Here is a 70,935-nt window from a genome sequence, read left to right as displayed (position 1 = left end):
CATCTATTCCTGTTTCAGGGATAACATCTGTGGGAGCAATGGGGAGCGTGAGCCTGTGCTGTGCTCCACTGCTGAGCTGGCAGCTCGCTGCATACGGCCAGGACGTTCTCTGTTTGCCCCAGAGCTGGGGCCTGCAGGCACCTTGGCACCCCTTGGCACAGGCTGTGCCACCCAACAAAGCCCAGGAGGCCGGGAGGAGAGCCCGGGGCCAGCGCAGCTGCTTGGGCAGTCGCTGCTTCCAGGGAGCCGCGCCCAACCCATCCCTGAGCAGCCACTGCCAGCCCCGACCCTCCCTGCCCCGTGACAGCTCCCCCAGCCCAAGGGGACAGAGCCAGGCCCTGTCAGGACACACTGGAGCCCTGCTCTCCCCCTCTGCCCTTTCCCCACCATGGTCACCCCTTGCAGCCCCTCCCAGGTTTTGGGCGGTGTCTCCCACGGAGGGATCCCAGCAGGATTGCTCAGCCTGGCTGAGCCTGGCACAGCAATCACCTTCTGTGGCTCTGCCTGGCATCTCCTCCCTTTGTGTACCAGGGGCTGGCACGGAGCCATTGCTTCCTCCAGGAAGCGCTGCCTTCACCAAGGCCTTTTGGTCCACCTCTGGAGAAGGGAAGAGGCGCAGCTGGATCAGATGGAACCATTCCCCATTGGGGAGGGGGCATCTTCAGTAAGTAATATTTGTCCTAGACATGGACATGGATCAGGAAAAAGCCGAGGCTCTTGGGGTTGCCACGGGGCCCTCTCTCCTCCGAACAGCCACCCCTCCTGATCTAGCCTGAGGCCAGGAAATTTCAGGGATCTCAGGGTGTGCATGGCCTGTGGGACACTTTGGGATCCCTGTCAGATGATGCCAAAAGCCTTCCTGCAGAGGCTCGGGAGAAGCTGCAGCCAGGCCAGGCTGGGAAACAGCCCTGCAGGCTGTGACAGCAGCAGTGGGACAGCGAGGCTGCCATGGATCCCTTCCTGCTGTGCCGGGCACGGCGTGTCCAGATGTGCAGAGAAAGCCCCCGGCTGCTGAGTGTCAGGAGAAGGCTGAGGGAAATGCACCCACCACGGCGTCTCTGCAGATCACTCAGCATCTGGTCCAGCATTTTGGCTGCCTCGAGGGATTTCTTGTTTCCTGTTTCTTGGGCCTTGCCTGTTGGTGGATCTTAGAGCAAAGTAATTCCACTTCATGTGGATGGATTCCACAAAAGCAGTGCTCAGCTTGTGGGGTCAGCAGGTACACACTACTCACTCCTGCTATGGGAATTGGATTTGGACACAGCATCCAGCCCTGGAGCTTGAAAAGTGCTCCCTGCAGACACACCTGTAACTCAACAGCCACACAAGCTTCTGTCACCTGGTTTCTGCCAGGTTGTCAATGATTGTGCTGTGAGGGGAAGTTAAGAACTTACCTGCAGAAGCTCCCAAGAGTTCCAAATCATCTTCCACCCAACTTCCTTGAGAAGCCTTCCCAGGAACCTCACCTAGAAGGGAGCACAGATCAGAAGCATTTCCATGGTGTGCTGGGATCCCCTTCTGCCTTAGGGAACTGGGCAGTGCAAGGAAGGGAAATGCACCCACCACGGTGTCTCTCCAGATCACTTAGCATCTGGTCCAGATGTTTGGCTGCCTCCAGAGATTTCTGGTCTCCTGTGTCTTGGCTCTTGGCTTTTGGACGACCTTAGAGCAAAACAGTTGCACTTCATGTGTATGCATAAGGTGAGGCTGTGGGACCCAGATGTGAATGGACATGGCCAAAGCTGCAGAGGGGCCTGGGGAGCTCTGGGCTGGCTCTGGTCACTCTGCACACTCTCTCCATGCCCTGTTCAACATCCCTGGAGGGGAAACTAGGCCAGCCCAGGGCCCGTGTGGGCTCTCTGCCTCCCACTGAGGAAAACCTCCCTAAAGCCCTATGGAAAACCATCCCCAACACTCCCTGGGGAGAAGGGAGCGCTGTCCCGGGAAAGGGGAGCCAGGCCCCCAGCTCACCTGCTCCCTGTGCTCTCCACGGAGCTGCCTGGGCAGCCCTGGCAGGCAGGGCCAGTGCCAGGAGGAGCAGGAGGAAGAGGCGCAGAGCCAGGGCCATGGTGCCTTGCCCTGTGCCAGTCGCGCAGCTCTTGCTGCCCCCGCTGTCCTGACACCGCTGTCCCAATGTCAGCACCACTGCCGCCGCCACCGCTGCTGCCGCAGCAGTTGTGCTCAAGGCCTGACTGCTCGGTGCCTGTGGTGCTGTGCAACCACGGGGCTCTGGCACCTCGGGGACCTCAGAGCATGCAGTGACCTCACGGCCAGGGTGGAATTTTGTGAGGAGTGGGATCTATGTTTTGTGGGAGGGAGCTCATCCTGCCCAGCAGCTCTGTCCAAGGGCTGTGACACAGTCCCAGCCCAGCTGATCTCACAGCCTGGGGGATGAAGGGATGGAGAGCAGCTCTGCTGGGAAGGGCTTGCAGGTACTGCTAGATGAGAGGCTGGACATGAGCCAGCAATGACACATCCAAAGGAGTGAATGTTGAAGGAGGTGATTCCACCCCTCTGGTCTGATGAGACCCCACCTGGAGTACTGCATCCAGCTCTGGGTCCCAACACAGGAAGGACATGGTGCTGTTGGAGCTAGTCCAGAGGAGGGACAAAATGATCTGAGGGCTGGAGCCTCTCTGCTTTGGAAACAGGCTGGGAAGCTGGGGTTGTTCATGCTGGAAGAGAGAAGGCTCCAGGGAGACCTGATTGCTGCCTTTCAGTACCTTAAGGGGACTTGTAAAAAAAGATGGGACAGAATTTTTAGTGGGGTCTGCCTTCTCCGGGCAGGCCTTGGCAGCACCGCAGCCCTTCATGGCCTCCCACTGTCCCGTGCCCTCCAGGCCTCCCCCAGGCCTGCCTGGCTGCTGAAGGAGCTCCAGAGGAGCCGCATCAAGAGGCACCTCAGAGCCCTCAGCAATCCAGCCAGCAACACACGGGCAGGACACAGATGGCGCTTCCAGGCTGGCAGAGGGGTGCTGGCCATCTCCAGGGACCGGTCTCTCAGGGATCCCCGCCGCAGCTCCGGCCTCTGCCCGCCCGCTCTGTCAGAAGCCTTAAGGCTTCCACAGAACCACCAAAGCCCAAGGGCCTTTTGGCCACTTTCCCTTCCACACCGCACGCTTGGCCAACTTGGCGAGCACAAGCACCCTTTTTGCCCTCTTCCCCATTGGCCTGAAGACTCGGGGCACCAAAAAAAAGCTCCTGGACCTCTGTGTATGACAACAGCAATTTACTAATCCTAGGGTGGGGTGAAACAAAGTGCTTGCAGAGCAGAGGTGTTCCCTGCAGGTTCAGGTGGCCCCAGCAGACGCAGCCTCCCAGATCAGTTCTCCATGGTGCTCATGCAGGACAACCAGCCCCTGCGACACAGGGAAGGCCGTGACTTCCAGAGGCGGCGGAATCCATCTCGCATCTGCTGGAGTCGGGAGGAGGGAATGCTCTGTACAGCTGTGTTGATGTACAGAGTCTGAAGAGCCAGGCATGAAATGGCAGGGCTGGTGTCATCTGTCATGTCCTGAAGGGCTGGAAGAGAGAGGAACAGAGCCACAGTCAGAGCCTGCATCTGCAGGGACCTGGGGAGACCCTCCTGCCCCATCCCTCCCACACGGCAGCTCTTGCCATGGCCTGGAGGAAGCAGGAGACAGCGAGGATCAGCTGGAAGGCGCTGGCCACGAATGTCCCTCCCGCAGGCCCCTGGAAGGTCTCTGTGCTCTGCCCACGCCGCCCCTCGTGCGCGCAGGGAGCAGAGCCCTCCCAGCCGGGGCAGGGAACGCAGCTGCCAGCGCCAGCCCCCGCTGACAGCCCGCTGGCCTCACTCACCCCTGCACATGAGCTGCAACTCTCGCTGCTGCTCTCTCAGGAACCGCCCGGCCATCCCTGCCAACACAGAGCCTGTCACGGCCCCAGCCGCACAGCTGCCCCGCAGCGGCGCTGCCAGCCCTGCGGCCACAGCAGCGCCTTCCCCTGCAGGGCTCAGGCCCGGCCCTCGCCGCATCCTGACGCCCAAGGACACGGCTGCGAGAGGGCGGCAGCGGCGCCGAGGGCAGGCGGGGCTCCAGAGCCCCGGCCCGGATGGCGCTGCCGGGGCAGCAGGCGGGGCTGGGGCCGAGCTGCGGCGGGGCGGGGAGGGAGCCGGGCTTGTGGCTCACCAAGAAACCTGACGGCCGCCTCTCGCAGGGGCTCCTGTGGGCTCCGCAGGTACGGCAGCGCCTGGCGCAGCAGCTCGGCCGCTCGGCTCCTGTCCTGTGCCAGCTGGAGAGAGCGGCAGGGCACGGAGGGAAGGGTTGGCGCGGGCTCTGTCCCTTGGCCCCGGCCTGCCCTGCCCGCACAGCCCTGAGCGGGGCAGAGGGCCCGGCAAGGCGCGGGCTTGATGGAGCTCGGGGCTCCATCAGCTCCGGCCCTGGGGCCAGAGGAGCCTGGAGAAGAGCCCGCGTGGGCAGCGCAGGGAAGGGAGCAGCGTTCTTACCAAGCACTCGCCAAACCTCCACATCTGATCCGCCATCAGCAGGTGCTCAAGATCTCTCCTCTTCAGGAAGCTTAGTGCTGAAAGCAGCGTTTCACAAGAGGCCTGCAGAGCAGCAGAGACCCAGAGATGGCACCTCAGCCCAGGGCACAGGAGCTGCCTCCCTGTGCCAAGGCCAGGAGGAGGCTGGAGCCCATGAGGTGCCCGGGTGCAGGGGAGACAGTGAGCTCCCTGCCAGGAGGACAGCAGCGCCCAGGAGTCCTCACCTCTGCCACACGCATGTTCTCATCGTGGCAGTTGAAGAAGAGTGGCAGCAGGCTCTTGCTCACAAGCATCTTGAGGGGCTTTTTACCCTTGGCCGCTCCCAACCTCATCACCTCTTGGAAGAGGCGAATGGAGAGCAGCTGCACATGGCGGTTGTCCTGTTGGAAAGGAAGCAAAAGCCCTCCACATCAGCTGCTCCAGGCCCCTCTGTGCACAGGCCCAAAAATCCATGGGGCCCCACACTTGGGGACAGCACCCAGTGGCCGTGGCTGGGGGCACAGAGCCTTACGTTGTCCAGCAGTGGCCAGAGCGCGCCAGCCAGCCGCAGGGCGATGGGGCTGGGTATTGCGAGGTGTCTGTGCGAGAGCAGAAAGCTGAGCACCGCGACGGTCATCTCAACGATGTCTTCATCTGCATCCCGCAACAGGTCCACAAGGCTTTCTGTCAGGCTGTACATTCTAATGTTCTGCACGGAAGACAAGGCAGGGCAAGCCCACGCTGCTGCTGCTGCCGTGGAGCCCAGGGGCCGAAGGCCTGTCCTGAAGCACTCGGGCAGCTGAACAGCAACGCAGGAGAGCTGGGAGCAGCTGCCACAGCTCCCAAAGCCCAGCCAAGCCCATGGGGCTGCTTTCCCCAGCCCCACGCTGCCAGCACAGCTTCAGCCGCTGCTGTCTTCTCACCATCGAGGGGTCCTTGCTGAGCTGCACGAGGCCTCTGAGCACCAGGCGACGCATCTCCCTGGACGTGCTCTGCAGGCGCCTTGCCATGATCTCCAGGACGCTGTCACCCCATTCTTTGATGTCCAGGAGGTCCAGGACCTGAAAGGCACAAAGCAGTGACCGGGGTGCCCAGCTGGCAGGAGCTCAGAACTGCACAGGGCTGAGCCAAGGCAGCAGCACAGGGCACGGGCACCGTCCCAGGCAGCTGCGGCTGTGAGAGGGCAGAGAGGTGGGAGGCAGCTCAGCGAGGTTGTGCTGCCCATGGGGCTCACCTCCACAAGGAACGCCATGGCGGGCAGCTGCCAGTCTGGAATGTCTTGGCTGAGGAGCTCCAAGAGGCAGGAGATGAAGCTGCAACACCAGATCATGGAGACACAGCGCATCTCCCTGGTGGGGGGGAAAAGGCATCATTGCCCCTGAGTCGGGTAGGCAGAGCTCTCCCAGGAGTGACCCACGGAGCTCTGGTCTTTTCCCAAGCACCCCATGGGCGCTTTGGGAGGCGGCTGTTCCCGGGCACCCTCCTGTGCCAGCCTTTTCCAGTCTGCTCGTCCGTCTCTTTGTGACAAAGCCCTCTCACCCATGCCCATGGGAACTGTGTGGGGCACCCTGGGCACAAGTGCCGGGGGCAGCAGGGAGAAGGGGGTCTCACCTGGCCAGGAGTCCCACTGCATAGTGGTGGGTGTCAGTACAGAGCAGCGTGTCCCAGCCAGCCTTGCCTTCCATGGCTACCACAACACGCTCACACTGCACTCGGCAGAGCAGGACCTTCAGGGTCTGCACCGCAAACCTGTGTGCAGAGCAAAGCCCAGGTCATGCTGGCAGCCCTGGCTCCTGCCTTGGAAGGGATGGGGACACTGGGAGGACTGGGATGGAGCACCTTTGGGGGTTGGTGGCAAGGCCCAGTTGCTCCTGGCACCCCTTCCAGAAGGTATCAACCTCCTCTGGCGTATCCAGTGCGCTGATGTAAACTTGGAAGAGCAGACACAGAAAGAGACGGGGAAAATACTCCAACACTATAGGTGGGCACCAGGTCAGGTTGAAGACACTCCACAGGGTCACGGTTGCCTGCAAAAAATGAATCACCCAGAGACAACACTCAGTGCCAAGACATCCGTGTGGCAGGGCCCGAGCATGCCAGGGAGAGGCCGGGGGAGACACCTCGGGGGCGCCCAGCCTGGTGCCCCTGAACCTTGCCCCTAAGGCAGGTTTCAGCCCAGTGCCTGAGGCAGAGAGATGCAGCTGGGGGGAGGAGAGAGAGCTAGCTGCTGGAGAGGTGGCCTAGGGGCAAGCCAAGGTCAGTTGCAGGAACTCACAGCCAGGGCAAAGACTCCTGTGCTGTCCCCATCGGAGGTGTACACACTGTCCACTGGCCAGGCGTTCAGCACATTGAGGAGTATCTGCAGCGCCGGCTCCGCAGTCCCAGTGGAGGACATGATCACTCCCCACATGGCCGTAGCAGCTCTGTGGGGTCAGAGCTCTGTGTCAGGGGGGTCTGGGCCACAGCACTGTGGCCTGGGCTGCTGCAGGGGCCCGCGCTGGCCGTCAGCCCTGCCTCTGCCCACCGGCCCTCGCTGGCAGCACCCAGCCAGCCCACGGGGGTGCAGGCATCTTGAGGGGCAGGGAGGGAGCGTGGCAGCATGCTCAGGGGCTGACATGGCAGCACTGGCAAACGGAGGAGCCAGAGGCTCCTGGAACTGTCCCCCTGTCTGGCAGTCACCAGGGACAGGCTCTACAGGGTAACGGGCCGGGGAACCCTAAACCCTCAAGGCAGGGGCTGCCGTACCTGTCACCCGATGGGGCCCAGCGCAAGAGAGTCATCAGCACATCGCAGGGGTATTCCCTGGTCAGCTCCAGAAGGGCCTTGTCCAGCCTGTGCCCAGCAGACTCATTGGCCGTGAGCCACTTGTGGATGTACCTCACCATGGCTGGCACCTGCAGAAGGCCCGGGGAGACTTGGACACCTGCCCGAGCAGCAGGTTCCCCAGCTTCCCCTGAGAAGTGCTGCCCTTCCCACCCTATTGGGCTGGGCCTCAAAGACTGAAGGAACCCAGCAGAGCTGGCTTGAGGCGCCACACAATTCCTGGGGTGATCAAGCCCTGGCCACAGGCTGCTTACTTGCTTTGGATTGGAGACACCCTTCTCCACAAGCAAATCCAGCATGGCAGCCCCGGTCTCAGCAGTGAAGAGGGGAAAGTTTGCCAAGAGCCCAGTGCCCACACCGGTGGTCTCTTCCCGCCAAATGCACATGATGAATTCATAGATCATCTGCAGGAGAAGGGCAGGAAGAGAGGGAGAATCCATGGAGTGCTCCAAGCACGGTGCTGGGCTGAGCAGTGACAGCAGGCCCAGCCCAGGTGGGGATGGCTGCAGTACCTGCGCTGTTCTGCGGAAGCGGCCACGGGCAGGGTCCTGCTCTTGTGTCGGGTCCATGGCGGCACCTGGCAAAGAGCGAGCGCAGCCAGGGCTGAGGGGCTGTGGGAGAGGCCGGAGAACACAGGCCAGCCCTGCATTCCCAGGCAGGGACAGCCCTGGGATGCTCCAGGGATGGGGTGTGGCTGCCTGGGGGTTCAGCCCCAGCTCCTCTTCTGTCCTATCCATGGGCATGTTGGGATGGGATGGGATGGGATGGGATGGGATGGGATGGGATGGGATGGGATGGGATGGGATGGGATGGGATGGGATGGGATGGGATGGGATGGGATGGGATGGGATAGGATGGGGCTAAGCTGGCTGCAGGCACCAGCCCCTGTGGCCCAGCTCTGCTACTCACCCTCCTGCAGCAGCTGGATCTGCTCCAGCTCTTCAGGCTGCTGTGCTGAGGGAGCTGCAGCCTCCTCCTCCTCCTTCACCCAGGCCAGCTTGGGCACTCTGGGTGGTGTCTGCTCCATGTCACTGTTTTGAGTTGGGACTGCTTGCAGGAGAGATGTCTTGGAAAAGCTCCAGATGAGCAAGTGCTGCAGTTGTGCTTTGTGGGCACCTGCAACAGAGAAGCCTTGGGAAGGCTACAGGACACCGTGTCCTGCAGTCTGTCCTCGAGGTCACCTGCAGAGGAAACGCTTTGGAAAAGCTCCGGGTCAGTAGGGAACAAGCTGGCTGTGTGGGGGCTCCTCACAGCACCGCTCTCTCCGTCCTGTCCCGACGAGTGCACCGAGCACTGTGGTGTGGCCGTGTCACCGCCAGCACCTATGTCATGACGTGTCACAAAGGGTCACCCTTGTACGCTCTGTCCCTTTCCTATTGCACGGTGACCACGGTGCACTGTGTCACAAAGAGCCCTAGGACACACCTCCACGTGCCCTGGGGACACCCCCCCCCCCCCCAAAGTGGCCCAGCTTGCAAGGAAGACGTTCCCCCAAGGTTCGAGGACAGCCCAACAGGAATTTTAGGAATGGCTCAAACAACAAGCAGATGCTCCTCTGCTCTGCCTGCTCAGGGCAGCAGAAGGAGCCCCCACGGTTGCCGATGCAGCTGCAGCAGGAAGGGCATCGGGGCCTTCCACAGCAGCTGCCGGGGCCTCTTTGGGACAAGACCCGGTGCTGGGTGGCCGTCACACACACAGGAGTGTGACACAGACACGGGACGTATGGCCCAGGGCACGAATGCTGCTCTGAGTCCTGGGAGCAGTGAAATCAGCAGGTGTGGCAGAGTCCCTGCCAAAGGAGACCTGCCGCCCCCAAGGCCTGCCACTGCTGGTGCCTGCTCCTGCCACAGAGACCTGTGTCCCCTGGGGACTTCTCTGCCAGAGGACAGCCAAAGCCCGCGTGCATTGGTGTGTGTGCTCCTTTCTGCAGGCGGCTGTTGGCAGGAGCACCTGGTGGCAACACTTGGTCTCTCTCAGAAGCTGTTACTCCTTCCTGGAATGATTTTTGAGTGGAAGTGATTATGTGCAGTGTCCACGCATCTCCCCAGCCCATCAGTGCCTCACACACGAGGTGACCACCAAGCCACTCTCCGGCCATCTGACCCGCAGCTGAGCCCTTCCCAGAGTGCCCGCACCCGCAGGGAGCGCAGGGCTGGATTTGGCCGCCAGAGAGTTGGTGACCCTCGTGAGATCCTCGGTGCATTTAGTTCCTACAGGAGTGTGGGCACCGCTGGGAAATGATCTGCATGCCTTGTTAATTGGATGTTCTTCCACCGCTAGCCTGGGGCAGGATCTCTCCCGGTCCTCCTCTCAACTCCCGGGCCTCTCCTCAGCCAATCAGAGAAGGCACCAAAATAATTGAGCCAATCAGAGCGCGCGGCGCTGATGACTCCTCAGGCAGTCCCAGAGCGCCCAGAGCTCCTCACCTGGACTCCACCCGCGCCCCGCCCCCAGCGCCCCCCGCCAGGAGAATTTGGGGAGGGGGGTATCGCGTTTTATCTTCTTTTGTGTTCTTCCAGAGTCGGGATTAAATGCTCGACAGACGGAATTTTGTGTTTGGACTCAGATATTTATTAATTCTTATCTATATTACAGTGAGTTCTACAGCACTTCTAGCTAACAGGCCAAAAATGGACACGTATCTCTCTCTCTCTCTCTACAAGGCCTTTTAAGGGCCAATCTGTCCAATTAAGAACCGACAGCTGAATTCTTTTTACTTTTAACCCAACAACCAATCACCTGTGACCTGCAATGTGGAATTTTCTATCCAATTACAAAAGTACCACCAAGACCTGTGAAGAAGGTGAAAAAGAAAGAAAACTCCACCCTAAAACCTCCATCTTGTTTTATATATATTAATATAATCTAAAACCACAAATTCTAAATTTCCCACCATGGGTCATTACACACTTCTATTCAAACTACACACCAGTGATCCCAGTTCTATCAGAATTCTGGAAAGCTTCTTCACATCCTCAGGTCAAAAGCAGTGTTTTCCTGGAGGTCAATGCCTGTCAGCAGAGAAAGCCCAAACCCCTCAGTTTCCAGGGTTCCAACACGGGGGAGGTGTCAGACCCTGCCCGGCGCTGGCCATGGGGCGTGTGGGGCAGCTGGGGCCCTACTGGTGCCACTGGGAGCCCCCCGGGCTGGGGGCGCAGAGCTCTCGGGTGAGCGGGAGGGGCGGGAAATGGTGAGATGGTGGCTCTTCCAGTCCGTCCCAGTCTCTTCCAGTCCATCCCAGTCTCTCCTAGTGCCCCCCAGGCCCTGCCAATATCCTCATAGTCCCTCCCAGTGTCACTAGAGTCCCTCCAAATTCCTCTCAGTCCACAGCCATTCCATTCCAAGTCCATTCCCTGTCCTTTCCAAGTCCTTTGTCAGTCCAATTCCAGACCACCACCCTATCACCCATTGCCCCAATCCGTTCCACTCTCTCTCGATGTTTCCCCATTCTCTCCAGCTTCACTCCCAGTCCCTCTCAGTGCCACACCAGTCCTCTCCCATCTCCCCCCCGCTGATCCCAAAGTGTCCTCACTCTCTCCCAGTGACCCCTAGTGTATCTATCTCACTGTGGCCCTCGAGCTCCCAGCACGGCCCCGGCTGCCTGCTCTGCTCCTTGATGGATTTCTACCCTGCCAACATCCAGCTGAGCTGGTTCCAGGGCCAGCAGGAGCCCTCGGGACACGTGGTGGCCACCGACCTGTTCCTCAACGGGGACTGGATTTGTACCAGCTCCTGGTGCTGCTGGAAACCCCCCCGGCACGGGGTCAGCTCCAGCTCCAGGTGGAGCACGTCAGCCTGGAGCACCCCCTGAGCCGGCACTGGGGCACGGCCCGGACCCCACAGTGTGAGGGGAGTGGGGGAAGTACTGGGGGGCTGGTGGGTGAATTGAGGTGTGCTGGGAGTAACTGTGAGGGAGTTTGAGATAGTCTGGCTTAAACTGGGAGTAAGGCTCGGGGGTCTAGAATGGCTAAGAAGGAGTCTGAAGGATGTTGGGGAGGGTGGGATGGGGTTCCGGGTGTCCTTCTGGGCACTGGGAGGGAGTTTGGGGGTACTGGGTGTAACTGGGAGGGATTTGAGTGAGCCTGGAGGGGATGGAAGAAGATCAGGGAGGGAAAAGCAGGGGTTGGAATGAGGTTGGTTGTGCTGGAGAGAAACTGAGACGCGTCTTGGTGTGTCCTGGTGGGGCTTGGAAGTGACTGTGAGAGGGTTGGGAGTCCTGTGCTAGTGGGGGGAAACTGAGAGGGGAGTTACGGGATCCGGAGAGGGACAAGAGGGGCTTTGGTGGGAGCTGGGGAGGCTGGGAAGAGGCTGGGAGGAGATTTTAAGGGGTCCTGGGTAGGCTGGAGGAAATTGGGAGGGTACTTAGAGGGATTTGGAGTATCTGTGACAGGTTTTGGGAGGGTCCTGACCCTTGTGATCCCCCAGAGATGTTGCCAGACACCGTCCAGAGCAAGGTGCTGATGGGAATTGGGGGCTTCGAGCTGGGCTTCAATCTTCCTAGCACTGGGGCTCGGATTCTACTTGTGCAAGAGGGAGGGGTCCTAGGGAGTCGTGTGCTCCCTCCACCAGCGCGCATGTGCTCCCCCTGAGGCTCCCAGTCCGGTGACATCCCCCTTTTCTCCACCCACAGAACTCCTGACCCAGGAGTGGCGGCAGACCCTGCCCATTGCCCGAGCCCAGCCAGGACACCCTGCTTTGTCCCCACACTGATATTGGGGGAGGGTCGTGTGTCCTCCCCAGCCCCGCTGTCACTCTGACCCCGCCTGGCTGCTTCCAGTAAAGCTTCTCAGTTAGACCCAGTCCCGTTTATTGTGGGGCGGGACTGGGAAAGGACTTGGGGCAATCCCGCGGGGGGATCGTGGCTGGGGGGGAGGGTGGGGTCCAGGTGGGGAACACTGGGTGCTGCGGGTCTGCCCGGCAACCGGTGAGTCATCACAGCTGCCCTCTCTGATTGGCTGAATCTTCTCCATCGCATTCTCTGATTGGCTGAGGAGAGGCCCGGGAGTGAGAGAAGGAACAGGAGAGATCCCGCCCCGAGCACCGGCACGGGAACAACAGAGCCAGCCTGGGCACAGCGAGGGAATTTATTATAACCAAATCACAGAGGGACAAGGAGAAGGGAGAGAAATCTCTCCAACCAATTCCCCCCACGCAACGGGGATAACCAGGATCACGGATCACCAGGGCTCTGCCCAATGGGGGTCACTGGGGATCATCCAACACCGATCCTCCCATGGGGGATGGAGCTGGAGCAGAGCACGAAGCTCTTCCCACACTCGGGGCACTCACAGGGCTTCCCTTAGTGGTGACTCCGTTGGTGCTGAGTCAAGTGAGAGCTCCTGGAGAAGCTCTTCCCACACTCAGGACACTCGTAGGGCCTCTCCCCAGTGTGGATGCGCCGGTGCCTGATGAGGTTGGAGTTGCGGTTGAATCTCTTCCGGCAGTCGGGGCAGGGGAAGGGCCTCTCCTCTGTGTGAATCCGCTCATGTAGGAGGAGATTGGAGCTGGTCTGAAACCTCTTCCCACACTTGGGACATTCGTAGGGCCTCTCCCCTGTGTGGATGCGCTGGTGTTTTCTCAGGTCAGAGGTCCATGCGAAGTTCTTCCCACATTCCAAGCAGGTGTAGGGCCGTTCCCCTGTGTGGATCACCTGGTGCCGGATCAGGCTGGAGCTGTTGCTGAAGCCCTTCCCACATTCCCCACACTCGTAGGGCTTTTCCCCAGTGTGGATCCTCTGGTGTAGGATCAGTTTGGACCTGTAGCTGAAACCCTTCGCACATTCCAAGCACATGTGGGGCTTCTCCCCTCCAGGAGGCTTCTCCACCAGCTCTGAGCTCTGCCTGGATCTCCGGCTGCCTTCCCGGCTCAGGGAGGGTCTTTCCTCCTCACAGCTCCCTGGGCTGGGTTTGCAGCCCCTCCTCGCGAGAGATCTCCGGGGCTTTTCTGCCTCCTCCATCCCTGCACAGCTGGGGAATGAAAATTCCTGGTTTAGGGGGAAATAAGAAGAAGACAACTCCATAAACTGGGTGTTCCTCCTTGCCCAAGTTCATCTCTAGAAGTCATTGAGCATCTTGTGTCTCTAATAACCTCCCAAACAACAAGATTCCCAACCAAAATCCCCCAAACTTTAAGACAGGGATCAAAAACAACCCCAAATATCAAGCTTCAGCCAAAATCCCCTACAAAATTATGCTGGTTTGAAAGCAAAACCAGTGAAAGACTCCAAATCAGAAATAGAATTTCATAAGAAAAATATAAGAGAAAAAAAATCCATGCAATAGTACAAAAGAAAACAACTGACAGAATCAGAATACAACCTGACACTCCACTAGTTAGGGTGGTGGTAGCAGTCCCAATGAAGTGGTCTTGTTGTAGTAGTGATGCTGTAGAAAGGTCTGGTAGCTCTTGTCCTCTGGAAACCAGTGGCTAAGGGCTGCCTTGGTGTTCCAAATCTCAGATTTTATCTAGGTAGGAAAGGCTTGGCTCCTCCCCCTGGCTGGAGCATCTCCCAATGGGATGATGGAATTTTATCAGTCATGCAGTGGCACTCAATGGCCCATTAACAGAAGATATCTTCCTGGAGGAAGGATGGGTTGTGGAAAAGATAAAGAACACTGCCCCACCTGGTTTTAACAGATGGCCCATTAGCAGAGGATATCTCCCACAGAGATAAGGATCACTGCTCCACCTGTTTTTTTCCATCACTCTTTGTTCTTTTGTTTCTTCCTGGGACCTCTGACTGGTTACTTCATGTTTGCTGCTGATTTCTTCTTCCTTTTGAAGATGAAAATGGTAAAAGTGTCTTTGACCTGCCTTGCTGGATATTGTGAAGAGGAACAGTCATCTGCTGCAAGTGGAAGTGTCCCAGGTGGAGCAGAGTTCTGTGAGTGCTGTATCAAACCAGACCTCGTCAGACCTGCCAGAACAACTGGTCCATGCTGCCCTTCACTGCTCTGCCTGTTCCCCACTGTTTCATGCCAGAGTAATTTAACTGCTGTTAATTGGGTGTGTGTTTCACTCGAGCCAGTCCAGCAGAACCAGCAGAAAGCAGCCCCAGAATGAATGGGGCTCTGCAGAGGAGCCCCAGACTATTCATCAGCCTGCCCGCAGAACTGGCTCCAACTCTGAACCCTTGTGACCACACTCTGAAGAAGACACACTTCTGATATTTCTGAGGCACTTATGACTGAGGCACTGCACGTGCTTGTGCAGGTAAGAATCCCCAAGTTCTTTCTGTCAGGAAAATTAATCCACAAATACCAGAGGTTTATGTCCAAAAAGGAGACAGAGGAGTCCTTTTTGCTTTATTCGAATAAAGGGAGAGGCCATGGGACATTCCCCTGGGATCTCTCAAATTTTTGGAGGACGCAGCCTCCTTTTTATCCTATTTTCCCGGCCGCATTTCCCTCTCTCTTTCCCCATTGGCTGAGGTACTTGAGAGGCACAGACTTCCCGGAACGCCTGATACCTGAAATTCCCCTCTAATGTATAACCCTCCCTTTTACTTTTTAATTCTTACAGAATTCATAGTTTTTCCCCCGTTGCTTCTTTCATCTTTCGATATCCAATTTCATTTATCAGCAGCCCTACAGTTTGTTTGTAAAGGCAAATATCTCTTTCCATTCATCAATCAGTGGAATCCATCCCATTGTTTCTTTTATCTCTCAGTGCTAGCCTTATCTACAGGCTGATCCACAACTCATTTGTAAAGACAAATTCAACATTACTCGCAATCCCCCCTCTTTTATTTGTTTAATAATTGTCTTTACAAACTTTAGCTCTCATTGACTTAATTTTTTTTTGTTCCTGAGTCCTTTTTGGTTTTGTAATTATTTGGAGTGACATCAATTTCTGTCCTTTTGTAACCATCTCTGGATCAGTAGGCGTGGCTATTACCTGCATCCCTTTGATCACATGTTGAATAAGTTGTACTAAGCAAGGGATCATGCATGGTAAAAAGATTAGAGTTGCTACAGCACATAAGAGGAAAAAAAGTAGTTGTTTAACCCATAGTCCACCAGGTAGCCAAGAAAACATGTCCCATTCCCATCCTTTCCATGTTTGGACTGGCACATGAGCTAATTTTCTTATTCCTTTTTCTATTTGTTTCACCACCTTTCCATTGTCATCTATTTGCAAACAGCAGTTTGAGTCATTAAATTTGCCACACACTCCCCCTTCTTCTGCTAATAAATAGTCTAATACCATCCAGTGTTGAAATATTGCAGTTCTCATCTGAGTAGCCTGGTCAGCAAGAAGGTCAAGAGCTGTAGCTGTCTGGTTACTTACTATTTCAAAGACAGCTTGTAACCTAATTATCCGGTTTAGATTATAAATGGGTTCTCTGGCACCTGATATGAATTCATTAGGATTCCAAGTGGCTGGTCCGTAGTGTTGTATGATTCGTTCAGGTGGCCATTCATCTTCACCCCATCTTTGGGTGCTCCCTCCAGCCAGGGATACATCAATTGACCGCTTTTCTCTAATTAGATCATCATATACCTTGATTCCTAAGTGATTTCCCTGAACCTGTGGTAGCAGAAAGAGCAGTGGTCTGATATACCCCACATAACATATTCCTGACCAGTTTGGGGGTAACCTGCGATGTGCATGTTGGCCACAAATCCAGTAATGCCCCTTTAAAGCCCAGGTCCCATTGGCAAAGGGACCTTCCCAATGTTCATGGTCAATTGGAGAGTCAAAATACAGCTTACTCCCTGGGCCCAGTGGTCCCCCAACAATGGTTGCCCCACCATAAGAATCACAGTAGTTGCATTTCCAAGCTCCCACATGAGGTTTCCACCTGCAGTTACATCCCAGATCTGTTTTGTTAGATTTGGACCAGAACCTATTAAAAAGGGTTCGAGTTCCATTTCGATGTTGCCATTTCCACTGGTAGTCACGGATAACATGTGTCCTACTTGTGGAATTATCTCGGGGGCAGCTTAAAAATAAGGGATCAAAAAACTTATCCTTCCCCACTGCTTTACAGCCTTCTAAATCTTTCTGGTAATTATGGTAGGAGCACTTTACCCAGCTACCATTTGTGAGCTTAACATGTGTTTGATTCCATCTGCCTTGATATCTGGAACAATCATAAGGAAGGCAGTTGGGGGTCCAACAATCTAAACCCAAAGATAAAGTCCAGTCACAAACGCTTTTTCCCATGTATATGCTTCTTGTCCTAAGTGCCTCTTTCAGAAGAATGAAGCAGCCATGGACTTCCTTCTTCATCCCAAACTCCTGTTCCATTACGGACCTCACTCAGGGTGCTAATCCACCATTTAGGTTCAACTGGGCTGGCCACCCATGGCCCGTTTTCAGATTCTCCTGGCCCTCCACAGACCCAACAATTGCTAAGATTAAAGGTTTTTGCTACTTCTCCTAAGGTCAAAAATTATTTTCCCATTCTTGGCCCCAACCTAACTGATAATATAAAGGTAACATTATTAAGAGAAACATTCTGATTGTGTAATCTAATTTCCTAACTTAATTTTTACTTTCACCTTGTCTTCCACACCGCTTGTGGCGAGTGAAGGCACAGAAACAGCTTAACATAAAGAAAACAATGACAGCAAGGGTTGGCCCCCAGTGCCTGGAGATCTGAGAGGAGGGATGCCCACACAGACTATTTCAGCAGGCACTCTGTGGGTGGGCACACGAGGCTTCCCCCGATGTCGACGCCCTGGCTGCTGCTCCAGTCCCCTCCTGCCGAGTGTCAGTCGCGGCTTCCCGTCCTTCTCCTCCAGCTGAGATGTCCAAATCTCTGGGGCTGCAGAGACCTTGGCCCGAGTGTGATGGGTCCAGCCGTGTTCAGCTGTCTTGACGGCTGTGTCTGTGCTCAGCAACACCTGGAAAGGTCCACGCCACTTGGCCACCAGTGGTGCTTCTTCCCACTCCTTAACCAGGACCCAGTGTCCCGGTTGGATGTTGTGAACAGCAAAGTCCAAAGGCAGGGTCTGTGCCAGCTGAGCTTCCTGTCGAAGAGATTTCACAAGAGACAGTATCCGAGCCACATATTGTTTCAAATACACATCACTTATCTCTATCCCCCCACTAGGCTGAGAATTACAAGGGTAAGGAATTCCAAACATCAATTCAAAGGGAGATAACTGAATATCTCCCCTGGGTCTGGCTCTTATCCTTGCTAAAGCCAGGGGCAGGAGCCGCACCCATGGCATTTTAGTTTCTATCACCAGCTCCAGGAGATGTTTCTTTATTTCTCCATTCATCCTCTCAACCTGACCCGAACTCTGTAGGTGCCAGGGGGTATGGAGGTTCCACTGTATCCCTAAAGCAGTCATAACTCCTTGAAGAATTTTTCCTGTAAAATGAGTTTCCCTATTTGAATCTATTGCTTCCACCATCCCATATCTTGGAATTATTTGTTCCAAAAATACTTTAACAACTGATCCTGTTGCTGACACAGTTGGAAATGCTTCTGGCCACCCGGTTAATTGACATACTATTACCAGAAGATATTTAAATCTTGCCACTCGAGGCATTTCAGTAAAATCCACCTGGCATCTCTGGAAGGGACGTACTGCCCAACGCCTCCCTCCCCTGGCCAGTTTCTTTGTAACTTTGTTGTTGGTTTTAGCACAAGTCAAACAGCCTTCAGTGGCTCGCTTTGCCAGGCTAAAGAGACCAACAGCAGTGTTCATTTTGAGGAAGGCTTCTGCCAGTCCTCGGGAGCCCCAATGACTCCCTTCATGAAGTTGTTTTAACAATTGTAAGGCTAGAGCTTTTGGTATCCACTGCTTACCATCCCTTGTAAACCAATTATTTTCTCTTTCCTCTGCCCCACTCTTTTTAATTATCTCAAGTTCCTCTGGTGGAAAAGAGAGTTTCTCTGGCAGCGGTGCAGTTACTGGGAGCAAAGGCAGGATCTTAGAGACTTCTGGCAACAATGCAGCTTTGCGAGCTTCTTCATCAGCCAGTCGGTTTCCTATTGCCTCCTCCGACCATCCTGCCTGATGCCCCTTAATGTGGAGTATTGCCACCTTTTTTGGTAAATTCACTGCCTCCAATAGGCGAGAGATTAAGTTCTCGTGAGCTAACGTCTTTCCTCTGCAGCTTAATAAACCTATTTCTTCCCATAGTTTTCCAAATGCATGTATTACCCCATATGCATATTTAGAATCAGTAAATATATTTACTGTCTTGTCCTGGTATAATTCACAGGCTCTCACAAGCCCGTACAGCTCTGCTGTCTGAGCTGACCAGGTGTGTGGTAACCTCCCCCCTTCCTTTAATTGCTTCCCATTTACGATAGAGTATCCTGTAAATCGTTTCCCTTCTACCACCTTGGAGGACCCATCAATGAACACATTCTCTCCCTCAGGCCAGGGAATATCCCGTAGATCTTCCCTAGCCCGTGTCTGGAGGTCTATAACCTGGATACAATCATGGATTTCTTCCTGGCCCCCCTTTTCTCCAGGGCCATTTAAATAAGAGGCTGGATTAAAAATTTCCCCACCTTTAAATTCTAAATCCTCCTGTTCCATTAAACAAGATTCCTACTGTAATAATCGAGCACTCGTCATCCACTTAGAGGCTCTCTCAGTTAACAAAGCTTTAATCTGATGTGGGACTTTAACAATGAGATCCCCTCCCCTTGTCAGCTTTCGGGCCTCAGCCACCATCAGAGCTGTGGCTGCACAGTTCTGCAGACAATGGGGCCGCCTCTGGCCACCGGGTCTAACAACTTAGAAAAACAGGCAACAGGCCTCCGTGTTCCCCCATGCTCTTGCACCAAAATTCCTTTAGCATGACCCTGTTTGACATCCACATATAGCTGAAATTCTTTTTCTGCATCTGGAAGAGCTAAGACTGGGGCCTTAACCAATTTGTCTTTTAATTTGTTAAAGCTTTTCTCTCGTTCTGGTGTCCATACCACGACATTAGGACTGTTTTGGGTTAAAAGTTATATAAAGGTCTGGCCACCACAGAAAAATCCTCGATCCATGCTCTACAGTACCCCACCAACCCTAAAAACCGCTGTAAATCCTTTTTAGTCTGGGGTAATGGTACCTGTAAAATCCCTTGTATCCTTTCTGGATCAATACACCGTAACCCTTCGGACAGAATGTGTCCCAAATATTTGACCTTCTTTTCTACTAACTGTGCTTTCTTTTTGGATACTCTAAGTCCCTTTTTTGCAAGAAAATTAAGCAGCTTTACAGTAGCCTCTTCAACCACCTTTTCCTGTTCCCCTGATAAGAGCAAATCATCTACATACTGCAACAACTTGACTTCTGAGGGTGGAGTAAACTCTCTTAATATTTTCTTCAAAGCTTGCCCAAACAGAACTGGTGACTCTGTATATCCTTGAGGGAGTACTGTCCATGTCAATTGTTGTTTTATCATTTTCCCTCCTTCCTCCTGTTCCCACTCAAAAGCAAAATACTGTTTACTATCTTCTGTGATTGGACACCCCCAGAAAGCATCCTTCAAATCCAGTACAGAATAATACTGATGTGAAGAAGGGATTTGATTTAGGATTGTGTATGGATCTGGAACTGTGGGATGCCTTGGTTTGACAATCTCATTTATTATTCTTAAATCCTGCACCATTCTGTAGGTTCCATCTGGTTTCTTAACCGGCAGGATAGGAGTGTTATAGGGAGACATACACGGCTCTAAAAGACCTGCTTTTAGCAGGGACTCAATAACAGGCTGTAACCCTTTCTTTCCCTCCCTTGAAACAGGGCATTGCTTTTTAGACACCACTTGTCCTGGTTGCTTCGAAGTAATTTGGAGAGGCTCTATGTCCAGTTTCCCATATTTCCCTGGAGCTGCCCATACTTCCGGATTTATTTTAGCATAAGCCTTCTCAGACATTTTACACAAAGATATCACAGTTTCGGACTCCGTGTCACTTCTTACAATGCTAATTTGCATTCCCATTCTAGCCATCAAATCTCTTCCCAGTAAATTACAATCACAATTAGGAACAAACAAGAATTCATGCAGTTCAAATCTGTCCCCCACATCTATTAACAGAGGTTGAATAAAATGCACTCGCTCATCCTTCCCGCTTACTCCTTCAATAACCAAGGATCTTTTTGACAATTTCCCCCACTTAGGTATAAAATTTAAGGTGGACCAAGAGGCCCCCATGTCTACCAAAAAACACACCTCCTCTCGATCCGGACCCACCTTAAAAGTTATCAAGGGCTCCTGAGTGGTGGGTCCTTGGTATAATAGGAGCCCCTGACACCCCTAACAATCCATTTCCATTATCCTCTGGACTTCCTCCTCCTGAGGGTCCAGTTGTTTCTGCGGACACTCGTTTTTCCAATGCCCTTCTGCCCTGCAGACAGCACACTGGTTCTTCCCCAGCCGCTGTTTGGGTCGGCTGTCCCCTGCCGAGGAGGGAATCCCTCTGCCACTTCCTTGTGGCTGACCCCGTCCCCTCTGTCCCTGGGGACCCCTTGGACCCTGTGGTTTATTCCTCTGGGGCTGCAAAAACTCTGCCATCATCCTTGCTTTAGCTTCTGCCTTTTCCTCATCCCTTCTTACATATATCTGCTGTGTTTTTCTAACCAATTCCTGTAGAGGTTTATTCTGCCCCTCTTCATCTTTCTGTACTCCTTTCCTTATATCAGGCCAGGCCTTAGTAACAAATTGTACCTTAAGCAATGTGTTGAAGGCTGGCCCTTCAGGATCCATCCCCCCGTGCTTCCTCAAGGCATCCCTAATCCTCTCCAACCAATGAGGGCTTTCCTGTTTCTCCTGTTCCAACGACAGAGCCTTAGCTATGTTGTTAGTTCTGGGAGCCGCTGACTTGATTGCCCTGATCAAATAAGCACGGCAATCACGGTGAGCCAGACTGGCCTGGTTATTTGGGTCCCACTGGGGGTCTGCCTGGGGGATGGCATCACCCACCGTAGGTGCATTGGGTCCAGCCCCCCCTGCTGCTTGTGGGTGTTCATCCTCCCACAGCTGCCGAGCTTTCTGCAAAATCATTCGTTTCTCTGATAACACAAACAAAATTCCCAAAAGAAAATCCCAATCCTTCCATGTATAATCTGCATTTCCCAAATATTCCTCTATCTTTTCCCCCACCCCTATGGGATCATCCAAATATGGGGGCAATTCTTTTTTCAACCCTCTTATATCCTGGGTAGTAAGTGGTACAATTACAAACCCAAATCCTCCCCCTTGACCCCCCAAAGGAACTTGACAGAGTGGCATCTGGTGTACCCCTGTCTCTTGGGGGGCTTCTGATGCCCTAAACTGCGTTCCTCTTCCAGTTCTGGGGGGTGATACAACATGCTGCTCCCCTCCCCCTACACCGTCATCCTTCTCAGGTGGGGCTGTAGGAATAACATTCTCCTGATCCCTTTGCTCTGGAAGTTGAGGATACAGACGACCTGCAGCTGGCTCTGGGTCAGCTGGCAACACTGGAGGACAAGACGGGGGAAGGTGCTGAAAAACATCCCAATCCTCACCACTTTCCTCTAAATACCTCCACAAAATTCGACACAAATGAATTTTATCTGTTCCATAAGTAGCCATATAAGTCCCCTTGCCAACTTATACTCTGGCCACACAAAATAACAATATTTTACCATCATTTCCATAGTTACTTCTGGGTGAATATACAATCTCTCCCAAGACCTCAGCATTCTCCCCAAGGGACTCTCCGGGGGTATTATGGGATCGTCATCCCTTTTGCCGGGGGCCCTTCACGGCTTCACCTTTCCAACCCTCTCTGGGTGCCCCGTTTTACCTGTGCTACCCTCCATGGGTGCCCTCCCAGGTTTGCTCCCTGAAGATCCCATTTTACTCACCGGTGAGATTTTCAGTGGTCCTTCCCTGAGGACTCTTCACGGAACCCCCTGGTCCGCCACTCGTCTGTCTCCTGGACAGTCTCGGGAACCCAATGGATCGCCCGGTACCGGCCGACACCAAGGGGAGCTGATCACCCAAACTGGGTGAGGCGCCTTCAGCTCCACTCGCTGCCCCGGACGGTGGAAAGATCCCGGACGAGCCCCCAAAATTGTCAGGAAAATTAATCCACAAACACCAGAGGTTTATGTCCAAAAAGGAGACAGAGGAGTCCTTTTTGCTTTATTCGAATAAAGGGAGAGGCCATGGGACATTCCCCTGGCATCTCTCAAATTTTTGGAGGATGCAGCCTCCTTTTTATCCTGTTTTCCCGGCCGCATTTCCCTCTCTCTTTCCCCATTGGCTGAGGTACTTGAGAGGCACAGACTTCCCGGAACACCTGATACCTGAAATTCCCCTCTAATGTATAACCCTCCCTTTTAATTTTTAATTCTTACAGAATTCATAGTTTCCCCCCCGTTGCTTCTTTCATCTTTCGATATCCAATTTCATTTATCAGCAGCCCTACAGTTTGTTTGTAAAGGCAAATATCTCTTTCCATTCATCAATCAGTGGAATCCATCCCATTGTTTCTTTTATCTCTCAGTGCTAGCCTTATCTATAGGCTGATCCACAACTCATTTGTAAAGACAAATTCAACATTCCTCTCACATTTATCATGGATTAGTGTGTATCGACCCCCTAAACTCCGAGTTTTTGGGGGACTTTCAGCACCAAGAAAATGGAGATGTAGAGCATCCACAGTATGCCACTGGGATCCATCTCCAAGAGATCTATGGATGCTCTCCATCAGAGAGCAGAATTCCATTGGGATCCACAGAGTGGTGAGGTTTTCTACTTAATCTGTCTCTTTCACTCTCCCCCACCTCTATTCCATTTCTACTTTTCTCTTTTTTTTCATTCTCTCTGCCACTTGTTTACTCTACAATAAAATCCATACTATTGACTTTGCCACATGCTCTCATTTGCAACCTTATTTGAGGCAGAGCCATTTCTGATCATTTTCATCAGTGGATCAGAACAAGGGGCTAGAAGCCCTCCAGTCTGGCTGCTGCTCCATGCCACTTCCAGGGGCTTGGGCTGCTGAAGGGCTGCTGGGCTGGGCCCTTTGTGACACAGGGCCGTTCTATCGGGTTCCTGGGTGCTGTTGGCCATTCTGTTGTCCTGGTGACATGGCACAGCCCCGCCCTGCAGGGGTATATACGGGGCACAGGGCCCTGCGCTGCCCAGTGCCAGGAGTGCCACTGGCTCAGGAGGAAGCAGCTCCCGGGATCTCTGTGCTCCAGACAGTTGCACATGGAGGAGGAAAAGGTGAATCCCAACTCCAAAGCAGCCAGCCCCATGCCCAGCAGGCTGGAAGAGCAGGCCCTCAGCGGGCAGTGGCTGGGGACAGGCGACAGCTCAGGCCTGCAACCATGCAGCAACCTTAGCAACAGCTGCCATGAGGGATCCCAAGGGGAAGCCTGCATTGAGCAGGAGCTGTCCCCACTGAAACCAGCCTGTACCAAGAAGAGCCCCATGAGGAAGCGTGCTCTGTGCAGGACCTCTCACCAGCAGACGAGGATGAAGGAGATAGAGTCAGCCTCCTGGAGCTGTAGGAAGACCAGGCAGAGAGAGAACGCAGATGGGCAGGTCTGTCAGCAGGCGTGTTCCCCTGGGCTGCCCCTCGCCAGGCCTGGGTTGAGCCGGGACCAGCTGAGCCGAGCTCCCCAGGCCCGTGCTGTGCCTGCCCTGCCCGTGTGGAAGCGCCTGCAGCCATCAATAACCATCGATCCCGGCTGCGGCGGGCACTGCGGGCGCTGCGCCGCCTCTGCCGCTGCCCCTGCCTGGCTCCACTGCCCCAGCAGGAGGGCTGGAAAAGGAGCAAAAATAAGAAAAAAGAAACAGAAAGGATAAGAATAATAAGAATAATTTTAAAATGATTAGGACAAAGAATAGTAATTAAGAATAAGGAATAAAACCCAGTAAGAATAAGAATGAGACTATAAGAATAAAAGAATATAAGAATAAGATGTAGAAGGAAGAGAACAGGTTGAAGAAGCCAATAAGAATAATAGTAGTAGAGAAAAATAATGGGAAGAAGAATAATAAAAATACTAAGTTGAAGAAGAAATAGTGGTAGCAGTAAATGCCATAATCATTATAAGTATAGACAGAAGAAGAAGAAGAAGAAGAAGAAGAAGAAGAAGAAGAAGAAGAAGAAGAAGAAGAAGAAGAAGAAGAAGAAGAAGAAGAAGAAGTCCTGCATGGTTGGAATCCCTGTCCCTCCTTGTCCCTAGCCAAACCAGACTGGGCACCTTGGGGCTGTCCCCACCGTCCTGCTGAGGCCAGGCCTCGAGGGCTTCTGCCACGGGCACCAGAGACGCGTCGGGGAAGCGCCAGAGCAGCCGGCTGGCAGGAAGAAGGTGGCTGTCTGGGGGCTGCTTATGGCCTCTGCCACCCAGTTCCTCAGGGCTTCCCACCAACCCATCCACACAAGTCCTCCTGGCCCATCACAGCCTCCCGCCACCCAGCGCCACACGCATCCCCCTCACGCCTTCCCACTGCCTTCTCCGGGCAGGCCTTGGCAGCACCGCAGCCCTTCATGGCCTCCCACTGTCCCGTGCCCTCCACGCCTCCCCCAGGCCTGCCTGGCTGCTGAAGGAGCTCCAGAGGAGCCGCATCAAGAGGCACCTCAGAGCCCTCAGCAATCCAGCCAGCAACACACGGGCAGGACACAGATGGCGCTTCCAGGCTGGCAGAGGGGTGCTGGCCATCTCCAGGGACCGGTCTCTCAGGGATCCCCGCCGCAGCTCCGGCCTCTGCCCGCCTGCTCTGTCAGAAGCCTTAAGGCTTCCACAGAACCACCAAAGGCCAAGGGCCTTTTGGCCACTTTCCCTTCCACTCCGCACGCTTGGCCCACTTGCCGAGCACAAGCACCCTTTTTGCCCTCTTCCCCATGGGCCTGAAGACTCTGGGCACCAAAAGAAAGCTCCTGGACCTCTGTGTATGACAACAGCAATTTACTAATCCTACGGTGGGGTGAAAGAACGTCCTTGAAGTGCAGAGGTGTTCCCTGCAGGCTCAGGTGGCCCCAGCAGACGCAGCCTCCCGGATCAGTTCTCCACAGTGCTCACACAGGACAACCAGCCCCTGCGACACAGGGAAGGCCGTGACTTCCAGAGCCGGCGGAATCCATCTCGCATCTGCTGGAGTCGGGAGGAGGGAATGCTCTGTACAACTCTGTTGATGTACAGAGTCTGAAGAGCCAGGCATGAGATGGCAGGGCTGGTGTCATCTGTCATGTCCTGAAGGGCTGGAAGAGAGAGGAACAGAGCCACAGTCAGAGCCTGCATCTGCAGGGACCTGGGGAGACCCTCCTGCCCCATCCCTCCCACACGGCAGCTCTTGCCATGGCCTGAAGGAAGCAGGAGACAGCAAGGATCAGCTGGAAGGCGCTGGCCACGAATGTCCCTCCCGCAGGCCCCTGGAAGGTCTCTGTGCTCTGCCCACGCCGCCCCTCGTGCGCGCAGGGAGCAGAGCCCTCCCAGCCGGGGCAGGGAACGCAGCTGCCAGCGCCAGCCCCCGCTGACAGCCCGCTGGCCTCACTCACCCCTGCACATGAGCTGCAACTCTCGCTGCTGCTCTCTCAGGAACCGCCCGGCCATCCCTGCCAACACAGAGCCTGTCACGGCCCCAGCCGCACAGCTGCCCCGCAGCGGCGCTGCCAGCCCTGCGGCCACAGCAGCGCCTTCCCCTGCAGGGCTCAGGCCCGGCCCTCGCCGCATCCTGACGCCCAAGGACACGGCTGCGAGAGGGCGGCAGCGGCGCCGAGGGCAGGCGGGGCTCCAGAGCCCCGGCCCGGATGGCGCTGCCGGGGCAGCAGGCGGGGCTGGGGCCGAGCTGCGGCGGGGCGGGGAGGGAGCCGGGCTTGTGGCTCACCAAGAAACCTGACGGCCGCCTCTCGCAGGGGCTCCTGTGGGCTCCGCAGGTACGGCAGCGCCTGGCGCAGCAGCTCGGCCGCTCGGCTCCTGTCCTGTGCCAGCTGGAGAGAGCGGCAGGGCACGGAGGGAAGGGTTGGCGCGGGCTCTGTCCCTTGGCCCCGGCCTGCCCTGCCCGCACAGCCCTGAGCGGGGCAGAGGGCCCGGCAAGGCGCGGGCTTGATGGAGCTCGGGGCTCCATCAGCTCCGGCCCTGGGGCCAGAGGAGCCTGGAGAAGAGCCCGCGTGGGCAGCCCAGGGAAGGGAGCAGCGTTCTTACCAAGCACTCGCCAAACCTCCACATCTGATCCGCCATCAGCAGCTGCTCAAGATCTCTCCTCTTCAGGAAGCTTAGTGCAGAAAGCAGCGTTTCACAAGAGGCCTGCAGAGCAGCAGAGACCCAGAGATGGCACCGCAGCCCAGGGCACAGGACCTGGCTCCCTGTGCCAAGGCCAGGAGGAGGCTGGAGCCCATGAGGTGCCCGGGTGCAGGGAGACAGCTGAGCCCCCTGCCAGGAGGACAGCAGCGCCCAGGAGTCCTCACCTCTGCCACGCGCATGTTCTCATCGTGGCAGTTGAAGAAGAGTGGCAGCAGGCTCTTGCTCACAAGCATCTTGAGGGGCTTTTTACCCTTGGCCGCTACCAACCTCATCACCTCTTGGAAGAGGCGAATGGAGAGCAGCTGCACATGGCGGTTGTCCTGTTGGAAAGGAAGCAAAAGCCCTCCTCATCAGCTGCTCCAGGCCCCTCTGTGCACAGGCCCAAAAATCCACGGGGCCCCACACTTGGGGACAGCACCCAGTGGCCGTGGCTGGGGGCACAGAGCCTTACGTTGTCCAGCAGTGGCCAGAGCGCGCCAGCCAGCCGCAGGGCGATGGGGCTGGGTATTGCGAGGTGTCTGTGCGAGAGCAGAAAGCTGAGCACCGCGACGGTCATCTCAACGATGTCTTCATCTGCATCCCGCAACAGGTCCACAAGGCTTTCTGTCAGGCTGTACATTCTAATGTTCTGCATGGAAGACAAGGCAGGGCAAGCCCACGCTGCTGCTGCTGCTGCCGTGGAGCCCAGGGGCCGAAGGGCTGTCCTGAAGCACTCGGGCAGCTGAACAGCAATGCAGGAGAGCTGGGAGCAGCTGCCACAGCTCCCAAAGCCCAGCCAAGCCCAAGGGGCTGCTTTCCCCAGCCCCACGCTGCCAGCACAGCTTCAGCCGCTGCTGTCTTCTCACCATCGAGGGGTCCTTGCTGAGCTGCACGAGGCCTCTGAGCACCAGGCGACGCATCTCCCTGGACGTGCTCTGCAGGCGCCTTGCCATGATCTCCAGGAGGCTGTCACCCCATTCTTTGATGTCCAGGAAGTCCAGGACCTGAAAGGCACAAAGCAGTGACCGTGGTGCCCAGCTGGCAGGAGCTCAGAACTGCACAGGGCTGAGCCAAGGCAGCAGCACAGGGCACGGGCACCGTCCCAGGCAGCTGCAGCTGTGAGAGGGCAGAGAGGTGGGAGGCAGCTCAGCTGTGCTGCCCATGGGGCTCACCTCCACAAGGAACGCCATGGCAGGCAGCTGCCAGTCTGAAATGTCTTGGCTGAGGAGCTCCAAGAGGCAGGAGATGAAGCTACAACACCAGATCATGGAGACACAGCGCATCTCCCTGGTGGGGGGAAAAGGCATCATTGTCCCTGAGCCGGGAGGGCAAAGCTCTCCCAGGAGTGACCCACGGAGCTCTGGTCTTTTCCCAAGCCCCCCGTGGGCGCTTTGGGAGGCGGCTGTTCCCGGGCACCCTCCTGTGCCAGCCTTTTCCAGTCTGCTCGTCCGTCTCTTTGTGACAAAGCCCTCTCACCCATGCCCATGGGAACTGTGTGGGGCACCCTGGGCACAAGTGCCGGGGGCAGCAGGGAGAAGGGGGTCTCACCTGGCCAGGAGTCCCACTGCATAGTGGTGGGTGTCAGTACAGAGCAGCGTGTCCCAGCCAGCCTTGCCTTCCATGGCTACCACAACACGCTCACACTGCACTCGGCAGAGCAGGACCTTCAGGGTCTGCACCGCAAACCTGTGTGCAGAGCAAATCCCAGGTCATGCTGTCAGCCCTGGCTCCTGCCTTGGAAGGGATGGGGAGACTGGGAGGACTGGGATGGAGCACCTTTGGGGGTTGGTGGCAAGGCCCAGTTGCTCCTGGCACCCCTTCCAGAAGGTATCAACCTCCTCTGGCGTATCCAGTGCACTGATGTAAACTTGGAAGAGCAGACACAGAAAGAGACAGGGAAAATACTCCAACACTATAGGTGGGCACCAGGTCAGGTTGAAGACCCTCCACAGTGTCACGGTTGCCTGCAAAAAATGAACCACCCAGAGACAACACTCAGTGCCAAGACATCCGTGTGGCAGGGCCCGAGCATGCCAGGGAGAGGCCGGGGAAGACACCTCGGGGTCACCCAGCCTGGTGCCCCTGAACCTTGCCCCTAAGGCAGGTTTCACCCCAGTGCCTGAGGCAGAGAGATGCAGCTGGGGGGAGGACAGAGAGCTAGCTGCTGGAGAGGTGGCCTAGGGGCAAGCCAAGGTCAGTTGCAGGAACTCACAGCCAGGGCAAAGACTCCTGTGCTGTCCCCATCGGAGGTGTACACACTGTCCACTGGCCAGGCGTTCAGCACATTGAGGAGTATCTGCAGCGCCGGCTCCGCAGTCCCAGTGGAGGACATGATCACTCCCCACATGGCCGTAGCAGCTCTGTGGGGTCAGAGCTCTGTGTCAGGGGGGTCTGGGCCACAGCACTGTGGCCTGGGCTGCTGCAGGGGCCCGCGCTGGCCGTCAGCCCTGCCTCTGCCCACCGGCCCTCGCTGGCAGCACCCAGCCAGCCCACGGGGGTGCAGGCATCTTGAGGGGCAGGGAGGGAGCGTGGCAGCACGCTCAGGGGCTGACATGGCAGCACTGGCAAACGGAGGAGCCAGAGGCTCCTGGAACTGTCCCCCTGTCTGGCAGTCACCAGGGACAGGCTCTACAGGGTAACGGGCCGGGAAACCCTAAACCCTCAAGGCAGGTGGGGCTGCCGTACCTGTCACCCGATGGGGCCCAGCGCAAGAGAGTCATCAGCACATCGCAGGGGTATTCCCTGGTCAGCTCCAGAAGGGCCTTGTCCAGCCTGTGCCCAGCAGACTCGTTGGCCGTGAGCCACTTGTGGATGTACCTCACCATGGCTGGCACCTGCAGAAGGCCCGGGGAGACTTGGACACCTGCCCGAGCAGCAGGTTCCCCAGCTTCCCCTGAGAAGTGCTGCCCTTCCCACCCTATTGGGCTGGGCCTCAAAGACTGAAGGAACCCAGCAGAGCTGGCTTGAGGCACCACACAATTCCTGGGGTGATCAAGCCCTGGCCACAGGCTGCTTACTTGCTTTGGATTGGAGACACCCTTCTCCACAAGCAAATCCAGCATGGCAGCCCCGGTCTCAGCAGTGAAGAGGTGAAAGTTTGCCAAGAGCCCAGTGCCCACACCGGTGGTCTCTTCCCACCAAATGCACATGATGAATTCATAGATCATCTGCAGGAGAAGGGCAGGAAGAAAGGGAGAATCCATGGAGTGTTCCAAGCACGGTGCTGGGCTGAGCAGTGACAGCAGGCCCAGCCCAGGTGGGGATGGCTGCAGTACCTGCGCTGTTCTGCGGAAGCGGCCACGGGCAGGGTCCTGCTCTTGTGTCGGGTCCATGGCGGCACCTGGCAAAGAGCGAGCGCAGCCAGGGCTGAGGGGCTGTGGGAGAGGCCGGAGAACACAGGCCAGCCCTGCATTCCCAGGCAGGGACAGCCCTGGGATGCTCCAGGGATGGGGTGTGGCTGCCAGGGGGTTCAGCCCCAGCCCCTCTTCTGTCCTATCCATGGGCATGTTGGGATGGGATGGGATGGGATGGGATGGGATGGGATGGGATGGGATGGGATGGGATGGGATGGGATGGGATGGGATGGGATGGGGCTAAGCTGGCTGCAGGCACCAGCCCTGTGGCCCAGCTCTGCTACTCACCCTCCTGCAGCAGCTGGATCTGCTCCAGCTCTTCAGGCTGCTGTGCTGAGGGAGCTGCAGCCTCCTCCTCCTCCTTCACCCAGGCCAGCTTGGGCACTCTGGGTGGTGTCTGCTCCATGTCACTGTTTAGAGTTGGGACTGCTTGCAGGAGAGATGTCTCGGAAAAGCTCCAGATGAGCAAGTGCTGCAGTTGTGCCTTGTAGGCACCTGTAACAGAGAAGCCTTGGGAAGGCTACAGGACACCGTGTCCTGCAGTCTGTCCTCGAGGCCACCTGCAGAGGAAACGCTTTGGAAAATCTCCGGGTCAGTAAGGAACAAGCTGGCTGTGTGGGGGCTCCTCACAGCACCGCTCTCTCCGTCCTGTCCCGACGAGTGCACCGAGCACTGTGGTGTGGCCGTGTCACCGCCAGCACCTATGTCACGACGTGTCACAAAGGGTCACCCTTGTACGCTCTGTCCCTTTCCTATTGCACGGTGACCACGGTGCACTGTGTCACAAAGAGCCCTAGGACACACCTCCACGTGCCCTGGGGACACCCCCACCCCCCCCCCCCCCCCCCCGCAAAGTGGCCCAGCTTGCAAGGAAGACGTTCCCCCAAGGTTCGAGAACAGCCCAACAGGAATTTTAGGAATGGCTCAAACAACAAGCAGATGCTCCTCTGCTCTGCCTGCTCAGGGCAGCAGAAGGAGCCCCCACGGTTGCCAAAACAGCTGCAGCAGCAAGGGCATCGGGGCCTTCCACAGCAGCTGCCAGGGCCTCTTTGGGACAAGGCCCGGTGCTGGGTGGCCGTCACACACACAGGAGTGTGACACAGGCACGGGACGTGTGGCCCAGGGCACGAATGCTGCTCTGAGTCCTGGGAGCAGTGAAATCAGCAGGTGTGGCAGAGTCCCTGCCAAAGGAGACCTGCCGCCCCCAAGGCCTGCCAATGCTGGTGCCTGCTCCTGCCACAGAGACCTGTGTCCCCTGGGGACTTCTCTGCCAGAGGACAGCCAAAGCCCGCGTGCATTGGTGTGTGTGCTCCTTTCTGCAGGCGGCTGTTGGCAGGAGCACCTGGTGGCAACACTTGGTCTCTCTCAGAAGCTGTTACTCCTTCCTGGAATGATTTTTGAGTGGAAGTGATTATGTGCAGTGTCCACGCATCTCCCCAGCCCATCACTGCCTCACACACGAGGTGACCACCAAGCCACTCTCCGGCCATCTGACCCGCAGCTGAGCCCTTCCCAGAGTGCCCGCACCCGCAGGGAGCGCAGGGCTGGATTTGGCCGCCAGAGAGTTGGTGACCCTCGTGAGATCCTCGGTGCATTTAGTTCCTACAGGAGTGTGGGCACCACTGGGAAATGATCTGCATGCCTTGTTAATTGGATGTTCTTCCACCGCTAGCCTGGGGCAGGATCTCTCCCGGTCCTCCTCTCGACTCCCGGGCCTCTCCTCAGCCAATCAGAGAAGGCACCAAAATAATTGAGCCAATCAGAGCGCGCGGCGCTGATGACTCCTCAGGCAGTCCCAGAGCGCCCAGAGCTCCTCATCTGGACTCCACCCGCGCCCCGCCCCCAGCGCCCCCCGCCAGGAGAATTTGGGGAGGGGGTATCGCGTTTTATCTTCTTTTGTGTTCTTCCAGAGTCCGCATTAAATGCTCGAGAGACGGAATTTTGTGTTTGGACTCAAATATTTATTAATTCTTATCTATATTACAGTGAGTTCTACAGCACTTCTAGCTAACAGGCCAAAAATGGACACGTATCTCTCTCTCTACAAGGCCTTTTAAGGGCCAATCTGTCCAAATAAGAACCAACAGCTGAATTCTTTTTACTTTTAACCCAACAACCAATCACCTGTGACCTGCAATGTGGAATTTTCTATCCAATTACAAAAGTACCACCAAGACCTGTAAAGAAGGTGAAAAAGAAAGAAAACTCCACCCTAAAACCTCCATCTTGTTTTATATATATTAATATAATCTAAAACCACAAATTCTAAATTTTCCACCATGGGTCATTACACACTTCTATTCAAACTACACACCAGTGATCCCAGTTCTATCACAATTCTGGAAAGCTTCTTCACATCCTCAGGTCAAAAGCAGTGTTTTCCTGGGGGTCAATGCCTGTCAGCAGAGAAAGCCCAAACCCCTCATTTTCCAGGGTTCCAACAGGGGGGAGGTGTCAGACCCTGCCCGGCGCTGGCCATGGGGCGTGTGGGGCAGCTGGGGCCCTACTGGTGCCACTGGGAGCCCCCCGGGCTGGGGGCACGGAGCTCTCGGGTGAGCGGGAGGGGCGGGAAATGGTGAGATGGTGGCTCTTCCAGTCCGTCCCAGTCTCTTCCAGTCCATCCCAGTCTCTCCTAGTGCCTTCCCAGGCCCTGCCAATATCCTCATAGTCCCTCCCAGTGTCACAGAGTCCCTCCAAATTCCTCTCAGTCCACAGCCATTCCATTCCAAGTCCATTCCCTGTCCTTTCCAAGTCCTTTTTCAGTCCAATTCCAGACCACCACCCTATCACCCATTGCCCCAATCCGTTCCACTCTCTCTCGATGTTTCCCCATTCTCTCCAGCTTCACTCCCAGTCCCTCTCAGTGACACACCAGTCCTCTCCCATCTCCCCCCCGCTGATCCCAAAGTGTCCTCACTCTCTCCCAGTGACCCCCAGTGTGTCCATCTCACTGTGGCCCTCGAGCTCCCAGCCCGGCCTCGGCTGCCTGCTCTGCTCCGTGATGGATTTCTACCCTGCCGACATCCAGCTGAGCTGGTTCCAGGGCCAGCAGGAGCCCTCGGGACACGTGGTGGCCACCGACCTGTTCCTCAACGGGGACTGGATTTCTACCAGCTCCTGGTGCTGCTGGAAACCCCCCCCCCGGCACGGGGTCAGCTCCAGCTCCAGGTGGAGCACGTCAGCCTGGAGCACCCCCTGAGCCGGCACTGGGGCACGGCCCGGACCCCACAGCAGGGGGTAGTGGGGGAAGTACTGGGGGGCTGGTGGGTGAATTGAGGTGTGCTGGGAGTAACTGTGAGGGAGTTTGAGATAGTCTGGCTTAAACTGGGAGTAAGGCTCCGGGGTCTAGAATGGCTAAGAAGGAGTCTGAAGGATGTTGGGGAGGGTGGGATGGGGTTCCGGGTGTCCTTCTGGGCACTGGGAGGGAGTTTGGGGGTACTGGGTGTAACTGGGAGGGATTTGAGTGAGCCTGGAGGGGATGGAAGAAGATCAGGGAGGGAAAAGCAGGGGTTGGAATGAGGTTGGTTGTGCTGGAGAGAAACTGAGACGCGTCTTGGTGTGTCCTGGTGGGGCTTGGAAGTGACTGTGAGAGGGTTGGGAGTCCTGTGCTAGTGGGGGGAAACTGAGAGGGGAGTTACGGGATCCGGAGAGGGACAAGAGGGGCTTTGGTGGGAGCTGGGGAGGCTGGGAAGAGACTGGGAGGAGATTTTAAGGGGTCCTGGGTAGGCTGGAGGAAATTGGGAGGGTACTTAGAGGGATTTGGAGTATCTGTGACAGGTTTTGGGAGGGTCCTGACCCTTGTGATCCCCCAGAGATGTTGCCAGACACCGTCCAGAGCAAGGTGCTGATGGGAATTGGGGGCTTCGAGCTGGGCTTCAATCTTCCTAGCACTGGGGCTCGGATTCTACTTGTGCAAGAGGGAGGGGTCCTAGGGAGTCGTGTGCTCCCTCCACCAGCGCGCATGTGCTCCCCCTGAGGCTCCCAGTCCGGTGACATCCCCCTTTTCTCCACCCACAGAACTCCTGACCCAGCAGTGGCGGCAGACCCTGCCCATTGCCTCGAGCCCAGCCAGGACACCCTGCTTTGTCCCCACACTGATATTGGGGGAGGGTCGTGTGTCCTCCCCAGCCCCGCTGTCACTCTGACCCCGCCTGGCTGCTCCCAGTAAAGCTTCTCAGTTAGACCCAGTCCCGTTTATTGTGGGGCGGGACTGGGAAAGGACTTGGGGGGACCCGCGGGGGGATCGTGACTGGGCGGGGAGGGTGGGGTCCAGGTGGGGAACACTGGGTGCTGCGGGTCTGCCTGGCAAGCGGTGAGTCATCACAGCTGCTCTCCCTGATTGGCTGAATCTTCTTCATCGCATTCTCTGATTGGCTGAGGAGAGGCCCGGGAGTGAGAGAAGGAACAGGAGAGATCCCGCCCCGAGCACTGGCACGGGAACAACAGAGCCAGCCTGGGCGCAGCGAGGGAATTTATTATAACCAAATCACAGAGGGACAAGGACAAGGGAGAGAAATCTCTCCAACCAATTCCCCCCACGCAACAGGGATAACCAGGATCACGGATCACCAGGGCTCTGCCCAATGGGGGTCACTGGGGATCATCCAACACCGATCCTCCCATGGGGGATGGAGCTGGAGCAGAACACGAAGCTCTTCCCACACTCGGGGCACTCACAGGGATTCCCTTAGTGGTGACTCCGTTGGTGCTGAGTCAAGTGAGAGCTCCTGGAGAAGCTCTTCCCACACTCAGGACACTCGTAGGGCCTCTCCCCAGTGTGGATGCGCCGGTGCCTGATGAGGTTGTCGTTGCGGTTGAATCTCTTCCGGCAGTCGGGGCAGCGGAAGGGCCTCTCCTCTGTGTGAATCCGCTCATGTAGGAGGAGATTGGAGCTGGTCTGAAACCTCTTCCCACACTTGGGACATTCGTAGGGCCTCTCCCCTGTGTGGATGCGCTGGTGTTTTCTCAGGTCAGAGCTCCATGCGAAGCTCTTCCCACATTCCAAGCAGCTGTAGGGCCGTTCCCCAGTGTGGATCACCTGGTGCCGGATCAGGCTGGAGCTGTTGCTGAAGCCCTTCCCACATTCCCCACACTCGTAGGGCTTTTCCCCAGTGTGGATCCTCTGGTGTAGGATCAGTTTGGACCTGTAGCTAAAACCCTTCCCACATTCCAAGCACTTGTGGGGCTTCTCCCCTCCATGAGGCTTCTCCACCAGCTCTGAGCTCTGCCTGGATCTCCGGCCGCCTTCCCGGCTCAGGGAGGGTCTTTCCTCCTCACAGCTCCCTGGGCTGGGTTTGCAGCCCCTCCTCGCAAGAGATCTCCGGGGCTTTTCTACCTCCTCCATCCCTGCACACCTGGGGAATGAAAATTCCTGGTTTAGGGGGAAATAAGAAGAAGACAACTCCCTAAACTGGGTGTTCCTCCTTGCCCAAGTCCATCTCTGGAAGTCATTGAGCATCTTGTGTCTCTAATAACCTCCCAAACACCAAGATTCCCAACCAAAATCCCCCAAACTTTAAGACAGGGATCAAAAACAACCCCAAATATCAAGCTTCAGCCGTAATCCCCTACAAAATTATGCTGGTTTGAAAGCAAAACCAGTGAAAGATTCCAAGTCAGAAATAGAATTTCATAAGAAAAATATAAGAGAAAAAAAATCCATGCAATAGTACAAAAGAAAACAACTGACAGAATCAGAATACAACCTGACACTCCACTAGTTAGGGTGGTGGTAGCAGTCCCGATGAAGTGGTTTTGTTGTAGTAGTGATGCTGTAGAAAGGTCTGGTAGCTCTTGTCCTCTGGAAACCAGTGGGTGAGGGCTGCCTTGGTGTTCCAAATCTCAGATTTTATCTAGGTAGGAAAGGCTTGGCTCCTCCCCCTGGCTGGAGCATCTCCCAATGGGATGATGGAATTTTATCAGTCATGCAGTGGGACTCAATGGCCCATTAACAGAAGATATCTCCCTGGAGGAAGGATGGGTTGTGGAAAAGATAAAGAACACTGCCCCACCTGGTTTTAACAGATGGCCCATTAGCAGAGGATATCTCCCACAGAGATAAGGATCACTGCTCCACCTGTTTTTTTCCACCACTCTTTGTTCTTTTGTTTCTTCCTGGGACCTCTGACTGGTTACTTCATGTTTGCTGCTGATTTCTTCTCCCTTTTGAAGATGAAAATGGTAAAAGTGTCTTTGACCTGCCTTGCTGGATATTGTGAAGAGGAACAGTCATCTACTGCAAGTGGAAGTGTCACAGGTGGAGCAGAGGTCTGTGAGTGCTGTATCAAATCAGACCTCGTCAGACCTGCCAGAACAACTGGTCCATGCTGCCCTTCTCTGCCCTGCCTGTTCCCCACTGTTTCATGCCAGAGTAATTTAACTGCTGTTAATTGTGTGTGTGTTTCACTCGAGCCAGTCCAGCAGAACCAGCAGAAAGCAGCCCCAGAATGAATGGGGCTCTGCAGAGGAGCCCCAGACTATTCATCAGCCTGCCCGCAGAACTGGCTCCAACTCTGAACCCTTGTGACCACACTCTGAAGAAGACACACTTCTGATATTTCTGAGGCACTTATGACTGAGGCACTGCACGTGCTTGTGCAGGCAAGAATCCCAAAGTTCTTTCTTACTACAGGAAAAATCCTGCAGCAGTGCATACCCATCATCTGCTATCAGCACATCCTGGCTGCACGTGCAGGAGAAGCAGCAGCAGCATTGTACACGTGGGTTTGTTAAGCTGAACTCCCCTACACTTTGAACAGTGCTCATCACAAACATATTTAATGGCACACCGATGCCATACATTTCTCCTAAAAGCCTCCCTTGTAACTAAACTTTGCTAGAAAGTTAATACCGAGGATGAACGAGCGACTTCGGTCTCATTCCGGAGGTGGAGGGGTTCTAAACACTGACTTTCCGAGAGCAGCATCTCTCCTGAAGCGCTCGGGGCCACCCGAGGCGCCGCCGGGAGCGCGGTGCAGAAGGCGGCCCGGACTCAGCCGCAGCGCCGGGCACCGCGCATCGCTGCTCTGCAGGGCGGCCCGCACGTCCTCCAGCAGCTGCCGCAGGCTGCCCTTCTCCTGCTGCAGCTCGGCCATGCGCTCCTCGGCCCGCTCCAGCGCCACCATCTCCTCGCAGCGCTCTCGGGAGCAGGGCCCCGGCGGCCGCCGCTCGGGCTCGGCGGGGGCTGCGCGGGCGGATGTGGCTCTCGATGTGCTCGCCCTCCCGGCCCAGCGGCAGCCGCGGCCCCGCGCGGGTGCTGAAGTGGCCGCAGAGCCGCGCGTGGAGCTGGCGGAAGGTGAGCTCGGCCCAGAGCCCGTCCCACAGCCCCGCGCACTCCTCGGGCTCCGCCGCCTCCTCCGGCCCCAGCGCCCGGCACAGCGTGCGGGACTCCTCGCCGGGGATGCGGCCCGGCCCGGCGCAGTCCCGCTGCTGGAAGATCTCCTGCAGGGACTGCTCCGGGCCGCTGGCCAGCACGACCATCTCGTTCTCCACGCCGCGCTCCAGCCCGTAGCGGTGGGCGAGGGCGCTGAGCAGCCACTGCGTGCGCCGGGCCGGCCGCCCGGAGGGGTCCCAGCCCTCAGGCGGCTCCATCGCGCCCGCCCGGCCCGCGGCGCTGCCCGAGCATCCTGAGCGCCGCCCGCCCGAGTGCTCGGCCCCGGCCCCGGCACGGAGCGCCCGGCTCGCCCCGCACGGAGCCGCGTCCGCCTTTGTCCGGCAGGAGCAGGGACTCGGGCAAAGCGGGCAGGTGCCGCCCTGCTCCCTTTGTGTGCCAAGCCCGAGCCCCAAGTGTGGTTCTTATTTCTTAGCTAATTTCTCCCTGGTTTCTCTCTGACACAAGCAAGACAATAGCATCGCACAATCCAGTTTGACAAGTAAGGCTTGTGAACGAGTGAGCGCTTCCACTAAATTAAAAACCCAATGTGTGTAGCCGTGGAATCGGGTTTTAACCCTTTAAGTGCGGCGGAAATAAGATGCACAGCTACATGGTCATCTTTCATGACAGGAAAAAAGAGACAAGTTTATTCAGAAATACACTTGGTTTATAGCATGACTCGTAATTCCCAGAGTAGAGAAAAGGTGATTGGTTCAGAGAGAAGACACCCCATTCCCAGGGCCTGGTCACACATCACAACAGCTGTTCTATCTTTGTTACTAATTCCTTTTTATTTTGACCAAATTATCAGCCTGGGAGAAATTCTCCCTAGCCTTGAGCTGGACCAGCTTATCGGCTGGGAACAGAGCTGAAAAGCTCCAGCCTGGAATATTATTCAGGCTGTAATTTTCTTACTTTCTCAATATGTGTCCCACAAATGTGCTTGAACGTCGACCTTCTGTTCTCTCAGGCTTCCTCACCTCTGTAGATGAGGTGACTTCCAGGTGTTGGTGTGTGGGTGTTAAGAGGTCTGTGTTAGAGATGAGTAAGTGTTCAACTCGTTCAAACGAGCTGCCCAAAGCAGTGATTTTGGTCTCTCTTTGCCTGGGGAGCAGGACCGGGGTTGTTGAACGCAGGCAGCAGCACGAGCAGGGCTCCTCCAGCAGCAGGGACACGCCAGGAGCCAGAGGGGACCGTGGCACCAGAGGGGACCGTGGCACCAGCCGTGCCCGAGGTCTGAACAGGCTGCCAAAGTCAGGTGGTGCTGACAGGCTGCGTTAACAGCCCAGGTAAGGCGTGGTGAGGAGCCAGCGCTGGGGACCACCCAAGGAGTCCTGTCAAGAGCAAATCGTTCTAATATTCTCTCTAGGACAAAAAAGGAACAAACCAGTCCAGTTGATATGTGAGGAAAAAGAATTCAAGTTCGTTTAAAACGCTGCTTAATACAGGGTTGGGTTTCTTTTGAGTGAACTGGTGTTAATAAATATTCGGTCCCATATGATGGGGTTTCCCTGCAAATAGGCCTTGATGGGAAATTACTGAATACCTTTTGTTTTGCTCTTTCTTAAGTTGAGCATCTGAGTAGCTTTGTTGAGGAATGGAGAACTACTTGTAGGTCAGTATTTTCTCAGGAGGAGCCTTAAATTTTATCACAGGAGGAAGGAAAGGCAAAGGTTTGAAAGCCTTCCCGTGCTGAAGTGACACACTTTGAGAGGAGTCTGTGAGGAGAAGTCCCCTCAGGCACTGCCAGGGTTGTTTGCCTCCTCTGTATTCTGGGAGTTCCACAAGCCTCAGCTGCCACAGTATTTTCCCCTGAATATTTTTTGTCGTGCAGTACACAGGGAGAATATTTTGTGCTAGATTCTCCTCTGGGCTGAGAGGAATGTTGAATTTGTCTTTACAAATGAGCTCTGGATCTGCCTGTAGATAAGGCTAGCACTGAGAGATAAAAGAAACAATGGGATGGATTCCACTGATTGATGAATGGAAAGAGATATTTGCCTTTACAAACAAACTGTAGGGCTGCTGATAAATGAAATTGGATATCGAAAGATGAAAGAAGCAACGGGGGGGGGGGGAAACTATGAATTCTATAAAAAATAAAAATGAAAAGGGAGGGTTATACATTAGAGGGGAATTTCAGGTATCAGGCGTTCCGGGAAGTCTGTGCCTCTCAAGTACCTCAGCCAATGGGGAAAGAGAGAGGGAAATGCGGCCGGGAAAATAGGATAAAAAGGAGGCTGCGTCCTCCAAAAATTTGAGAGATCGCAGGGGAATATCCCATGGCCTCTCCCTTTATTCGAATAAAGCAAAACGGACTCCTCTGTCTCCTTTTTGGACATAAACCTCTGGTGTTTCTGGATTAATTTTCCTGACAGAAAGAACTTGGGGATTCTTACCTGCACAAGCACATGCAGTGCCTCAGTCATAAGTGCCTCAGAAATATCAGAAGTGTGTCTTCTTCTTCAGAGTGTGGTCACAAGGGTTCAGAGTTGGAGCCAGTTCTGCGGGCAGGCTGATGAATAGTCTGGGGCTCCTCTGCAGAGCCCCATTCATTCTGGGGCTGCTTTCTGCTGGTTCTGCTGGACTGGCTCGAGTGAAACACACACCCAATTAACAGCAGTTAAATTACTCTGGCACGAAACAGTGGGGAACAGGCAGAGCAGTGAAGGGCAGCATGGACCAGTTGTTCTGGCTGGTCTGACGAGGTCTGGTTTGATACAGCACTCACAGAACTCTGCTCCACCTGTGACACTTCCACTTGCAGTAGATGACTGTTCCTCTTCACAATATCCAGCAAGGCAGGTCAAAGACACTTTTACCATTTTCATCTTCAAAAGGAAGAAGAAATCAGCAGCAAACATGAAGTAACCAGTCAGAGGTCCCAGGAAGAAACAAAAGAACAAAGAGTAGTGGAAAAAACCAGGTGGAGCAGTGATCCTTATCTGTTTGGGAGATATCCTCTGCTAATGGGCCATCTGTTAAAACCAGGTGGGGCAGTGTTCTTTATCTTTTCCACAACCCATCCTTCCTCCAGGGAGATATCTTCTGTTAATGGGCCATTGAGTCCCACTGCATGACTGATAAAATTCCATCATCCCATTGGGAGATGCTCCAGCCAGGGGGAGGAGCCAAGCCTTTCCTACCTAGATAAAATCTGAGATTTGGAACACCAAGGCAGCCCTCACCCACTGGTTTCCAGAGGACAAGAGCTACCAGACCTTTCTACAGCATCACTACTACAACAAGACCACTTCATCGGGACTGCTACCACCACCCTAACTAGCGGGGTGTCAGGTTGTATTCTGATTCTGTCAGTTGTTTTCTTCTGTACTATTGCATGGATTTTATTTCTCTTCTCTTTTTTCCTATAAAATTGTATTTCTGACTTGGAGTGTCTCACTGGTTTTGCTTTCAATCCAGCGCAATTTTGGAGGGGATTTTGGCTGAATCTTGATATTTGGGGTTGTTTTTGATCCCTGTCTTAAAGTTTGGGGGATTTTGGTTGGGAATCTTGGTGTTTGGGAGGTTATTAGAGACACAAGATGCTCAATGACTTCCAGAGATGGACTTGGGCAAGGAGGAACACCCAATTTATGGAGCTGTCTTCTTGTTATTTCCCCCTAAACCAGGAATTTTCATTCCTCAGGTGTGCAGGGATGGAGGAGGCAGAAAAGCCCCGGAGATCTCTCACGAGGAGGGGCTGCAAACCCAGCCCAGGGAGCTGTGAGGAGGAAAGACCCTCCCTGAGCCGGGAAGGTGGCCGGAGATCCAGGTGGAGCTCAGAGCTGGTGGAGAAGCCTCCTGGAGGGGAGAAGCCCCACAAGTGCTCGGAATGTGGGATGGGTTTCAGCTACAAGTGCAGGCTGATCCAGCATCAGATGATCCACACTGGGGAAAAGCCCTACGAGTGTGGGGAATGCAGCAAGAGCTTCAGCAACAGCTCCACCCTGATCCAGCACCAGGTGATCCACACGGGGGAACGGCCCTACACCTGCTTGGAATGTGGGAAGAGCTTTGGGTGGATGTCCTCCCTGAGATACCACCAGCGCATCCACAGTGGGGAGAGGCCCTACGAGTGTCCCAAGTGTGGGAAGAGGTTTCAGAGAAGCTCCAATCTCCTCCTACATGAGCGGATTCACACAGAGGAGAGGCCCTTCCACTGCCCCGACTGCGGGAAGGGCTTCAAGCAACATGGCAACCTCACTGTCCACCGGCGCATCCACACTGGGGAGAGGCCCTACGAGTGTCCTGAGTGTGGGAAGAGCTTCTCACAGAGCTCTCACTTGACCCGACACCAACGGAGTCACCACTAAGGGAAGCCCTGTGAGTGTCCCGAGTGTGGGAAGAGCTTCGTGGTCTGCTCCAGCTCCATCCCCCATGGGAGGATTGGTGTTGGATGATCCCCAGTGACCCCCATTGGGCAGAGCCCTGGTGATCCGTGGTCCTGGTGAACCCCATTGGGTGGGGGGAAATTGTTGGAGAGATTTCTCTCTCTTTTCCTTCTGTTACTATGATTTGATTGGTAATAAATTCCCTCGCTGTGCCCAGGCTGGGTCTGTTACACCCGTTTTGCTGTTTTGTGTGTTTGCTCTCCCTGTCTTAATCTGATCCTGGAGTTCCTGGTTAAACTTTCTCTTGCCTTGCAGCTGGAGGAGCAGGATCAGAGTGGCTTTGGTGGGTGCCTGGCATCGGGCCAGCGTCACCCAGGCCATGGGCACCCCTGAGATTCCAGTGTGGGGATGCATTCCCCCACTTCTAGATAAATTCCCACCCAAACTGTGGCCAGGATGAAACATGGTTATGACTGGAGCCCACTCTCTATCAACAGAAATCCAAAAGGAGACCTTTGAGCTCTCCTGGGCCACCGTGGGCTGTGACCAGCAGTCTCCCTCTGAGGGGCCTCTCAGAGCCAGCAAACCCTTGGCTTTGCTGTGCCTGGAGGATCGCTGAAACACGACGTGTCCTGGGCCCATACCCTCACTGCTCAAGGCCCCATCCTTCGGCCAGTGGGAGATCCAAAAACATCTGAAGGGAGGATTTCACTGAGCTCTGGGGGGAATTGCTTGCACTGACTGTTCCTGTCTGTGTGTGTGCCCCTGCACATATGCTATAGCAAATCTGGGAGAAATACAGATTTCCTAGATGTGGAAGTACCTTGGATATCTAAGTTATGCCTGGAAGCAAGGTTCAGTTATAGTTATGAACATACTTAAATGCTGTTAAATGCTAAGTGTTTTGCTAAGTTCTTAAATGTAAGTAATCAGGGTTGTTTTTGTATTAGGTTGCTAAGTACAACTTGGAAGTTATAGCTGTAAGTTAGCTTAAACGCTGTTAAGTATTATTGCTCTGTGGAATTGTTCATGTTATCAGTTAAGTTAGGTATAAGTTCGGTGTTGTTTGTCTGTTGAATTGCTAGGCCTAAGGTATAAGTTAAGTTACAAATTAAGGTAGAAGTTAAAGAGTTGTTTAAGTTCTTTTTTTAAGTTTTTTTTTAAGTTGTTAAGTTTTTAGGCCGTGTTCCTTTTAATCCCTGCATGCACCTAAACACAGCACACACCCACCCACACTCCCCTAGGGAGTTCCCCGTTAATTTCTGTTCTGATTGCATGGATTTTATTTGGTGTTGTTCTTGCCTTGTTGTGTCTCACCTGTCCTGTAGGCAGTAGAGTGAATCTTGCCAACAAACTTATTGTACTTTGTTGCTTAATATTAAATCTGACTTTTGTTCATGCCCTTGTCACCGATTTTTAAGCGATCTCAAACGCTCTCATTCATGACAGCACCACAATGTCCCGCATCACCGAGGGCCCTGACACACGCCCGTGTCACAAAGGGCCACCCCCGGCACCCAAGAGCAGAGGGACAGCCTGGAAGCGGCCCGGAGCAGCCCCGGCCTCGTGGCCTTGTAGCCCCTGGCGTGGCCAGAGCCCTGGGAGGCTTTGGGGTCCCCACGTTGGTGTCCCAGGGGTTCCCCGTCTCCAGGCTCATCCCTTCTCCAGGCTCCCCTCACTCCCGGCTCTCGGGGTCCCCCCTCTCCAGGCCCCCATTTCAGGCTCCGGCACTCCCGGGGCTCTCCCCTTTTCGCTTTCCCCCCCTCAAGGCTGCTCCCCTCGCCCTGCCAGTCCCAGGCGATCGCCACGGGGCTCCGGGGACCTCCATCCCCCACCCACCGCCGGGGCTCTGTCTGCAGCCGCCACCCAGACATCCCCAAAAAAACCACCCGGGGACCCCGCAGGATCCCTCAAAAGGGGATTTCGGGACAGCTTTGGAGCCCTGCGAGATGCAAACATCGCTCCGCCTGCCGCCTCCCGAAATACACAAACAGGGAGACCCAAAGATACTTCGGGTGAGCTCCAAATATTCCTCCCTCTTTCAAAAAAACCCTGCCAGGACCGCCCAAGATACTGGGGGCGAGGTCCCCCTCCCGGGTCATCTATGTCAGGAAAATTAATCCACAAACACCAGAGGTTTATGTCCAAAAAGGAGACAGAGGAGTCCTTTTTGCTTTATTCGAATAAAGGGAGAGGCCATGGGACATTCCCCTGGGATCTCTCAAATTTTTGGAGGACGCAGCCTCCTTTTTATCCTATTTTCCCGGCCGCATTTCCCTCTCTCTTTCCCCATTGGCTGAGGTACTTGAGAGGCACAGACTTCCCAGAACGCCTGATACCTGAAATTCCTCTCTAATGTATAACCCTCCCTTTTAATTTTTAATTCTTATAGAATTCATAGTTCCCCCCCCCCCCGTTGCTTCTTTAATCTTTTGATATCCAATTTCATTTATCAGCAGCCCTACAGTTTGTTTGTAAAGGCAAATATCTTTTTCCATTCATCAATCAGTGGAATCCATCCCATTGTTTCTTTTATCTCTCAGTGCTAGCCTTATCTACAGGCAGATCCAGAGTTCATTTGTAAAGACAAATTCAACATTCCTCTCAGCCCAGAGGAGAATCTAGCACAAAATATTCTCCCTGTGTTTTGCACGACAAAAAATATTCAGGGGAAAATACAGTGGCAGCTGAGGCTTGTGGAACTCCCAGAATACTGAGCCTGCACAGGAGGCAAACAGCCCTGGCAGTGCCTGAGGGGACTTCTCCTCCCAGACACCTCTCAAAGTGTGTCACTTCAGCAGGGGAAGGCTTTCAAACCTTTGCCTTTCCTTCCTCCTGTGCTGAAATTTAAGGCTCCTCCTGAGAAAATACTGACCTACAAAGTGTTCTCCATTCCTCAACAAAGCTACTCAGATGCTCAACTTAAGAAATAGCAAAACTAAAGGTAGTCAGAAATTTCCCATCAAGGCCTATTTGCAGAGAAACCCCACCATACGAGAGCAAATATTTATTAGCATCAGTTCACTCAAAAGAAACACAACCCTGTATTAAGCAGCGTTTTAAACGAACTTGAATTCTTTTTCCTCACATATCAACTGGACTGGTTTGCTCCTTTTTTGCCCTAGAGAGAATATTAGAACCATTTGCTCTTGACAGGACTCCTTGGGTGGCCCCCAGCCCTGGCTCCTCACCACGCCTTGCCTGGGCTGTTAACGCAGCCTGTCAGCACCACCTGACTTTGGCAGCCTGTTCAGACCTCGGGCACGGCTGGTGCCACGGTCCCCTCTGGTGCCACGGTCCCCTCTGGCTCCTGGCGTGTCCCTGCTGCTGGAGGAGCCCTGCTCGTGCTGCTGCCTGCGTTCAACAACCCCGGTCCTGCTCCCCAGGCAAAGAGAGACCAAAATCACTGCTTTGGGCAGCTCGTTTGAACGAGTTGAACACTTACTCATCTCTAGCACAGACCTCTTAACACCCACACACCAACACCTGGAAGTCACCTCATCTACAGAGGTGAGGAAGTCTGAGAGAACAGAAGGTCGACGTTCAAGCACATTTGTGGGGCACATATTGAGAAAGTAAGAAAATTACAGCCTGAATAATATTCCAGGCAGGAGCTTTTCAGCTCTGTTCCCAGCTGATAAGCTGGTCCAGCTCAAGGCTAGGGAGAATTTCTCCCAGGCTGATAATTTGGTCAAAATAAAAAGGAATTAGTAACAAAGATAGAACAGCTGTTGTTATGTGTGACCAGTCCCTGGAAATGGGGTGTCTTCTGTCTGAACCAATCATCTTTTCTCTACTCTGGGAATTACGAGTCATGCTATAAAACCAAGTGTATTTCTGAATAAACTTGTCTCTTTCTTCCTGTCATGAAAGATGACCATGTAGCTGTGCATCTTATTTCCGCCGCACTTAAAGGGTTAAAACCCCATTCCACGGCTACACACATTGGGTTTTTAATTTAGTGGAAGCGCTCACTCGTTCACAAGCCTTACTTGTCAAACTGGATTGTGCGATGCTATTGTCTTGCTTGTGTCAGAGAGAAACCAGGGAGAAATTAGCTAAGAAATAAGAACCACACTTGGGGCTCGGGCTTGGCACACAAAGGGAGCAGGGCGGCACCTGCCCGCTTTGCCCGAGTCCCTGCTCCTGCCGGACAAAGGCGGACGCGGCTCCGTGCGGGGCGAGCCGGGCGCTCCGTGCCGGGGCCGGGGCCGAGCGCTCGGGCGGGCGGCGCTCAGGATGCTCGGGCAGCGCCGCGGGCCGGGCGGGCGCGATGGAGCCGCCTGAGGGCTGGGACCCCTCCGGGCGGCCGGCCCGGCGCACGCAGTGGCTGCTCAGCGCCCTCGCCCACCGCTACGGGCTGGAGCGCGGCGTGGAGAACGAGATGGTCGTGCTGGCCAGCGGCCCGGAGCAGTCCCTGCAGGAGATCTTCCAGCAGCGGGACTGCGCCGGGCCGGGCCGCATCCCCGGCGAGGAGTCCCGCACGCTGTGCCGGGCGCTGGGGCCGGAGGAGGCGGCGGAGCCCGAGGAGTGCGCGGGGCTGTGGGACGGGCTCTGGGCCGAGCTCACCTTCCGCCAGCTCCACGCGCGGCTCTGCGGCCACTTCAGCACCCGCGCGGGGCCGCGGCTGCCGCTGGGCCGGGAGGGCGAGCACATCGAGAGCCACATCCGCCCGCGCAGCCCCCGCCCAGCCCGAGCGGCGGCCGCCGGGGCCCTGCTCCCGAGAGCGCTGCGAGGAGATGGTGGCGCTGGAGCGGGCCGAGGAGCGCATGGCCGAGCTGCAGCAGGAGAAGGGCAGCCTGCGGCAGCTGCTGGAGGACGTGCGGGCCGCCCTGCAGAGCAGCGATGCGCGGTGCCCGGCGCTGCGGCTGAGTCCGGGCCGGCTTCTGCACCGCGCTCCCGGCGGCGCCTCGGGTGGCCCCGAGCGCTTCAGGAGAGATGCTGCTCTTGGAAAGTCAGTGTTTAGAACCCCTCCACCTCCGGACTGAGACCGAAGTTGCTCGTTCATCCTCGGCATTAATTTTCCAGCAAAGTTTAGTTACAAGGCAGGCTTTTAGGAGAAATGTATGGCACCGGTGTGCCATTAAATATGTTTGTGATGAGCACTGTTCAAAGTGTAGGGGAATACAGCTTAACAAACCCACGTGTACAATGCTGCTGCTGCTTCTCCTGCACGTGCAGCCAGGATGTGCTGACAACTGATGCTGGGTATGCACTGCTGCAGGGTTTTTCCTGAAGTAAGAAAGAACTTTGGGATTCTTACCTGCACAAGCACGTGCAGTGCCTCAGTCATAAGTGCCTCAGAAATATCAGAAGTGTGTCTTCTTCAGAGTGTGGTCACAAGGGTTCAGAGTTGGAGCCAGTTCTGCGGGCAGGCTGATGAATAGTCTGGGGCTCCTCTGCAGAGCCCCATTCATTCTGGGGCTGCTTTCTGCTGGTTCTGCTGGACTGGCTCGAGTGAAACACACACCCAATTAACAGCAGTTAAATTACTCTGGCATGAAACAGTGGGGAACAGGCAGAGCAGTGAAGGGCAGCATGGACCAGTTGTTCTGGCAGCTCTGACGAGGTCTGGTTTGATACAGCACTCACAGAACTCTGCTCCACCTGTGACACTTCCACTTGCAGTAGATGACTGTTCCTCTTCACAATATCCAGCAAGGCAGGTCAAAGACACTTTTACCATTTTCATCTTCAAAAGGGAGAGGAAATCAGTAGCAAACATTAAGTAACCAGTCAGAGCTCCTGGGCAGAAACAAAAGAACAAAGAGTGATGGAAAAAAACAGGTGGAGCAGGGATCCTTATCTCTGTGGGAGATATCCTCTGCTAATGGGCCATCTGTTAAAACCAGGTGGGGCAGTGTTCTTTATCTTTTCCACAACCCATCCTTCCTCCAGGAAGATATCTTCTGTTAATGGGCCATTGAGTGCCACTGCATGACTGATAAAATTCCATCATCCCATTGGGAGATGCTCCAGCCAGGGGGAGGAGCCAAGCCTTTCCTACCTAGATAAAATCTGAGATTTGGAACACCAAGGCAGCCCTTACCCACTGGTTTCCAGAGGACAAGAGCTACCAGACCTTTCTACAGCATCACTACTACAACAAGACCCCTTCATCGGTACTGCTACCACCACCCTAACTAGCGGGGTGTCAGGTTGTATTCTGATTCTGTCAGTTGTTTTCTTTTGTACTATTGCATGTATTTTTTTTCTCTTATCTTTTTTCCTATAGAATTGTATTTCTGACTGATTCTCTCATTGGTTTTGCTTTCAAACCAGCACATGTCTGGAGGGGATTTTGGCTGAAGCTTGTTATTTGGGGAGTTTTTGATCCGTGTGTTAAAGTTTGGAGGATTTGAAGCAGGAATCTTGGTGTTTGGGAGGTTATTACAGACACAAGATGCTCAATGACTACCAGAGATGAACTTGGGCAAGGAGGAACACCCAGTTTATGGAGCTCTCTTCTTGTTATTTCCCCCTAATCCAGGAATTTTCATTCCTCAGGTGTGCAGGGATGGAGGAGGCAGAAAAGCCCTGGATATCTCTCACGAGGAGGGGCTGCAAACCCAGCCCAGGGAGCTGCGAGGAGGAAAGACCCTCCCTGAGCCGGGAAGGCGGCCGGAGATCCAGGCAGAGCTCAGAGCTGGTGGAGAAGCCTCCTGGAGGGGAGAAGCCCCACAAGTGCTTGGAATGTGGGAAGGGTTTCAACTACAGGTCCCAGCTGATCCTACACCAGAGGATCCACACTGGGGAGAAGCCCTACCAGTGTGGGGAATGTGGGAAGGGCTTCAGCAACAGCTCCAACCTGATCCAGCACCAGGTGATCCACACAGGAGAACGGCCCTACACCTGCTCGGAATGTGGGAAGAGCTTTGGATGGAGCTCTGACCTGAGAAAACACCAGCGCATCCACACTGGGGAGAGGCCCTACGAGTGTCCTGAGTGTGGGAAGAGGTTTCACACCAGCTCCAATCTCCTCCTACATGAGCGGATTCACACAGAGGAGAGGCCCTTCCGCTGCCCCGACTGCGGGAAGGGATTCAACCGCAACTTCACCCTCACTGTCCACTGGCGCATCCACACTGGGGAGAGGCCCTACGAGTGTCCTGAGTGTGGGAAGAGCTTCTCACAGAGCTCTCACTTGACCAAACACCAACGGAGTCACCACTAAGGGAAGCCCTGTGAGTGCCCCGAGTGTGGGAAGAGCTTCGTGCTCTGCTCCAGCTCCATTTCCCATGGGAGGTTCGGTGTTGGATGATCCTCAGTGACCCCCGTTGGGCAGAGCCCTGGTGATCCGTGGTCCTGGTGATCTCCGTGGGGTGGGGGAAAGGTGTTGGAGAGATTTCTCTCTCTTTTCCTTGTGCTGCTGTGATTTGGTTGGTAATAAATTCCCTCGCTGTGCCCAGGCTGGCTCTGTTGTTCCCGTGCCGGTGCTCGGGGCGGGATCTCTCCTGTTCCTTCTCTCAACGCCGGGCCTGTTCTCAGCCAATCAGAGAATGCGATGAAGAAGATTCAGCCAATGAGAGAGAGCAGCTGTGATGACTCACCGGTTGCCGGGCAGACCCGCAGCACACAGTGTTCCCCACCTGGACCCCACCCTTCCCCCCAGTCACGATCCCCCCGCGGGGTTCCCCCAAGTCCCTCCCCAGTCCCGCCCCCAAGTAAATGGAACTGGGTAAAACTTGGAAGCTTTATTGGGAGCGCTGGGAGCAGCTTGGCTTGGACAGAGTAACACAGGGTTGGAGGGGGCGCACTACACTCTCAAAATCAGCGTGGGGACTGAGCGTGGGATCCTGGCTGGGTCCGAGGCCACGGGGAGGGGCTGTAGACACTGCTGGCTCAGGAGCTCTGTGGGTAGAGAAAAGGTGGTGACCCCCGGCTGGCGGTCCCTAGGAGGAGCACACACACTGGGGGATGGGGAACACGACCCCCGGGACCCCCCCTCTCCTTGCACACTTAGTAGCTGAGCCCCAGTGCCACGAAGACGAAGCCCAACACAGAGCCCCCATCCCCATCAGCACTTTACTGTGGGCAGCGTCGGGCGACATCTCTAGGGGACCACAGGGGTCAGGACCAACCAAAACCTCTCATGGACATTCCAAGCCACTCGAAGAATCCTCCCAATCTCCCCCAGCCCACCTAGAGCTCCCTAAAACATTCTCCTGTCTTCCCAGCTTCCTTGGGATGCACCAAAGCCCTTCCTGTCCTTCTCAAAATGGCATAACTCCCTCCCATTTGCTCCCCTCTGCCCCAGGACCCCCAAACCTTCTACCAGTCCCTTCACAACCCCACCAGGACTCACCAAGACCCCTCCAGGTCTCTTCCCAGCACAACCAACCTAATTCCAACCCCCGCTTTCCAATTCCTGATCTTTTTCCAGCTCCTCCAGGTTCACTCAAATCCCTCCCAGTTACACCCAGCACCCCCAGACTCCCTCCCAGTGCCCACCAGGATCCCCGGAACCCCATCCCACCCTCCTAACATCCTTCAAACTCCTCAGCCATTCTAGACACCCAATCCATTCTCCCAGTTTAAACCAGGCTGTCTCAAACTCTCTCCCAGTTACCCCAGCACAGCCCAATCCCTCTCCCAGCTCCCCCAGCGCCTCCCCCACTCCCCCCACACTGTGGGGTCCGGGCCGTGCCCCAGTGCCGGCTCAGGGGGTGCTCCAGGCTGACGTGCTCCACCTGGAGCTGGAGCTGACCCCGTGCCGGGGGGAGTTTCCAGCAGCACCAGGAGCTGGTAGAAATCCAGTCCCCATTGGGGACCAGGTCGGTGGCCACCACGTGTCCCGAGAGCTCCTGGTGGCCCTGGAACCAGCTCAGCTGGATGTCGGCAGGGTAGAAATCCATCAGGGAGCAGAGCAGGCAGCCGGGGCCGGGCTGGGAGCTCGAGGGAAGCAGCGAGATGGACACACTAGGAGAGAGTGGGGACACACTGGGATCAGCTGGGGGGGACTGGGAGAGATGGGAGAGGGCTGGTGTGGCACTGAGAACGACTGGGAATGAAATTGGAGAGAGTAGGGGAACACTGGGAGAGAGTGGAGTGGATTGGGGCAATGGGAGAAAGAGTGGAGGTTTGGGATTTGACTGAAAAGGATTTGAGAGGGCACTTGGATAGAGGGGAGAGATTTGGGGAGGCACTGGGATGGCAGTGGGAGAGAGGTTGGAGGTCTGGGAGTGGACTGGGAAAGGAATGTCTGTGGACTAAAAGGAATTGGGAAGGACTCTGGTGACACTGGGAGGGACTGTGAGGACACTGGGAGAGACTGGGATGGACTGGGAGAGCCACCGGAGTCCCTTGGAGTGAGTGGACAGGAGGCCACAGGGATGGGTATCTTAGTTTGAGAGACGATTTTAAAAAGCACACTGGAGTGAGTGCTGTCTTCTCTGCAGGGTTCCAATAGTCCCTTTCCACCAATGGGAAATAAATATTAATAGATGAAAGAGGAAAAAACTCCAACAGTTTATTAACAAACAGTGAGCCCACAAAGCAAAAAACACCTCCCAGACATCTGGATATTAAATTATCAGACCTTTCCCCACACTCACCAGGGAAAATGACCCAAAATGCCAGAGAAATCCCTGCTCACAACACATTGTACAGGTGGCGCCGCTTCTCCCGCAGGGGAAAAACCAACCAGGGGCTGTCCCGAAGGAGATGAAAGCCCGGGGCTCGCCTGCCCTTGAACTCCTCCCCAGCCGGGCTCCGCGGGCACGGTCCCGGCAGGCGAAGCAGCGAGGCTGAAGCCTCGGGCTGTTTTCTCTCCCGGCTCGGCCCGGCTCGCAGCGGCTTTGGGCTGCAGCGGCGCCGCTCCGCTCCTGCCGGCGCGGAGCCCCCGGGCTGCGACACAGCAGCTGCTCAGTTCGCCTCCAGGCACGGCAAGGCTGCCCCTGCAGCCTCTCCGAGCCGAGAAAAGGGGAAAAATCCTTTGTTTGCTTGGGGCAAAACCGCTTCTCAGGCAAACAGAAACCCACGGTGCACAGAGAGAGCCGCGGAAAACCCGAGCAGCGAGGCTTCAAAACGCCCGCGGAATGAACAAGGAGCCTCTCCCCGCCCCGGCCCCGCACACATCCCCTCCCGGGCTGCCGGGGTTTAGATACAATAACCATTCTTTGGGCACAAAGCAGAGGATCATGGAATTACCATCACAGTAACTCACTCCAAGAGAATCGTGTATAAAATAATCACATGTAAATATCTATCTGTAAAAGCACGTACTGCACTCTGGATACAGCAATGTGCTCTAGGACAGGAGCAGAGAGGCTGAACGGACACCAGGGGAGATGGGGAATGTACGGACACAGCAAACCCTCCAAGGGCTTCAACCTCATTCCCAGCTTTTCCGTGTTTCAACGGCATTGACTGCTGGATTTCAATGAACTGAGATGTCACCGTGAAAAGCAGAGCAGTCTGGAACCAGACACTGCTGCTGGAGTCAAAGTCTGGACTTGTCACATCTCAGATGTGAAATTATATTGAATAAAAAACGCCATTACCTGCAACATTTCCCAGCACATCCCTCCTCACACATAACAAAATACAATGGAATTATTTCTAAAGGGTAAAAAGAAAAGTAAAATGAACATTGAAATAGATAGAAAGTTACGTTGAGAAAATACAAAATAATGAAGTGTGCCTAGAAAAGCTGGCTGTGATTTCTCAGGTATTTGGCTCAGGGTCAGCTCCGAGCCGGGCTCTGTCTCCCAGGTGCCCAAGTGCCCGGGCCAGCTCTGAGCAGCCTCTCCCGGCTCTCCAGCCCGGCTTTGCCCCGGCTCTGCCCCGGGCAGGCACTCGGTGTTTCCGTGGTGCCCCTGCCCCGCTCAGCTCCCCGTGCCCTGCAAAGGCGCCGAGGCTGCGCTCGGTGCCCCTGGGTGTCACTGAGCGAGGCACTGACGAGCCCCGGTGCCCGGGCACAGCCCTGAGGGACACCCCTCGTCCCCGGCCTCCCGCGGGACACGGAGCCACTGCCCACAAGGCCCTGGCACGTCCGGCCCGGCCAATTCCTCCTGCCCCGGCCAGCCCGGGCTGCAGCCCCAGGGCTCTGCAGGCCGGGGCTGGGGCTGCCGGCTCCCACCGTGGCCAAAGCCTCCCAGGGCTCTGGCCACGCCAGGGGCTACGAGGCCACGAGGCCGGGGCTGCTCCGGGCCGCTTCCAGGCTGTCCCTCTGCTCTTGGGTGCCGGGGGTGGCCCTTTGTGACACGGGCGTGTGTCAGGGCCCTCGGTGATGCGGGACATTGTGGTGCTGTCATGAATGAGAGCGTTTGAGATCGCTTAAAAATCGGTGACAAGGGCATGAACAAAAGTCAGATTTAATATTGAGCGACAAAATACAACAAGTTTGATGGCAAGATTTACTCTACTGCCTACAGAACAGCTAAGGCACAACAAGGGAAAACAAGCAACAACAAAACCAAAAAATTCCAGGCAACCAAAACAGAAATGAACTGAGAACTCTCTAGGGGAGTGTGGGTGGGTGTGTGCTGTGTTTAGGTGCATGGGACAAAAGAGAGTGCAGGCAAGGATTAAAAGGAACACGGCCTAAAACCTAATCAACACTAAGCAGCACTTTAACTTCTCTCTTAATTTGTCACTTATACCTTAGCCCCAGCAATCCAACAGAGGTACAACAATGAACTAATACCTAACTAAACTTATAACTTAACATTAACAATTCAACAGAGCAGTAACACTTAACAGCATTTAACCTAACTTATAGCTATAACTTCCGTGTTGTACTTAGCAACTTAATAGAAAAACAACACTTAGCTTATGACTTACATTTAACAACCTAGCAATAGAATAACAAAAGTATTTAAGTAAGTTCATAACTATAACTAAACCTGGCATACAGGCCTTAGATATCCAAGGTACTTCCACATCTAGGAAAGCTGTATTTCTCCCAGATGTGCTATAGCATATGTGCAGGGGCACACACACAGACAGGAACAGTCAGTGCAGGCAATTCCCCCGAGAGCTCAGTGAAATCCTCCCTTCAGATGTTTTTGCATCTCCCACTGGCCGAAGGATGGGGCCTTGAGCAGTGAGGGTATGGGCCCAGGACACGTCGTGTTTCAGTGATCCTCCAGGCACAGCAAAGCCGAGGGTTTGCTGGCTCTGAGAGGCCCCTCAGAGGGAGACTGCTGGTCACAGCCCACGGTGGCCCAGGAGAGCTCAAAGGTCTCCTTTTGGATTTCTGCTGGCAGGGTCACAAGAGAGTGGGCTCCAGTCATAACCATGTTTCATCCTGGCCTCAGTCTGGGTGGGCACTTTCTCTAGGAGTGGGGGAATGCTTCACCACACTGGGATCTCAGGGGTGCCCATGGCCTGGGTGATCCTGGCTTGATGCCAGGCACCCACCAAAGCCACTCTGACCCTGCCCCTCCAGCTGCAAAGGAAGATAGAGATTAACCAGGAGCTCCAGGATCAGATTAAGACGGGACAAGCAAAGACACCAAACAGCAAAATGGGCAACACAGACACAGAGTGGGCACAGCGAGGGAATTTATTCCCAATCAAATCATAGCAAATGAAGGAAAAGAGAGAGAAATCTCTCCAACAACTTCCCCCCACACAATGGGGATCATCAGGACCACGGACCACCAGGGCTCTGCCCAACGGGGGATGGAGCTGGAGCAGAGCACGAAGCTCTTCCCACACTCGGGGCACTCACAGGGCTTCCCTTAGTGGTGACTCCGTTGGTGTTTGGTCAAGTGAGAGCTCTGTGAGAAGCTCTTCCCACACTCAGGACACTCGTAGGGCCTCTCCCCAGTGTGGATGCGCCGGTGCCTGATGAGGGTGGAGTTTTGCTTGAATCCCTTCCCGCAGTCGGGACAGCGGAAGGGCCTCTCCTCTGTGTGAATCCGCTCATGTAGAAGGAGATTGGAGCTGCTCTGAAACCTCTTCCCACACTTGGGACACTCGTAGGGCCTCTCCCCGGTGTGGATGCGCTGGTGTTTTCTCAGGTCAGAGCTCCACCCAAAGCTCTTCCCACATTCCAAGCAGGTGTAGGGCCGTTCCCTTGTGTGGATCACGTGGTGCTCCATCAGGTGAGAAATCGTTGTGAAGCTCTTCCCACATTTCCCACACTCGTAGGGCTTTTCCCCAGTGTGGATCCTTTGGTGCCGGATCAGATGGGACCTGTCTCTGAAGCTCTTCCCACATTGTCCACACTCATAGAGCTTCTCCCCAGTGTGGACCACCTGGTGCTGGATCAGATGGGAGCTCCACCTGAAACCCTTCCCACATTCCAAGCACTCGTGGGGCTTCTCCCCTCCAGGAGGCTTCTCCATCAGCTCTGAGCTCTGCCTGGATCTCCGGCCGCCTTCCCGGCTCAGGGAGGGTCTTTCCTCCTCGCAGCTCCCTGGGCTGGGTTTGCAGCCCCTCCTCAAGAGAGATCTCTGGGGCTTTTCTGCCTCCTCCATCTGCGCACACCTGGGGAATGAAAATTCCTGGTTTAGGGGGAAATAACAAGAAGAGAGCTCCATAAACTGTGTGCTCCTCCTTGACCAAGTTCATGTCTGGAAGTCATCGAGCATCTTGTGTCTGTAATAACCTCCCAAACACCAAGATTCCCATCCAAAATCCTCCAAACTTTAACACACGGATCAAAAACTCCCCAAATATCAAGATTCAGCCAAAATCCCCTCCAAAATCGTGCTGCTTTGAAAGCAAAACCAGTGAGAGACTCCAAGTCAGAAATACAAATTGATAGGAAAAAAAGAGAAGAGAATTAAAATACATGCAACAGTAGAAAAGAAAACAACTGACAGAATCAGAATACAACCTGACACCCTGCTAGTTAGGGTGGTGGTAGCAGTCCCGATGAAGTGGTCTTCTTGAAGCAGTGATGCTGTAGAAAGGTCTGGTAGCTCTTGTCCTCTGGAAACCAGTGGGTAAGGGCTGCCTTGGTGTTCCAAATCTCAGATTTTATCTAGGTAGGAAAGGCTTGGCTCCTCCCCCTGGCTGGAGCATCTCCCAATGGGATGATGGAATTTTATCAGTCATGCAGTGGCACTCAATGGCCCGTTAACAGAAGATATCTTCCTGGAGGAAGGATGGGTTGTGGAAAAGATAAAGAACACTGCCCCACCTGGTTTTAATAGATGGCCCATTAGCAGAGGATATCTCCCACAGAGATAAGGATCCCTGCTCCACCTGTTTTTTTCCATCACTCTTTGTTCTTTTGTTTCTGCCCAGGAGCTCTGACTGGTTACTTAATGTTTGCTACTGATTTCCTCTCCCTTTTGAAGATGAAAATGGTAAAAGTGTCTTTGACCTGCCTTGCTGGATATTGTGAAGAGGAACAGTCATCTACTGCAAGTGGAGCAGAGTTCTGTGAGTGCTGTATCAAACCAGACCTCATCAGACCTGCCAGAACAACTGGTCCATGCTGCCCTTCACTGCTCTGCCTGTTCCCCACTGTTTCATGCCAGAGTAATTTAACTGCTGTTAATTGGGTGTGTGTTTCACTCGAGCCAGTCCAGCAGAACCAGCAGAAAGCAGCCCCAGAATGAATGGGGCTCTGCAGAGGAGCCCCAGACTATTCATCAGCCTGCCCGCAGAACTGGCTCCAACTCTGAACCCTTGTGACCACACTCTGAAGAAGACACACTTCTGATATTTCTGAGGCACTTATGACTGAGGCACTGCACGTGCTTGTGCAGGTAAGAATCCCAAAGTTCTTTCTTACTTCAGGAAAAACCCTGCAGCAGTGCATACCCAGCATCTGCTATCAGCACATCCTGGCTGCACGTGCAGGAGAAGCAGCAGCAGCATTGGACACGTGGGTTTGTTAAGCTGAACTCCCCTACACTTTGAACAGTGCTCATCACAAACATATTTAATGGCTCACCGGTGCCATACATTTCTCCTAAAAGCCTGCCTTGTAACTAAACTTTGCTGGAAAGTTAATGCCGAGGATGAACGAGCAACTTCGGTCTCAGTCCGGAGGTGGAGGGGTTCTAAACACTGACTTTCCAAGAGCAGCATCTCTCCTGAAGCGCTCGGGGCCACCCGAGGCGCCGCCGGGAGCGCGGTGCAGAAGCCGGCCCGGACTCAGCCGCAGCGCCGGGCACCGCGCATCGCTGCTCTGCAGGGCGGCCCGCACGTCCTCCAGCAGCTGCCGCAGGCTGCCCTTCTCCTGCTGCAGCTCGGCCATGCGCTCCTCGGCCCGCTCCAGCGCCACCATCTCCTCGCAGCGCTCTCGGGAGCAGGGCCCCGGCGGCCGCCGCTCGGGCTCGGCGGGGGCTGCGCGGGCGGATGTGTCTCTCGATGTGCTCGCCCTCCCGGCCCAGCGGCAGCCGCGGCCCCGCGCGGGTGCTGAAGTGGCCGCAGAGCCGCGCGTGGAGCTGGCGGAAGGTGAGCTCGGCCCAGAGCCCGTCCCACAGCCCCGCGCACTCCTCGGGCTCCGCCGCCTCCTCCGGCCCCAGCGCCCGGCACAGCGTGCGGGACTCCTCGCCGGGGATGCGGCCCGGCCCGGCGCAGTCCCGCTGCTGGAAGATCTCCTGCAGGGACTGCTCCGGGCCGCTGGCCAGCACGACCATCTCGTTCTCCACGCCGCGCTCCAGCCCGTAGCGGTGGGCGAGGGCGCTGAGCAGCCACTGCGTGCGCCGGGCCGGCCGCCCGGAGGGGTCCCAGCCCTCAGGCGGCTCCATCGCGCCCGCCCGGCCCGCGGCGCTGCCCGAGCATCCTGAGCGCCGCCCGCCCGAGCGCTCGGCCCCGGCCCCGGCACGGAGCGCCCGGCTCGCCCCGCACGGAGCCGCGTCCGCCTTTGTCCGGCAGGAGCAGGGACTCGGGCAAAGCGGGCAGGTGCCGCCCTGCTCCCTTTGTCTGACAAGCCCGAGCCCCAAGTGTGGTTCTTATTTCTTAGCTGATTTCTCCCTGGTTTCTCTCTGACACAAGCAAGACAATTGCATGGCACAATCCAGTTTGATAAGTAAGGCTTGTGAACGTGTGAGTACTTCCACTAAATTAAAATCTCGATGTGCTTGAATGCTGACCTTCTGTTCTCTCAGGCTTCCTCACCCCTGTCGATGAGATGACTTCCTGGTGTTGGTGTGTGGGTGTTAAGAGGTCTGTGTTAGAGATGAGTAAGTGTTCAACTCATTCAAACGAGGTGCCCAAAGCAGTGATTTTGGTCTCTCTTTGCCTGGGGAGCAGGACCGGCATTGTTGAACGCAGGCAGCAGCACGAGCAGGGCTCCTCCAGCAGCAGGGACACGCCAGGAGCCAGAGGGGACCGTGGCACCAGAGGGGACCGTGGCACCAGCCGTGCCCGAGGTCTGAACAGGCTGCCAAAGTCAGGTGGTGCTGACAGGCTGCGTTAACAGCCCAGGCAAGGCGTGGTGAGGAGCCAGGCCTGGGGGCCACCCAAGGAGTCCTGTCAAGAGCAAATGGTTCTAATATTCTCTCAAGGATAAAAAAGGAGCAAACCAGTCCAGCAGATATGTGAGGAAAACGAATTCAAGTTTGTTTAAAACGCTGCTTAATATAGGGTTGGGTTTCTTTTGGGTGAACTGATGCTAATAAATATTCGGTCCCATATGATGGGGTTTCTCTGCAAATAGTCCTTGATAGGAAATTTCTGAATACCTTTTGTTTTGCTCTTTCTTAAGTTGAGCACCTGAGTAGCTTTGTTGAGGAATGGAGAATTGTTTGTAGCTCAGTATTTTCTCAAGAGGAGCCTTACATTTTAGTACAGGAGGAAGGAAAGGCAAAGGTTCGAAAGCCTTCCCGTGCTGAAGTGACACACTTTGAGAGGAGTCTGTGAGGAGAAGTCCCCTCAGGCACTGCCAGGGCTGTTTGCCTCCTCTGCAGGCTCAGTATTCTGGGAGTTCCACAAGCCTCAGCTGCCACTGTATTTTCCCCTGAATATTTTTTGTCGTGCAGTACACAGGGAGAATATTTTGTGCTAGATTCTCCTCTGGGCTGAGAGGAATGTTGAATTTGTCTTTAAAAATGAGCTCTGGATCTGCCTGTAGATAAGGCTAGCACTGAGAGATAAAAGAAACAATGGGATGGATTCCACTGATTGATGAATGGAAAAAGATGTTTGCCTTTACAAACAAACTGTAAGGCTGCTGATAAATCAAATTGGATATCAAAAGATGAAAGAAGCAACGGGGGGCGGGGGGGTGGAACTATGAATTCTATAAAAAATAAAAAGGAAAAGGGAGGGTTATACATTAGAGGTGAATTTCAGGTATCAGGCGCTCCGGGAAGTCTGTGCCTCTCAAGTACCTCAGCCAATGGGGAAAGAGAGAGGGAAATGCGGCCGGGAAAATAGGATAAAAAGGAGGCTACGTCCTCCAAAAATTGGAGAGATCCCAGGGGAATGTCCCATGGCCTCTCCCTTTATTCGAATAAAGCAAAAAGGACTCCTCTGTCTCCTTTTTGGACATAAACCTCTGGTATTTGTGGATTAATTTTCCTGACATAACTAAATGCTTGCATGGGGGTTTTGGCTTCTGGAGCAGTGGGGTAGGGCTGTTGTTGGTTCCTACCCCTCCATCCCATGATGATGTAAGGGGTGAGGGATGCCATGTGTGCTGTGCACTGGCAGTGATCCTCAAGAAATCCTTCTAATCCTCTTCTTCGAGCTAGTGAAGTTCCTGGAAATGACAGGACAGAAAAAAAAAATTAAAAGCGCTCAATTTTGTGCCCTCCTGCCCTTGTGGGGTGAGGGGCAGGAGGCAGAGGTCCAGCTTGGTCTCTCTCTGACCTTTCCTTTGAGACAACACTGTCTGCTCCCACCACAAAGGCACAGAGGGTGCTCTTTGCCCCCACCAGTGGGAAGTGGCTCTGCTGACCCCACTAAGAGTGCTGGAAGATGAGTCTGTGAACTAAACAGTTGAATATTGCCTAGAGGGGGGTAGCAGGCAGTAGATGTTGCCACCATTCTCTTTCCAGGACCCCACTGGGAGTACTTGAACTATCGACGATGAGAGAGAGACGGGGACACTGAATGGTGATCAAAATCCAATTTTTACTGAGCACTACATGTGCTTATATACCATTTACAGGAAGGCTGGTAATATTTTACTGCAATCACATAGACAAACCTTACATAGACAAACTCTCACATAGACAAACTTTACATTTGGACTCAGTAAAATCTTATTTCCCATAACCCAGACTTGATCCAGTCCTCTTGCAGTCAGGTCTCTGTTTGCTCTTGCCAGGCATCCTCATTGTCAGGCTGCATTTGCTGATTAAATCTGCAGTACTATCAGTCTCATTTGCATTACCCATATCCACACCTCCCCCCTTTCTTTTAACTAAAAATACACTCTTAAGCGATTTGTCGATTAAATTCTTAACACACTGTAAAATACAAGGAATAACTACTACAATGCATAATATGATGCCTAATACATACAAACCTATTTGAACTAAATTCCTGACCCAGCCAGTGAGTCCCCAATGCCCTAAGAGCCAGTTCAGCCAGTCGTACCCATGATCTACCCGAAGTTTATTGACACCTTCTTTCAGGGCTTGAATGCTGGCATAGATGGGCTGGGAGTGGTCAGAAAGGTTAAGGCAACACATCCCATGGAATTCCTCAGCCACAGGCGGCGGCGGAGCTCGGAGGCGGCCCCAGCGCAGGTGGGAGCCGCGCTCGGTTGTGCGGGGGCTCGGGGCTCGCTGCGGGCCGAGGGGGCGGCAGGGGGCTCTGGCGGGTTGGTTGTGCCGGTGCCGGCCCGTGTTGGCGCTGGGCTGAGGGCGCTGCGGGAGCGGCTGCCCGCGGTCTCCTTCCCGCTGGGGCCTCGGCAGGAGCCGGTGCCGGAGCAGCGCTGGCTCGTCCCGGTTGCTGTGGGTGGCGCAGAGGTGTCTGCCCTGTGCCCGGGGCTGTGCGGGAAAATTCCCGTGGCCAGAGGTTTGTGTGCCCGCAGGAGACAGAGGAGTCCTGTAAAAGTGACTTTATTGATGAACAAAGAGAGAGGCCATGCGGCATTTGCCATGCGGTGTCTAAAATGCAGCCTCCTTTTTATCCTCATTTTCCCGTCTGCGTCTCCCTCTCCCATTCCCCTCTTGCTGAGGTACTTGGAGGGTTCAGACTTCCCGATCCACCTACTGCATGTCCCTCTTAATATGCACTCCTACCACGGTATTAATCTTACTGCTTTCAATTCCTCATTTTCTTATTTTCTCAAGAATTCCCTTTTCAAACTTTTAATTTCCATTGATTCAATCTCTTTTCCTGCATCCTCTTTGGCCCAAGGTGTCGTGCATGGTAAAAAGCTGAGAGTTGCTGCAGCACGTCAGAGGAGGAGCAGCATTCGTTTAAGCCATGGTCTGCCAGGGAACCACGAAAATTTGTCCCATTCCCATCCTTTCTCCAGAATACGAGATATTTTCATATTTCCTTTGTTATCTGTTTCACCACTTTTCGGTTATCATCTGTTTGCAAACAGCCGTTTGCGTCATTTAATTTTCCACAAACTCCTCCTTCTTCTGTAAGTAGATAATCTGATTCCATCCCATGGTGAAATGTCTCGTTCCTCATTTCAGCGGCTTGGTCAGCAGGAAGGTCAGGAGCTGGAGCTGTCTGCTTGGTTATTATTTCAAGGATACTTTTAAACCTAATTATGCCACTCAAATTATGGATGGATTTTCTGTGTCCTGATATGAATTGGTTAGGGATCCCAGGGGCTGGTCCATGGTGTTGTAGCATTTGTTCTGGTGGCCGTTCATCTTTTTCCCTTTTTTGGGTGCTCCCTCCTGCCACGGCTGCATCAATTGACCACTTTTATCTTATGAAATGATAAAATGTTTGGATTCCCAACTCATTTCTCTGGACTAGCAAAAACACCTCATTGCTTTGGGGAGAGGGATGATCCCCCCACACACACTTTTTTTCATAAAATTTGCTCAATATTCTCCGTTTGCTGTTTTCCCTTTGCAACTTAACCAGTTTCTGTTGCAGTCAGATATCCTCACTATGGGCTCTGCCTTTAGTTGTGCAAATTCCATCTGTGCAAGCAGGCAGAGCTGGGGGTGAGGGGCAGATGGACTCAGGGAAATTCCTCCCCCTGGCAAGAAGGCCCTTGGGCATTGTCCACACTTCTCCAGAGCAATGTTAATTTGCATTTCTAAAACTCCTCTCCTGGCTGCCTGGAACTAGGATTTTCTTCCAGAGCAGCCTTTAGGTGATTCACACGTCCACCCTCACATTCTGCTTTATTTTTCTTTTTTATTTTTTTTCTATCGATTTTTTCTTAACATTTTATGCATTAAAGCCTCACCATTAATACTCTTCTAGGTTTTCAAAATGCAACTTAAAGGTGAGCTTCTAAAGATCCATTCCGAAATTCTCCCATCATTAAGAGCCACCACAAATATATAGAAAAATATTCCAATGCAATCAAGTCTTTTCTGCCTCTTCTCCTAGGAGTAAAAATTGCTTGTCACACCCCTGGCCCAAACCTAACTGACAATCTAAAAGTAGGATTAATGTGAACAATTTTTCTCATGGTGTAATCTTGTCACTGAAACTGCAGGGACAATAAAAAACTCTTCAGCAATATCTTTAGTGTTAGAGAGTTAAGGCATTACTTGATTCTGGTCAGGATGTGCAACAGAAATCATTTCATCCACACATAGCCCGGGTGTGCAGAGAAAATCATTCCATGAGATGTGAATTTTCCTAGATTTTTCCTGAAATTTTACAGTCTGAACACATTGAAATCCATTGGTTTAGTGTTTATTGCTTCCAGGTTGTGTAGTTTTTAGTGTTTGGTTTCCTATTGGACCTGGATTTCTCCTCCTGTGATGTTAATGAGGTCCCACTCCTGGATTTCCTTCTCAGTCTTTTCCAGACCAGGTGTGTCCATCTATGCCAGTGTCTGGGGTGGGTGTTCCTTGATGTTTGCTGATGTTTCCTTGATGTTTTGTTGAATGTTGTTATCTTTGTGGGAATCTTTTGGGCTATTCCCAGTCTGTTGAGATGTTAAACTCATCTCTGTTGAGTGGTGCAACATCCCTTAAAAAAAACCTTTTAAAATTTCTTTCCTGAGAGAAAGGCAAACCCAGCCTCACTAGTAAAATGGAATATAATAAAAATTTAAATTTGGTATACTTTCCAACAGTGGAATCGCAGGCAGCCCAGTGTGTGAGTGTAATTGAGAGGCAGAGTCCTGGGTGGATGCTGTGAACAGCAAAGTGCCAAGGCAGGCTCTGTGCCAGCCCAGCTTCCTGTGGCAGAGATTTCACAAGAGACAGGATTCTGGCCACAGACTGCTTGAAATATACATCCCTTATCTCCAGCCCGCACTAGGTGGAGAATTCCCAGGGTAAGGAATTGCAAAGATCAATTCCAAGGGAGAGAATTGAATATCTGCCCTGGCTCTGGCCCAAGGTTATAATGGCCGGATGCTTGGCCTTCAGCCAAGGGCACACACTGACTCAGAAAACACTTCCTAAATGCAGCAACATGTTGCATATTCATAGACCTTCATGCATTATTCAGAATCATTCCCCTCCAACCTGTAAGTCGTTATTTTTTCCTTCCCTGGGGTTTTGGTGTCCCATAATCCAGGAATGTGAAGAATTTCCTGATTATGTTTTTTACCATTCTCCAAGTTTGTTACATGATCAAAAGATTTTTACATTATACTCCAAGAAAAATATATTTATCACACAACTGTTTATAAGTTTTGTTAATTGCAGAACTAAAAGAAACTATATTCATACAGCAGTGTTTTCCAGAATATGGGATTAATTTTAATATTTGCAAAACCCAATAATATAATGTACACTTATAACACACATAGAATTCAAATTTCTTTTTCTCAGCCTGGAGGAGACATAGCTTGTGGTCCAATCAATTTGGTATTTTTCATTTTCTCAGCTTTTGTTTCTTTTCTCTTGTCCATAGCACAACATTGAAGCTATTGGGGTTTACAAAGTCATAAAATATTCTGGCTACAACAGGGAATCCTCAATCCAGGTCCTGCAATTTCCAATTAATCCTCAGAATTCTTGCACCGCCTTTTCAGTCCTGGATTACTTCTGAGATTCCCCAGACACTCTTTAGGTCAAGACACCACAAATCTTCATTCAAAATACATCCCGATTATTTAACACTTTTCTCCACCATTTCCTCTTTTTGTTTTTCAAATACTCAAAGATGCTTTTTAGCCTGAACATTCAGCCATTTCACAGAGGCTTCTTCTACCTCTTCTTGTCCTCCTGATTGCAGCAAGTCATCCCCATCCTGCATTAACCCAGTCCCTGGGGATGGGGTAAATTCTTTTGATATTTTCTGCAAGGTTTGCCCCAATAAGGCTGGTGCTTCCCTGCATCCCTGCAGAAGGACCGTCCATGTCTTTTCCATTTTCCCTTCTACCTCTTGTTCCCACTCAAAGGCAAAATCCAGTTTACCATCCTGTGTGAGTGGGCATCCCCAGAAAACATCTTTGCCATCAAGGACTGAATGGTGTCAGTGTGAGGAGGGCACCTGGTTGAAAATGGTGTAAGGATGTGAGAGCCCCTGGGTGCTGGGGCCCCCTTGGGCCCTGGGGTTCATCCCTCAGGGGCTGTAGAAACTCTGCCATGGCCTTTGCCTTCCCCTTGGCCTTTTCCTCCTCCCTTCTTGCATTCCCCTGCTGTGCCTTTGTGACCAAGTGCTCCAGGGGCTTCTTCTGCCCCTCCTGCAGCCCCCTCAGAGCCTGGGGGTGCTCATCCTCTGACAGCTGCTGAGCTTTCTGCTAAATCATTCCTTTCTGCAGTGACCCAAGGAAAATGCTGAAAAGCTAATCTGGATGCTTGCACGTCCAATGCCCATTTCCCAGCTGTTCCTTTGTCCTGCTGCTCCTTGTGCTGTGGCTGCCGTGGCCAGCCCGTATCCCAGAGCCGGTGCCTGTCCTGCCGCAGTGTCCAAACGCGGCCCCCCCGGCGGGCAGGGCCGGCAGCTCCACGGGGCCGGGCAGCGGCCGGGGCGTCCCGCAGCCTCCTGGGGGCCGGGGGCCACTGCCGGGCCTGCAATTGCCGGGGGGTGCTGGGCTCAGGCAGCGCCCGGCGCTGAGCCCCGGCTGCCCCACAGCCCCGGCCCGGCCCCGCAGCTCCCCACAGGCCCCCAGCCCGTGCTCCCGGTGCCGCCCCTCTGCGCCCGCTCCTGCCGCTGCCCAGCACAGAGAAACCCCCTGCAATCCTGACCTCCTTGTGTGCCTGTCCTGGCAACCGGGGATACAAAGGATCTGCAGCAGCTGGCAACTTCTGAGGATAAGAGCCTGCTGAAAAACATCCCCATCCTCAGTATTTTTCTCTTCCTCCTCTTTTCCATCATCTTTATTCTTCCCACATAGATTTTTCCTGCTTCTTCTTTCCTGAACCATATTCCTGCACACTCCCCTTCACCCAATCCCTTCTCATCACACCAACACCATCCATCCCCTGTTGTCTAAATCCCTTCTGGACTTCCCTTATTGCCCTTCTGGGTGTCCCTGTCCTTGATTACCTCTGGGAGAATGTGCAGACTCCCTCAAGATGCTCCCAAGGGACCCTACAGAGATATTTTGGGATCATCATCCCTTTTGCCGGGATCCCTTCCTGACTTTCCCTTTCTACCCTCCATGGGTGCCCTGCCATGTTTAGTCCCCGAAGATGCCACTGTAGTCCCTGCTGAGATTTTCAGTGCTCTCTGGCTGCCGACTCTTCCCAGCCCCCCTGATCTGTCACTCGTCTGTCTCCTGGTCACTCTCGGGTACACAGTCTGTAGGAATTACTGCGTTGGGATTGTAGGGACAAACTGAGGCGCTCTGGTCTTGAAGTTTGCAGTTTATTTGGTAGGGCGTGGGTATATATAAGGCCCTGCTAGGAACTGCAGCTGCAGCTCAGAGCAGGAAGGAGAGAGAGGGATAGAGCAAGAGTTAGAGCAGAGAGCGTAAGAGAGTAAGAAAGATGGCAAGAGTAAGTGCATAAGAGTGAGAGTTTCCCGTTTACGATACAAGAAATTTTCTTCTATGTTGAATATTCTAGTTTCCACTAACCACTCTTCTAGAAGATACAAATTGTCTAACATTTGTATGCAACCTATAGGAATGACTATACTACCATGTTTTACTGCTTTTCTTATCTCTAAATTTTATCTGGGACCCTTCGTGCCATGCCTAGGGAGGATGTCTGTTTGCTTTTTGGTATTCGCAGCATCTAACATTATCGAAACAAAGGGGCCTTCAGGCATTCAGTTGCTTTCAGCCACACAGTCAAAAATGGCTATCATTTCTATTTTGCTTATATTTTTCCTATTCTCAAAGTCTTTTGTTAGGCACTCGTATTTATAAGGTTTCCCTAATTCATCCTTCCCAACCCCAGTCCATGCCCGATGCCGCTGCCACCCAAGGGAGCTGATCACCCAAACTGGGTGAGGCACCTTCAGCTCCACACACTGCCCTCCACCCCGGGCGGGGGAAGGAATTCCTGCCGACCCCCAAGGTGTGTGGAAAAATTCACATCACCAGAGGTTTTTGTGCTCAAAGAAGACAGAGGAGTCTTATATGAACGTAGCAGGAGCTTGGCTGAGCAGCAGTCTGTGTGGTCAATTAATAACATTTTCTGACCCTGGTGGCTTCTGCTGTCACTTCCTTATGTCCACGTCCCCGGCCCTGTGTCCAAGCGGATTCGCAGCCTGTGTTTGTAGAGACCCTTTGCTGTTGTTCCTTGCATGGGGGTCCCCCGTTTTGGGGCCATCCCCCCTGGAGCAGGGTGTCCCGGCTTGGTGCAGCCCCGCCCCTCGGGCAGCGCTGAGCCAATGAGAGCGCGCGGCGGTGATGACGCAGCAGTGTCCAGGCAGAGCCGCAGCTCCCAGCGTTGCCCACCTGGAGCCACCTGCGCCCGGCCCGGGCCCCAGCGCCCCCCGGCAGGGGAATTTGGGGAGGTGGGAGGGGGGGAGCGCCAAGGCCGGGCCCCCCCGCGCTGTGGTGGCGGCAGCGGCTGCAGTGGGGAGCGAGTGCGGGCGGGAGCGGCCGAGAGCCCAGCGCTGCCCCAGCCCGAGCTGCCCCAGCTCCATCGCTGCCCCTGCGCTGGGATGCTGTGGGTTTGGGGGGAAGAGGGAGCCGGCAGTGGGTGCTGGGCCTGGGGGCAGCAGGAGAAGGGAAGGAGAAGCAGGGTTGAAGAAGAAAATGGTCAAACAATGCATATGGGAGGAGCAGGTGGGATTGTGCATGTGAAGGAAGAATAGTAGGAGGAAGAGAAATGTCAGGAAAAGCGGGGTCACAGAAGAAGGAGGAGCAGAAACGAGAAGCAATAGAAGTTTCCATCCCTCCTGTGTCTGCAGTCTGCCCCCCGCAGCCCCAGGTGCATTGCCCTCCTCCAAATACAGCAGGTGACCAGAGAGGGGGATCTATGATTTACTGAGGGGTGTGTCCTAGGGTGATGTTATGGTGTTTGTATCTCCAATCGTGTGTCCTGATTGTGTTTGGTATTATGTCCTGTGCTTCCAGGACTGACTCTGAGAGTGAAGCTTTGTTTTGTCTTGTTATCAGCCGGCTCACCTCCCCCATGGTCTATGTTTAGGAGAGGTTTTAGCTCTGCTTGCTTGCTTGCTTGCTTGCCTGCTTGCTTGCCTGCTTGCTCGCTTCTGCCTCTTTTTCTTTCCTTCGCTTTGCCCTTGCTTTTTGCTTATTAGTTAGTTCAGCTAGGCAGTCCAACTTTTCCCTGGACTGTTTTCTCTTCCACCCCGTCCCCTCCCTCTCCTGGATACCATCTGAACCTGTTCCGGACGGGGACCTGGGAAACCCCAAGAAACACCGGGAGTCTACACTCTGTCACCTGCAGCAGTCATCCCCAGCGCCAGAGACTGATAACTGAGTGACCACTCGCCAGAGAGACTGAGTTTGTCATCCCTTCAGAACGGTGAAAGAGTTTTTTTGTCAGCTGGTGGTGTTTTTATTCCCTGTGCCGGGGAGTGTCTTGCTTGTTAAATAAACAGGTTTTTTCTCCCACTCTTCTCTGAGGAAATTCTTCCCGAACCCGGTGGGGGGGAGGAGTCGTGGGGTTTGCTGTCTGGGGGCTCCTCTTGGAGGTTTTCCCCCAAATTTGCCCAAAACCAGGAATCTTGGTGTTTGAAAGCTTTATTGGGGTAAAAGTTGGTGCTTCATTTTTTTTCCGAGGCCTGAATCTTTATATTTAGGAATGAGTTTTGGCTGAATCTTGCTTTTTTGGGCGTTTTGGTATGTATATTGAGGTTTCGCGGATTTTTGGTCTGAATCTTGCTGTCTTAGAGGTTCTTACACACACAATATGCCCTAAGATTTTCTAAGATGATTTTGGGCAAGGGGGAACCGCCAGCTCAAGGCACTTCGCTCTTCTTTTTTCCCCAAACCAGGATTTTTCATTCCCAAGGCGTTGGCAGATGGAGGAGGAGGAAAAGCCCCAGAGATGCCTCTCGAGGAGGGGCTGCAAACCCAGCCCTGGGACCTGCAAGTAGGAAAGACCCTCCCTGAGCCGGGAAGGCGGCCGGAGATCCAGGCAGAGCTCAGAGCTGGTGGAGAAGCCTCATGGAAGGGAGAAGCCCCACAAGTGCTTGGAATGTGGGAAGGGTTTCAGCCGGAGCTCCCATCTGATCCGGCACCAGAGGATCCACACTGGAGAAAAGCCCTACGAGTGTGGGAAATGTTGGAAAAGCTTCAGGGACAGCAACTACCTGATGCAGCACCAAGTGATCCACACAGAGGAACGGCCCTACACCTGCTTGGAATGTGGGAAGAGCTTTGGGTGGAGCACTGGCCTGAGAAGACACCAGCGCATCCACACCGGGGAGAGGCCCTACGAGTGTCCCAGGTGTGGGAAGAGGTTTCACACCAGCTCCAATCTCCTCCTACATGAGCGGATTCACACAGAGGAGAGGCCCTTCCGCTGCCCCGACTGCAGGAAGGGATTCAAGCACAACTCCACCCTCATCAGGCACCGGCGCATCCACACTGGGGAGAGGCCCTACGAGTGTCCTGAGTGTGGGAAGAGCTTCGCCAGGAGCTCTCACTTGACCCAACACCAACGGAGGCTCCACTAAGGGAAGCCCTGTGAGTGCCCCGAGTGTGGGAAGAGCTTCGTGCTCTGCTCCAGCTCCATCCCCCATGGGAGGATCGGTGTTGGATGATCCCCAGTGACCCCCGTTGGGCACAGCCCTGGTGATCCGTGATCCTGGTGATCCCCATTGAGTGGGGGGAAGGCGTTGAAGAGATTTCTCTCCCTTCTCCTTGTCCCGCTGTGATTTGGTTGGTAATAAATTCCCTCGCTGTGCCCAGGCTGGCTCTGTTGTTCCCGTGCCGGTGCTCGGGGCGGGATCTCTCCTGTTCCCTCTCTCAACTCCCGGGCCTCTCGTCAGCCAATCAGAGAATGCGATGAAGAAGATTCAGCCAATCAGAGAGGGCAGCTGTGATGACTCACCGGTTGCCGGGCAGACCCGCAGCACCCAGTGTTCCCCACCTGGACCCGCCCTCCCCGCCCAGTCACGATCCCCCCGCGGGGTCCCCCCAAGTCCTTTCCCAGTCCCGCCCCACAATAAACGGGACGGGGAGAACTGGGTAACTTTACTGGGAACACTGGGAGCAGCCAGGCTGGGGCAGAGTGACAGCAGGGCTGGGGGGAACACACGACCCCCCCAAAATCAGCGTGGGGACGGAGCGGGGGGTCCCGGCCGCACCCGAGGCCATGGGGAGGGGCTGCAGCCGCTGCTGGGTCAGGAGCTCTGTGGGCAGAGAAAAGGGGGTAGCACCTGACTGGGGGCCCCATGGGGAGCGCACACGCTCCGGGGTCGGAACACGACCCCCAGGACCCTCCCCTCACCCTTCTTGCACAGGTAGAAACCGAGCCCCCGATCCCCATCAGCACCTTGCTGCGGGCGGTGTCCGGCGGCATCTCTGGGGCTCCACAGGCGTCAAGACCTCCCAAAATCTCTCACAGACACCCCAAGCTACTCCAATCACTCTCCCAGTCACCTCTAGCCCACCCAGGACTTCTTGAATCCTCCTCCCAGTCTCTTCCCAGCCTCCCCAGGACCCACCAATGCTCCTGCTTTCCATCTCAGCATCCCATAACCCCCTCTCAGTTGCCCCCCACCACCACAGGACCCCCAAACCCTCTCCCAGTCCCTACCCGGTCTCACCAGGATTCACCAGAACTCCTCCCAGTCTCTTCCCATCACAGCCAACCTAATTCCAACCCTTGATTTCCAGCTCCAGATCTTTCTCTATCCCCTCCAGGCTCACTCAAATCCCTCTGTTCCCCCAGGTGATCCCAGTGTGTCCCCACTCTCTCCCAGCGCTCCCCAGTGTCCATCTCACTGTGGCCCTCGAGCTCCCAGCCCGGCCCCAGCTGCCTACTCTGCTCCATGGATTTCTACCCTGCTGAGATCCAGGTGAGGTGGTTCCAGGGCCAGCAGGAGCTCTCAGGGCATGTGGTGGCCACCAGGACCAGGTGCCCAACAGGAGATGGCTGGTGTGGCACTGGGAGGGACTGGGAATGAAATTGGAGAGAGTGGGGAACACTGGGAGAGAGTGGATTGGATTGGGGCAACTGGAGAGAGAGTGGAGGTTTGGGATTGGACTGCAAAGGACTTGGAAAGGACTGGGAAGAACTGGGGGGTCACTGGGGGAGAAGGGAGAGATTTGGAAGGGCACTGGGAGAGAGGATGGAGGTTTGGGAGTGGAGTTAGAAGTACTGGGAGTGGACTCGGAATGGAATGTCTGGGGACTGAGAGGAATTGGGAGAGACTGGGATGGACTGGGAGAGCCACCAGAGTCACTTGGGGTGAGGGGGCAGGAGGCCCCAGGGGTGGGCACAGTTGTCCTACCAGAATAGCTTGTTGTGTTAATTGTTTTCATGCTTAAGATTGTTTTCACATGGGAACAAGCAAGTAACTTAGCTGCACATAGAAGAAGTGACAGGCTAGCTATTAATTTAGCAGAGAGCAAGACCTGATTTTATGAGGCCTTTCTTTTATAATTTGTCTACCTGACTGCAACATCTCACCCTTTTTCATTAACTCAAAGAAGGCTCATATGTTCTGATGATAAAATAGCTCTCTCTTGTGAGGGTGTTATCTCATTAAGGTTATCACTGGTTATCTCCTAGATAAAAAGACAGATTACAATCAACAAAACTTAGCAAATTCTATCATGTCATTGACACAGGGTTTCACAGCATGAGAAAACAAAAGAATAATGTCCAGTGTGTCCTAGGGAAATGGGAATAAATGACCATTGTTTCAAAGTCCAAACACTCCGTTAGCTGGAAATGTTGATCTTTGACATCACTGAATGTGCTCTTGGATCCTGGAACAGGGAATAACTGAAGAAGGTTAGTAGGAACACTATACCATGATGATGACACAATGCTTTTGTTGGCAATTTGCCTGGAAATTTCCAGACACAGCCATGTCTTGGCAGTCTTGCTTC

Source organism: Sturnus vulgaris, unplaced genomic scaffold (assembly GCF_052056855.1).
Source record: "Sturnus vulgaris isolate bStuVul1 unplaced genomic scaffold, bStuVul1.hap1 Scaffold_195, whole genome shotgun sequence".
NCBI lineage: Eukaryota > Metazoa > Chordata > Aves > Passeriformes > Sturnidae > Sturnus > Sturnus vulgaris.
This window is presented reverse-complemented; position numbering follows the sequence as displayed.